The sequence below is a fragment of the Pinus tabuliformis genome, chromosome 8 (genome assembly GCF_031772625.1).
Source record: "Pinus tabuliformis cultivar Carrire ecotype Pingquan chromosome 8, CPIR1, whole genome shotgun sequence".
NCBI classification, from domain to species: Eukaryota; Viridiplantae; Streptophyta; class Pinopsida; order Pinales; family Pinaceae; genus Pinus; species Pinus tabuliformis.
The window spans coordinates 2,042,739,440-2,042,811,528 of NC_142294.1; positions in this window are offsets into that span (position 1 = coordinate 2,042,739,440).

A 72,089-nucleotide genomic window follows, 5' to 3' on the forward strand; every position below is an offset into this window, starting at 1 on the left:
ATGTGTGTTTCAGATCCAAAGGTTGAAACAGTGACTCGTGGCACGTCGTACAAGTTCGCTATACTGAACTAGTCTAAAAGCAAGTCACTGTGGGAGATTTCACATAACTCTTCCTTGGAGAATCCAATTTGGGTCAGACTTGTGGCATTGGAAAGAGGACACAGAAGGCTACAATAGGTTGCAATTTCAGAATTGGATGATCTGAAATTACATAGATACATCAGATTCAATATCAAGCTTCTATAAAGTGAAAAAAGGTGTGTAGTTTTTTTTTAAATTTTTGTGTATGCTTGGTTTAACGGAATTCAAAGGGCATAGTAAAGCATTATTATCGGTAACTGATGCCTCGAGGAAAGAAAATGCAAACACCTAGTAAGGAACCTGAAAGCTCTAGCATGACTCATGAAGAAGAGGAAGAAATGCTACATGATATATCAAAATTACAAGAACAAGTGCAACAAATGTCACGCTCACAAAAGCTAACAGAAGCTAAGATAAATGGTGTGGAATCTAAGATAAATAGTGTGGAAGCTAAGATGGATGATTTGAAGATAGATTTGAAGACAGATTTGAAGAGAGACATGGCAAATTTGAAGACAGATTTGAAGACAGACATGGCAGATTTGAAGACAGATTTGACAAATTTTCTACAAGAAATACTTACTAATGGTGAAAAGGTTGTAAAGGAAACTCATGATGTGAAAAAAAGTAATGTTAATCATGATTCCATAGACTCTAATGTTGGATCGAAGACCCACCATATTCCAAAAATCGATATGAGGAAGTTTGATGGCAAGGATCCCGCCACATGGATATTATAGATGGAGCAGTTCTTCGATCTCAATAATGTGAAAAACGCACAAAAGGTACGTATGGCAACTGTATATTTGGAACCAAATCAGTTTGTATGGTATCAATGGCTTTGCTCTCGTAAACAATTTATCACTTGGGCAATTTTTACGGAAGAATGATAGCACATTATGAAGATACAAAAAGCAACACTTTTTTAGCCAATTGATAAGTCTCAAACAAAAGGGTTCAGTAATGGAGCACATTGAGGAGTTCCAAAAATTGAACATAAGGGTAAAAGATATTCCAGAGGAGCATAGGATTGATGTGTTCATAGGGTCTTTAAAGGATAATATCCAACATGATGTTCGCCTTTGGGAACCTGATTCATTAGAGAAGGCATTCAGGTTAGCAAGAAAAATGGAAAGCAAAATTATGGCAACTAGGAAGCATACCACTCACAACTATAAAGACAGAAGTGTTGTTGCCCCTAGTTTTCCACAACCTATAAGGTTGACACCACAACAATTGGAAGAAAAAAGAGAAAAAGGGCTTTGTTACAGTTGTGATAGCAAATACACTAAAGGTCATAAGTGTGCTGAGAAGAAATTATTCTACATAGATTGTGAAGAGGAAGAAGAAAAGGAGCAAGAAAGGTCAAAAGAAGAAGATATACTCCAGGAACAAAGCCTAGATGAAGAAAAAATAAATCCAACCATATCTTGTAATGCATTGGCGGGAATTACCACTCCTCAAACCATCAAGATAGAAGGACAAATCAAGAAGAAAAAGGTAATAGTGTTGATTGATTCAGGAAGCACCCACAATTTTATTCATTGTAGGGTAGCAAAAGAATTGAATTGCTTCCTATATCCAGCACCAGAGTGTCAAGTGATGATTGCAAATGGAGGAACAATAAATTGCTCTGGAAAGGTGCCATAATATCAAGCTATCCATGGGAGAATATGTATTGACTAGCCCAATGCTTTCCATTCCAATGGGAGGTGCTGATGTTGTACTAGGAGTCCAATGGCTACAATCCTTGGGTACAATAGCTTTTAATTTTCAAGAACTTTTCATCAAATTTTCTACGGAAGGAAAGGAAGTTGAATTAAGGGGTATTGCAGGGAAAACAGGAAAGATAATCAGCTCTAATGGTATGACAAAGCTTCTAAAAAAGGAGAAAAGAGATGTAATTGCACAATTATGTTCGCTAGATGTTTCCACATCGGAATCATCTATTTCTCCAGATCTCCAAAAAGTCCTGGACAATCATTCCAAGGTATTTGAGACTCCCAAAGGTCTCCCACCTATGCGTGATCATGATCATGCTATTCATCTGATTCCAGGAAGTGTTCCTCCAAACATCAGGCCATACAGATATCCCTATGTCCAAAAAAGTGAAATTGAACGTATGGTTGCAGAAATGCTAGAGGCTGGTATAATTCAACCAAGTCAAAGTTCCTTCTCTGCTCCAGTAGTATTGGTGCACAAGAAGGATGGATCATGGTGCATGTGTCCGAATTATAGGGAGCTCAACAAGCTCACTATTAAAGATAAGTTCCCCATTCCTGTCATTGATGAATTACTGGATGAATTGCATGGATCAATTTACTTCACCAAGTTGGATCTTCGTTCGGGATATCATCAAATCAGAATGAAGATTGAAGACATTCCAAAAATGGCATTTAGAACTCATGAGGGTCATTATGAATTTTTGGTCATGCCTTTTGGCCTTACTAATGCACCTTCAACATTTCAAGGTTTGATGAATTCAATTTTCAAACCATTCCTTAGAAAATTTGTGTTAGTATTTTTTGATGATATACTAATCTACAGCAAGTCTTGGAAGGATCATGTTGAACATGTTGACAGGGTGCTACAACTATTGGAGGAGAAACAATTATATGCAAAAAGATCCAAATGTTTCTTTGGAGTCCAGGAGGTGGAATATTTGGGTCATATTGTATCTCATGAAGGAGTTAAGGTAGACCCTAGCAAAATTAAAGCCATTAAGGAATGGAAAATTCCCACATCCATAAAGCATCTGCGAGGATTTCTTGGGTTGACAAGGTATTATCGCAAGTTTGTTAAGAATTATGGGAGAATAGCAGCACCTCTAACAACATTATTGAAGAAAGATGCATTTTCATGGACTCCGGAAGCAACAAAGGCCTTTGAACATCTTAAAGAGGCAATGTGCCAAGCACCGGTCTTAGCTACACCGGACTTCACAAAAACCTTTATTGTGGAATGTGATGCTTCAGGAAATGGAATTGGTGCTGTTCTAATGCAAGATGAAAGACCCATTGCTTTTGAAAGTCGTCCAATCAAGGGAAAGTTTTTAAGCAAAGCTATTTATGAGAAGGAAATGTTGGCAATACTCCATGCACTTAAGAAATGGCGACCCTACCTAATGGGAAGACACTTCAAGGTAAAAACGGATCATGATAGCCTTAAATACTTTTTAGAACAAAGATTATCCTCTGAAGAGCAACAAAAGTGGGTCACAAAGATGTTGGGTTATGACTTTGAAATCATCTACAAAAAAGGGAAGCAAAATGTGGTGGCAGATGCACTCTCAAGAAAGGATGAGGATGTGGAAGCATTGTTGTGCGCCATTTCTATTATCCAACCAGATTGGATAAATAAAGCAAGGGAGGAATGGAAGAATGATGAAGAAGTGTGGGCACTTATTCGAAAGCTACAACAAGATTCCAGTACGTCTGATACATTTAGCTGGAAAAATGATTCATTATGGTACAAAGATCGCTTATACCTCTGTAAGAATTTCCAGCTAAAACAAAAGATTCTTATGGAATTGCACACTTCTCCCTTAGGAGGGCACTCAGGATTTTTAAAAACTTACCACAGGGTTAAGAAGGAATATTTTTGGGATGGCCTTAAATCAGATATTCAAAATTTTGTGGCGGAATGTTTGGTTTGCCAACAAAATAAAGTTGAAACAATTAAGGCACTGGGTCTATTACAACCTTTATCCATTCCAATCCAACGTTGGGAGGAGGTTTCAATGGATTTTATCACAGGTTTACCCAAGTCTGAGGGAAAGAGTGTCATCATGGTGGTAGTTGACAGACTTACCAAGTATGCACACTTTTGTGCATTATCACATCCATTTAAAGCCAATACAGTTTCTACTGCATTTATGGAAACAATTCAAAAGCTACATGGAAACCCAAAGATTATTGTAAGTGACAGAGATCCCATTTTCACTGGAAATTTTTGGACAAAATTATTTTCTTGTCTTGGTACTCAGTTAGCTCATAGCTCATCTTATCATCCTCAATCTGATGGGCAAACTGAGATAGTAAACAAATGTTTGGAAGGATATCTTCGTTGCTTTATATCTGATAAACAGACACAATGGGTCAAATGGTTGCCTCTGGCTGAATGGTGGTATAACACTTCCTTCCATATAGCAACAAAAATGACCCCATTTATGGCACTTTATGGGTATCAACCACCATCCATCACATCATATTTAAGAGAAAATTCTAAGGTTCAGGCAGTGGAACATCACATCGAACATCAACAACAAGTCCTCCAACTCTTAAAGGATAACCTCGTGTTGGCACAAAATAGAATGAAACAACAGGCAGATCAACATCGCAGTGAAAGAAGTTTTGATGTAGGTGATTGGGTATTCCTACGGCTACAACCATATAAGAAAATGTCCCTAAAGCAAGCTAAGAAGGATAATAAATTATCACCAAAGTATTATGGTTCGTACAAGGTGTTGCAAAAGATTGGTACTGTGGCATACAAATTGGAGCTTCCTGCAGCGTCTCGATTGCACCCAGTTTTCCATGTTTCATGTTTAAAGAAGGTTATAGGCGACAAGTTCCCAGTTCAAACAATATTGCCAGAACTTGATGAGGAAGGAAAAACTATATTGGAACCGGAAGCAGTCACAGAAACAAGAACTCGACAGCTACGAAATCGATCAATTTCAGAGTATCTTATCAAGTGGAAGAACTTATCCGCTGAAGATTCCACATGGGAGGATGAGAATTTTATGCAGAAGTATCCAGAACTACTCAAGAGTTGAGGACAACACTTTTTTGAAGGAGAGGGGCATGTTGGGTCCCTATAATACTAGTGATTACCCCATTACTATTGTAGTTATACCCCTTATTTATATTGTTGTGCCCCTATTACCCATATGTTGTTATTTCTGTGCCCCATAGAATCCCTCTATTGTTATTTTTGTGGCTTTATATTATTATTGTTAGGTCGGCTGGATTATATTGTGACTCCTTAGACTCCTATATATAGAAAGGAGGTTTTGTCATTTGTATCATCCAAGAATTGTTCATTTATGTAATGTAAAGGAGGTTTCCCCCTCGAAGAGGCTAAATTCTAAGGCGTTGATCTATCTTTTCTTGAGCTGGTTTCATAACATATCCAATTTTAGGATGTATTCTTCGCAAATATTTCAGAGTTTTCGCCTCCCATGGAAGTGGACTTTTCTATTGAGTTTTTTCCAGGGGGAGCAAAAACATCGAAGGCACTTTATAGGATGAGCACTCCATATTTAGTGGAATTGAAGTTACATTTGAAGGAAATGCCTGACAAGGGATACATTAGGCCAAGTGTTTTGCATTGGGGTGTACTAGTGCTATTTGTGAAGAAGAAGGATGGTACTCTCAGGTTATGTATTAATTATAGAAAGTTGAACAAGGTGACAATTAAAAAAAGGTACCAATTATCGAGGATTGATGACTTGTTTGATCAGTTGAAGGGAGCAACAAGTTCTCAAAGATTGATTTGAGATCAGGATATCACTAGGTACATCAAATAAGAGGACATTTAAAAGGCTTCTTTCCAGAACAAGTATGGGAATTATGAGTTTGTTGTGGTTCCTTTTGGTTTGACTAATGTTATAGCTACTTTTATGTGCTTGATGAATAATTTGTTGCATTATTCTCTGGACAAGTTTGTTATTATATTAATTGATGATATATTGATATATTCTAAGAATGAGGAAGATCATGTTGAACACTTAGAAAAAATATTGAGATTGCTAAGAGAGCATCAGTTGCATGCCATGCTTAGAAAATGTAGTTTCTTTTAGATAGAGGTGCATTACTTGGGGCATGTTGTTTCTAAGGAAGGCATAACAATAGATCCAGAAAAGATCAAAGCTATCATGGAATGGGAAACTCCTAGGAATGTGGATGAAGCCAGATCATTCATGGGGTTAGTAGGTTATTATAGGAGGTTCATCAAGAACGTCTCATCGATTTCCCATCCTATTACATCATTGCAACGAAAAGGAAAGAAATTTGAATGGGCAGAGGAATGTGTATCTAGTTTTGAGGAGTTGAAACAATTGCTTAAAAATATCAAGTTCTAAAGATTGATAATCTAGATAAAGATTTCTCCATCTGTAGTATCCATGTTATGAGATCCTTACCATCAAACTTCTTCATATCGATATTTGGAACATGGTGGTTCTTCGATCCAACATTAGAGTTTATGAAATCATGATTAACATTTATTTTGTTCTCATCATGAGTTTCCTTTACTACCCTTCGCCATTAGTAAGCATTTCTTATAGAAAATTTGTCAAATTTTTCTTCAAATCTTCCATCTTAGCTTCCACGCTTTTCTTTAAATGATCCATCTTAGCTTCCACGCCATCCATATTAGCTTCCACGTCATTCATCTTAGCTTCTACGCCTTTATTGAAACCATCCATCTTAGCTTCCACGCCTTTCTTTAAATCATCCATCTTAGCTTCCACACCATACATATTAGCTTCTACATCTTTCTTTAAACCATCCATCTATCTTCTGTTACTTTTTGTGCGAGTGAAAGTTGTTGCACTTGGTCTCATAATTTTGATATATCATGTTGCATTTCTTCATCTTCTTCATGATTCATGTTAGATCTTTTAGGTTGCTTACTAGGTGTTTCCATTTTCTTTTTTTGGGGCACCAATTACTGATAATAATGCTTCACTATGCCCTTTGCATTCCTTCAAACTAACTTTTCAAGCCAAAACTATGCAAAAATTTAAAAAAAACTACACACCTTTTTTCACTTTGTAGGAGCTCAATATTGAATCTATTGTATCTCTGTAATTTAGGAACTCCAAGGTCTGAAATTTCTTCCTGCGGTAACCCTCTAAGCACTCTTTGTAACCCTACAAGTCTGATCAAGATTGGATTCTCCACTGAAGAGTTATGCCAAATCTCCCACGATGACTTGATTATAGACTGGTTCAGTAGACGATCTTGTACAAAGTGCCACATGTCACGTTTTTGACATTAGGATCTGAAACTTATACAAATAAAACTACAATCTATCCTCTTTCTGTAACTCCTTATGAAATTTCAATCTGATGCTTAGAAACAAAGTTATGACGATTTTCCCCTGGTCACATGTTTGAGATATAATTTGAGATCCTGCAAAAACCCTAACTTCCTTGGATCATATCTCTGAAAATATAGCGAGACAAGATCTAAAATTCAAACCTGAGGTTCAGACAGATTTTAGATCAAATGAATTTTTTTTTTGGCTTCCGAAATGACGCAAAAAAATGTTATAGTGACAATTCCATGATGACCTGTTTGGAGCAGAGGAACCCTAGAATCCAAGCTCTGATACCAAATGTTATGAAACCAGCTCACAATAAGATAGAAAAGAGAGATAAACGCCTTAGAATTTAGCCTCTTCGAGGGGGTAACCTTCTTTACATTACACAAATGAACAATTCTTTAATGATACAAATGACAAAGCCTCCTTTTTATATATAGAAGACTAAGGGGTCACAATATAACCAAAGCCGACCTAACAATAATAATATAAGGGCACAAAAATAACAATAGTAGGCTTCTATGGGGCACAATAATAACAATATGGGGGCAATAGGAGCACAACAATAACAATAAGGGATACAATTACAATAGTAATGGGGGAATCACTAGTATTATAGGGACCTAACATGCCCCTCTCCTTCAAAAAAGTGTTGTCCTCAATGCTTGAGTAGTTATGGATGTTTCTGTATAAAAATCTCATCCTCCCATGTGGAATCTTCAATGGGTAAGTTATTCCACTTGATGAGATACTCTGAAATTGATCGATTTCATAGCTGTCGAGGTCTTGTTTCTTTAACGACTTAAGTTTCCAATATGATTTTTCCTTCCTCATCAAGTTCTGACAATATTGTTTGAATTGGGAGCTTGTCACCTATAACCTTCTTTAAGCATGAAACATGGAAAACAGGGTGCACTCGGGAAGCTGCAGGAACCTCCAATTTGTATGTCATAGTACCTATGTTTTGAAACACCTTGTACAGACCATAATAATTTGGTGATAAATTATTATCCTTCTTAGCTTGCTTGAGGGACATTTGTTTATATGGTTGTAGCCGGAGGAATACCAAATCACCTACATCAAAAATTCTTTCATTGTGATGTTGATCTGCCTGCTATTTCATTATATTTTGCACCAAGGTGAGGTTATCCTTTAAGAGTTGGAGAACTTGTTGTTGATGCTTGCTGTGATCTTCCACTGCTTGAACCTTATGATGTGATGGATGGTGGATGATATCCATAAAGTGCCATAAATGGGGTCATTTTTGTTGCAGTAAGGAAGGAAGTGTTATACCACCATTCAGCCAAAGGAAACCATTTGACCCATTATGTCTGTTTATCAGATACAAAACAATGAAGATATCCTTCCAAACATTTGTTTACTATCTCAGTTTGCCCATCATATTGAGTATGATAATATGAGCTATGAGCTAACTGAGTACCAAGACAAGAAAATAATCTTTTCCAAAAATTTCCAGTGAAAATGGGATCTCTTTCACTTACAATAATCTTTGGGTTTCCATGTAGCTTTTGAATTATTTCCATAAATGCAGTAGAAACTGTACTATCTTTAAATGGAGGAGACAATGAACAAAAGTGTGCATACTTCGTAAGTCTTTCAACTACCACCATGATAACACTCTTTCCTTCGGACTTGGGTAAACCTGTGATAAAATCCATTGAAACCTCCTCCCAACGTTGGCTTGGAATGGATAAAGGTTGTAATAGACCTGGGTTCTTAATTGTTTGAACTTTATTTTGTTGGAAAACCAAACATTCCGCCACAAACTTTTGAATATTTGATTTAAGGCCATCCCAAAAAAATTCCTTCTTAACCATGTGGTAAGTTTTTAGAAATCCTGAGTGCCCCCCTAAGGGAGAGGTGTGCAATTCCCTAAGAATCTTTTGTTTTAGTTGGGAATGCTTACATAGATATAAGCGATCTTTGTACCACAATGGCTCGTTTTTCTAGCTAAATGTATCAGATGTACTAGGATCTTGTTGTAACTTTTGAATGAGTGCCCACACTTCTTCGTCTTTCATCCATTCATACCTTGCTTTGTTTATCCAGTCTGGTTGGATAATAGGAATGGTGCAAAGAAATGTTTCCACATCCTCATCCTTTCTTGAGAGTGCATCTGCCACAACATTTTGCTTCCCTTTTTTGTAGATGATTTCAAAATCATAACCCAACATCTTTGTGACCCATTATTGCTGCTCTTCTGAAGATAATCTTTATTCTAAAAAGTATTTAAGACTATGATGATCTGTTTTTACCTTGAAGTGTCTTCCCATTATAGGGTCACCATTTCTTAAGTGCATGTAATATTTCCAACATTTCCTTCTCATAAATAGCTTTGTGTAAATACTTTCCTTTGATTGGATGACTTTTGAAAGCAATGGGTCTTTCTTCTTGCATTAAAACAACACCAATTCCATTTCCTGAGGCATCACATTCCACAATAAAGGTTTTTGTGAAGTCTGGTGTAGCTAAGACTGGTGCTTGGCACATTGCCTCTTTAAGATGTTCAAAGGTCTTCCTTGCTTCTGGAGTCCACGAAAATGAATCTTTCTTCAATAATGTTGTTAGAGGTGCTTCTATTCTCCCATAATTCTTAACATACTTGCGATAATACCCTATCAACTCGAGAAATCCTCGTAGATGCTTTATGGATGTGTGGATTTTCTATTCCTTAATGGTTTTAATTTTTCTAGGGTCTACCTTAACACCTTCATGAGATACAATATGACCCAAATATTCCACCTCTTGTACTCCAAAGAAACATTTGGAGCTTTTTGCATATAATTGTTTCTCCTCCAATAGTTTGAGCACCCTGTCAGCATGTTGAATGTGATCCTTCCAAGACTTCTTGTAGATTAGTATATCATCAAAAAATACTAACACAATTTTCTAAGGAAGGGTTTGAAAATGGAATTCATCAAACCTTGAAATGTAGAAGGTGCATTGGTAAGGCCAAAAAGCATGACCAAAAATTCATAATGACCCTCATGAGTTCTAAATGTTGTTTTTGGAATGTCTTCAGTCTTCATTCTGATTTGTTGATATCCTGAATGAAGATCCAACTTGGTTAAGTAAAGTGATCCATGTAATTTATCCAATAATTTATGAATGATAGGAATGGGAAATTTATCTTTAATGGTGAGCTTGTTGACCTCCCTTTAATCTGGACACATGTGCCATGGTCCATATTTTTTGTGAACCAATACCAGCCTCTAGCATTTCTGCAACCATACATTGAATTTCACTCTTTTGGGAATAGGGATATTTGTAAGGCCTAATGTTTGGAGGAACACTTCTTGGAATCAAATGAATAGCATGATCATGATCAAGAATAGGTGGTAGGCCTTTGGGAGTCTCAAATACCTTGGAATGATTGTCCAAGACTTTTTGGAGATCTGGAGAAATAGATTATTTCAATGTGGGAACCTCTAGTGAGCATAATTTTGCAATTATGCCTCGTTGTTCTTTCTTTAGAAGTTTTGTCATTCCGTTAGAGCTAATTATCTTTCCCTATATCCCTGCGATACCCCTTAATTCAACTTCCTTTCCTTCTGAATAAAATTTCATGAAAATTTCTTGAAAATTAAAAGCTATTGTACCCAAGGATTGTAGCCATTAGACTCCTAGTACAACATCACCACCCCCCATTGGAATGGAAAGCATTGGGTTATTCAATACATATTCTCCCATGGATATCTTGATATTATGGCACTTTCCTGAGAAATTTATGGTTCCTCCACTTGCAACCATCACTTGACACTCTAGTGCTAGATATAGGAAGCAATTCAATTCCTTGGCTATTTTACAATGAATAAAATTATGGGTACTGCCCGAATCAATCAACACTATTACCTTTTTCTTCTTGATATACCCTTCTATCTTGATAGTTTGAGGAGTGGTAATTCCAGCCGATGCATTACAAGATATGGTTGGATTCATTTCTTCTTTCTCTAGGGTTTGTTCCTTGTGTATATCCTCTTCTTTTAACGTTTCTTGTTCCTTTTCTTCCTCCTCTTCACAATCTATGTAAAATAATTTCTTCTTTGCACACTTATGACCTTTAGTTTATTTGATATCACAACTGTAACAAAGCCCTCTTACTCTTTTTTATTTCAATTGTTATGGTGTCAACCTTGTAGGTTGTGGATGGCTAAGGGCAACAACACTTCCATCTTTATGAATGTGAGTGGTAGGCTTCCTTGTTGCCATAATTTTGCTTTCCATTTTTCTTGCCAACTTGAATGCCCTCTCCAATGAATCAGGTTCCCAAAGGCGAACCTCATGTTGGATGTTATCCTTTAAAGTCCCTATGAAAACATCAATCCTATGCTCCTATGGAATATCTTTTACCTTTATATTGAATTTTTGGAAGTCCTCAATGTGCTCCATCATTGGACCTTTTTGTTTGAGATTTATCAATTGGCTAAAAAAAGTGTTGCTTTTTTATCCTCATAATGTGCTATCATTTCATCCATAAAAATAGCCCAACTGACAATTTTTTTACGAGAGAAAAGCCATTGATACCACACAAACTAATTTGGTTCCAAATATAAAGTTGCAATGCGTACCTTTTGTGTGTTTTGCACATTATGGAGATCGAAAAATTGCTCCATCTGTAGTATCCATGTTACGAGATCCTTGCCATCAAAATTATTCATATCGATCTTTGGAACATGGTGGTTCTTTAATCCAACATTAGAGTTTATGAAATCATGATTAACATTGATTTGTTCTCATCATGCGTTTCCTTTACTACCCTTTCACCATTAGTAAGCATTTCTTGTAGAAACTTTGTGAAATTTGTCTTCAAATCTTCCATCTTAGCTTCCACGCCTTTCTTTAAATCATCCATCTTAGCTTCCACGTCATTCATCTTAGCTTCTACGCCTTTCTTTAAACCATCCATCTTAGCTTCCACGCCATACATATTAGCTTCTATGTCTTTATTTAAACCATCCATATTAGTTTTTGTTACTTTTCGTGCGAGTGAAATTTGTTGCACTTGGTCTCGTAATTTTGATAGATCATGTTTCATTTCTTCCTCTCCTTCATGAGTCATGTTAGAGCTTTCAGGTTGCTTACTAGGTGTTTCCATTTTCTTTCTTCAAGGCATCAATTACTGATAATAATGCTTCACTATGACCTTTGAATTCCTTCAAACTAATTTTTCAAACCAAACTTATGCAAAAATTTAAAAAAAACTACACACCTTTTTTCACTTTGTAGGAGTGCGATATTGAATCTATTGTATCGTTGTAATTTAGGATCTCAAAGGTCTGAAATTGCTTCCTGTGGTAACCCTTTGAGTACTATTCTAACCCCGCAAGTGTGATCAAGATTGGATTCTCCACTGAAGAGTTATGCCAAATCTCCATTGATGACCTGATTATAGACTAGTTCAATAGAGCGAGGTTGTACGAAGTGCCACATGTCACTGTTTTGACCTTAGGATATGAACCTGATACACAGAAAACTATAGTCTGTCCTCTTTCTGTAACTTCTTATGTAATTTCAATTTGATGCTCAGAAAACAAGTTATGAGGATTTTCCCCAGGTCACCTGTTTGAGATATAATTCAAGATCCTGCTAAACCCCTAACGTCTTGGATCATATCGCCGAAAATATAGCGAGACAAGATCTGAAATTTGGACCCAAGTTTCAGACGGATTTTAGCTCAAATGGGTTTTTTTTGTCTTCTGAAACGTCACAATAAAAAGTTATAGTGAAAATACCACGATGACCTGTTTGGAGCAGCGAAACCCTAGAATCCAAGCTCTCATACCAAATGTTATGAAACCAACTCACAATAAGATAGAAGAGAGATTTAAACGCCTCAAAATTCAGCCTCTTCGAGGGGGCAACCTCATTTACATTACACAAATGAATAATTCTTTGATGATACAAATGAGAAAACCTCCTTTCTATATATAGGAGTCTAAGGGATCACAATATAAGCAAAGCCGACCTAACAATAATAATATAAGGGAACAAAAGTAACAATAGTGGGCTTCTATGGGGCATAATAATAACAATATGGGGACAATAGGGGAACAACAATAACAATAAAGGATACAATGAAAATAGTAATGGGGGGATCACTAGTATTATAGGGACCTAACATTGTGGTGTGTACATTTTCTTGCAAAAGAGGACTTGGTGGAGTCTTGATGCAAGAAGGACATGTCGTATGTTATGAGTCAAGGAAAATGAATGAGAACGATTGGAATTATGTTACAAATCATCTTGAGTTGGTATCAATCATTCATGCATTGAAGATATGGAGGCACTATCTTCTTGGAAGGCGATTCATCTTGATGAGTGACCACAGTGGATTGAGATACTTATTTATCCAACTAAATTTTAATTCTAGGCAAGCTAGATGGTTGGCTATGATCAATGACTTTGAATTCGAGATCTGGTACATTCAAGATAAAGAGAACAGGGTTGCAGATGCTCTTATAAGAAGAGTACAGATAAATCACATAGCAGTTATGAGTTCATATGGAATAGATTTATAGGATCGAGTCTTACATGCAGGACAACATGATGATAGGTACAAGGAGCTTAGGCACAAGTTACAACAATAGAGTATAGGTGAATATGATGTGGATGATCATCTCATGAGAGATGGTTTGGTGAGATTTAGGGAAATGATCAATGTGCTAGACAAAAATGAGCTCAATAAGCTTATCTGACGGGAATTTCATGTTAAGTTGTATTCAGGTCATCCAGGATATCAAAAGACATTGCAAATGGTGAGGAAGTTTTAATACTAGCTAAATCTAAAGAAAGAGGTAGCAGATTTTATGGCTAGATGTTTGGATTGTCAATAGTTAAAGGTAGAGTGTAAGAATCCAGGTGGTTTACTTCAACAGATTCTGATTCTATAGTGGAAATGGGAGGTCATTTCTATGGATTTCATTACAGGTTTTTCGAGGACATATAAACAACATGAATCTATTATGGTTGTGGTGGATACGTCGACTAAGGTAGTTCGCTTCATAATGGTTAATTCTGCTTACTCAACTAGTGAGGTAGCATAGGTCTTCATGGGAAGATTGTGGAAGACAAAGATGATAAGTTCACTTCTAGGTTTTGGAAAGAGTTATTTACAAGTTTGGGTTCATAGTTTGCCTTCAACATAACTTATCATTTGCAGATAGATGGAAAGACAGAGAGGGTCAAGAATATTTTAGAGTAAATGTGGAGAATGTATGTTATGCATCAACAATGAAAGTGGGAAGAGTATCTTCCACTGGTTGAGTTTACTTACAACAATGGGTATCAGTAGTTACTAAAGATGAGTCTGTTTGAGGCACTTTACGGGTAGAGTAGTAATACTCCCATCAATTGGAGTGATCCAGTGAATAGGGTGTTGATAGGAATGGACATGCTGGAAAATATGGAACAAGAAATGCAGGTTATCAAGAAGAATTTAAAGGTAGCACAAAACAGGTAGAAGATCTATGTAGATCAACATAGGGCATTATGGAGTTTCAGATTAGGGAACATGTGTACTTGCACATCAAGCCCAAGAAAAGATCCTTTAATATTGGGTCATGTGCGAAGTTGGCACCTCGATATTGTGGGCCTTTTGATATCCTTGAGAGGATTGGGCTAGTGGCCTACAGAGTTGCACTACCTTCGATAGTGAAAGTCCATGATGTTTTCCATGTTTCATTTCTTAAAATATGTTGATCATGTAATTGATTGGTCTATATTGCAGGTCAAGCTAGAAGGAGAATTCTAGCCAGAACCTCAGTGCATTTTATAGTGGAGTCAACTCATGCTCTAGAATTGAGCAATCGAGGAAGTTAAAGTGCAGTGCAAGCACTTTGGGCTTATAGTAGCGTTTTTGTAGAAATGAATGTACCAAAAGACACCTCCTTAGTAATTGGTTGTTCCCTACAAAGGAATACAGATAGATTTGGTGTTGTTAGTGAACATATTGAGATAAAAAAAACAATATAAATAGTGAAAACTATGCATATACAAGCATAAAATAAAAATAAAAAAGATAAATACACAAATAATGCTTAATCAAGCAAACAAGTCAACAAAATAATGGAAAAAGGCTCCCTTTATTGACTACTGGTGGTAGAAGATGAATATAGTAGATGAATACTAAATACTTGAAGAGAATTATTTGAGCTATGGTGCTAAAAAATACTTAGCAAGGAGGTTCCTTTCCTCAATCTCTTTTCAAGATTATCCTCTATCTCAAAGAAGTATGAAGACTCTCTTAATGGTGGACTCTTCCTTCACTAGGATGATGGATTTCTTAGAAGAAATATGGTCAATATACTAATTCTCTTACTTCTTCTTCTTCAGCAATGAAATGTAAGGTTGCTATGATAGCAATTTGGCTAGCATAACATTGTCTCATGTTTTGGTTCTCCCATGGCCTATTTATATAGAATTTTTTGAATCCATCTTCCCTCTCTTGGTTCTTGAATGATAATGACTCATGAGTAGGACAAGATGATTCCACTAAGGGTTGCATATCTTTAGGGCGACTCAAATTCGACTATCCTTGACTAAGATCCAATCAGGTTATCATCTTCCAAGTGTGGGAAGTGGTCCCAAATTTTTTGAGTCGGTCATCTTCTCGATCGCTGAACTTTCAAAGGAAATACCACACGTTGCATGACTATCGAAGAAAAATTCGCACAATTTTTTAATTCCATATACTTTAGACCTTAGGAGAAATTAAATTTTTTGAACTTCATAATGTCTTCAGCTGGAAAATACTCACTTGTGCATTCTACTGGATGAATTTAGGCATCTTATGGATTGTAAAAATATATGTATGATTTTTTGGTGTTAACAGGGCTTAATGAGGTTACATGGGAGATGGCTGATCAAGTGTGGGCTATGTATCCTTATTTATTGATTGTTTTAACAGATGTCTTTTGGTATATGTTTTGGTGTCATGTTTTGGTTATGTCTATATATGCATATGTATGACGTAAATACCACACCGAGTTGTGTTATAAAGCTCCAATAAGCAATATGGTTGTCATGTTTTCATGTTGGTTTTATTTTTAGTATGTGGTTCATTGTAAATATTGCATCGAGTTAAGTTATAAAGCTCCATGGGTAGTATATTTTGGTTTTCAACGGTCTTTCTAGTTATAGGTGTCATTGAAAATCGAGGAAAATGATCCCCCAATGGGGAGGGCTCTGTAACATCCCTGGTTAAAAATACATGTAATAAAGTTAATAAAGGCACAATAAGACCAAGGTCATGGGACATGTATTCCAATATGAATGTTGAGAAAAAAATCCTAGTGGGTGTTAATTTGGTTTATTATGGCTAAGTAAATTGGTAAAGGTAATGACAAAGGCTTTGAAAAGGGAAAGAGGCATTGATTGACATTTTATTTATGAAAATAAAGGAAATTGGGAGAAAAGGAAGGGGAAAGGTCACAGGTTGCATGTGAGGAGGAAATTGAAGGAAAATAATGGAAATTGAAGAAAATAGAGGCCTCATTAATAAAAAGGCTTAGTATTATCATTTCACATCTTTTGTTGGTTAACCTTTTCTCAGTTAAGTTTTGGAGCTCTCTCTTTATTTTCTCTCTCTCATACTCTTGCACACTAAGAGAATTCTTGGAGCACTCTAGCATTGGAGAAAGGAAGACAAAGGAGGGATAAGAAAGAAAATGGAAGCAAATATTAAGCAAGGAAGAGTTGGACCAAGTGACTACAACAAGATTACTTGCAGGAATTGAGTTGCATTTATGGTTTCCTTGCTAGTTTTGGCATGCACGATATTTGCATGTGTGTATTTGGTTCTCTTATTGTCATTAACATGGTTTTTTCTAGGTGTGATAGTGGTTTTCAACCTTTCCATGCCATTTTGGATAACCATGGTGTGATGGGGTTCTTTCATTTTGTTGAGCTCGATTGTTGGATAGTTTTGGAACTGGGTGAGGTAGTCTCAGAGAAATTCCCAAGGGCATAGGAATCCCTTGACCGGTAATGTAGGGATACATCGTAGATCCAGAGGGTGGAGATGGGAAAATTCCTCATGGTATTGGTGAAGAAATCTGGAGGCATCCATGCTTGTTTAGGGCCTAGTGATCCCTTGACTAGTTTGGGCGAGATTGTGGTAAAACCTGGTAGTGTATGTTTGTTATTTGGGCCTAGGTATCCGTTGACTGGTAATGGCAGGATACACAGTAAAGCCCAATTGTATAGATGAGGGTTTCAAGCTTATGAATCCCTTGATTGGTAATGGCGGGATACATGGTAAAGCTTGAGGAAGCTCTGGTTGTTTTGTTGTGAGTCCCACATTCATGTTTGGAATATGGCACAGGGGTAATTGGCTGAAATATAGATTTGGTTAAGCCTAATCTATGTTCAAGTGGTACGTGGAAGTACCTGACTTGGTTGGAATTTTCATATGTTAATAAGATCCCTTTTCCTCTTATATTTCCTGAGTATTTATATTTGTTATTATGTGGCTTCTATGGTTGTTCTATCACCATTATTACTTTGGTTATATGTTGGTTATAAGCATGGCTTTATGGAAGAAATTAGTTATGGCTCTCATCATGTTTGGATTAATAAATGAATGGTTAATGAGTATATGACCTAATATATGATAATGTAACTATTGTGAGAGGGTATGAGACCTTCATGCCAATTCTCCAATAAGTATGAGATCCCTATGTTCAGATATGTAATTATGACGTGTATATTACATGTTCATGATGTGTTTGATGAAATTTCTGTCATGGCTAGACCTGGTTAGCTCAAGTTGTTATCTAGATTTTGTATGGAAGGATTTGTCTTTATGTCTTTCATTGTTCTAGATAGTTTCATTAAGTTCTGGGCCGTGGTATGGAGACTAGCTTTGAAAAAGTGGATCAAATCCTGCAGTATTAGGCACAGGAATGGGTGAAAAGGATTGCAGTCACTCCCTTGTAGGCTTATGCATGTAACTAGAGGGTTACAGTCGAATTCAACCAGTGTTGTGCCACCATCTCAGAGTCTAGATCTATAAAAAAGAAGGTTAACTCAAGGTTTGGGCACCTGAAAGGGTGGTTTAGCTCTTTGGGGTCCTATAGCACCCGAGGGAAGTCAGTAAGGTTTTGGTTTGTCGATTCCATTTCATTAAGGTGATCAAGGAGGTTTAATCATATAATAATAACTCTTCATCACATATTTACCCTGTGAGACAACTGAACTTGGGTAAGTGTGGGAGGAGGGCATTACAAAGATGACCACCGGTGAGAGGAGGTTCTGACTGAGCGTTGTGTTCATATGCAATTGGTTCAATGGAATTCTCCTCCTCCAACTCAGCTTCCCTTTCATGGGAAATTTTTTCTTCCTCCATATTATGTGTGGCTTCTTCCTCTTGTTTGTTCTTCATTCCTTCTTCTTGTTACTACTTTTGTTGTTCCTCTTCTTCTACTCTTCTCCTTTCTTCCTTTGCTTTTCTCTTCTTCAACAAGTCATCTTGCTTCTTCTTTCTTATTCTTCTTTCTATAATCACTTCTCCTCTCTTTTGAATTCTTCTTGTAGCTATTTATTTTCTTCTAACCTTCCCTTCTCTTCCTCCCTTTGTTTCCTTTGTTGCTTTGCCTCAATTGCACCTTTTCACATTAAATTATCCTTAAACTTTCTACTACTTTTTTCCATTGGATCATGCTTTAGCCTCTTTTTGGGTGATATAATGTCAACTTGGGTAGTTAATTCATGTTGAATTTCCTCCATCTATACTTCAGATACCTATGGAACCTAGGAGGGTCCTAACACATCTCCTGGCCAATTCTTCCTTAATGCATTGTACCAACTCTGGATTTTTTCAACTTTTGGAAGAGTAATTGGTACATACATCCAGGTATATTGTATCATATTACAATGTTTTTTGTAAAAATTCCTAGAATCATATCTATGAAAGCCCATTCTTCTGAAATGATGCCACCTGAGTTCTTCAATTTCGCATCATTTGCCTTAAGGCTCTTAAGCTCATAAATTCCAATCCATAGAGGAAAAGAGGGCAAAGGGGCCTTCTTCCTCCTCTAGAGTTATGCAGACAATCTATTTTTCAACTGATAGGCTACCTCTTGCAAGACCACCTTATTGGTCACATATCTCTGTATAAGGTGAGGGGTTGTCAGACACCCGAAACATCTGATGGATGTGCCCTGTGGTGAAGCAAACCAATTTGTAATCGCATAATATGCTTCCTTCACCTAATCTATCATGTATTGAGGTGCTGTGCTGTGAAACAACCCCCCCATTTATATATAGCAATAGCTGATATTAGACATATAAATGTGGACCCTTTTAAATTTTTGGTCTTAGAATAATAAAACCTAACTCTAAGAAATTGCCTCAAAACACTCTTAAAACAACCCAAAGATAGGATCCTCATCACAAATTACAAATCACGTTTTTTCCATGTAATGAACATGAAACACCTTTAAGAAATTGCGATGTGTGATCAAACCTCCCGTTGTGATATCCCGATTAAACAACTTGCGAACTCGAAATCGCATTTCGCAAAAATCGCAAGTAATTAAGCCTTGCCACTATGAACTTCATTAAATATTTTCGAAATACGATATTGCGATATCGCAATCGCATTTTCACCTTACAAGAAGGCAACACTACATTACATCATTTTAAATATTGTGATGTGCGAATGGAGCGATAAGCATGTGAATTAAATGCGTTTGAATGTAATAATGAACGGTTTGACAGGTTAATAAATGTTTAGCGGCCCAAGGAGAGATAATTATTTTCCAAGTTATGGGTAGTTAACATTGGATATCTCATCTAAACCTTTCCCATGATCCAAAGTTGTTTCAGAAAATCTTTCAGTCTTAATTACCCGATATCGTCTACACTGATATATCTCGTTCATTTCAGGCAAGCTACAAAAGATAAGAAACAGAGAATTGCAGAGTTCGAGTTTATAGAAATGGCTCCTATATTCTATGATATGGTCTACAACGCTGATGGGGGAGCAACAGCCTAGGAGGTCATATACAATAGGCTCGAGGATGAGTGTCCCAAGGTTACCGTCACAAAAGCAACAACTGATTCAACAAGACCTTCAAGACTCCAATTCAAGGATGCCACCTGTTCTTTCCTTCATAGAGTAGGAGTGAGAGCTAAAATCCTGCCATACACGGATATGATCAGGTGGGTGGTAGAAAACCTCACAATTGAAGATAGGCAATTCGAGAATTTGCGAATGGAACTCATGGGGTCATTCAGAGCAGAGGACCTGAAATAAATGTACCATATACCTAAACCTCAGGATATATATGATACCACATACATGGCCAACTTCACAAAGAAGAACCAAGAGCCCTTCAAGGTGATTCAAAGCTAGAGAGTGTTGGAAAAAATATTCAAATTCGAGAAATTGGGTATGTATGCTATAGCCTCTTTGGAAAACCCCTACAACTATGCAGTTTCTATGTTATCTAGACTATATGGGTTACCAAATAATGCTAAGTTTTCCATGGAATGGATTCCTCTTATTGATTTTTGTGTTAATTCCCACATTATGAATTGGGCCACCATCCTATCTGATAACCTAGCCACCATCATCATCGAATATCGACAGAAGAGATCCTCCTCTCCAGAGAACCTTCCTCCTTTCTATTTCAGTGCCTACATTATGGATGCCATCTGTTGTTGTACTAAATTTCCAATCATGGGTTGGAAATGGACCTTACAGGACCCCTAACCTATCCATCTCAGTCATAAGCAAATGTGGGAATCCCATTACATACCCATTTCTATAAAATATGTCATGATTTTATTTTTTCGCTGCATCAATTAATTTTCAATAGGAAAGCCCCCAGGTTTTCCAAAGAAGCCGCTACAAACCTTCTGGCTGTCAGCAAATATTTTGTTGAAGAATGGTTCACCTATATTAGAGTTTTTGGTCGCATAGCAGACCCACATGTCCTCCCCTTATATATTTTGATAAATTGTTGGCAAGGGAAATCGCCTACCAGAATGTGGGAAAAGGCCTGACCAAAGTTCTCAAAGAAAGTAAGAAATTGTTATGGCCATCTTTTCTTATCAAGTGTGGATCTTTTCCTTTGAAAAACATGTAATCATGGGATAAAGGAATCAGTAAGCATGGAAGGCCTTAGGTTTCATACTTTGCCTAAAAGGGAATTTGATCCCAACAAGGTAGCATATAACATCACTACTGTGCTAAAGATCAAGCCATATAACCATGAGGCTAATGATTTTGAAGACTCGTTACAGTCGGCTGAATCCTTCGAACAATTGTTCGAATGGGCGGGGAAAATCAGAGTCCTGGAGATTTTAGAAACTTTTAGGAATTCAGAAACAGAAGGCTCGAAATAATCCCGATGCACTTGTTGAAAATCGAGGACAAGCCACACCTAGTGTGTCTATCAATAGCGAAGGACCTAGTTCTCGCATTGAATCTCAGGCAAATATTGAGAAAACATTGGATACAGGGAAGGTTCATGACACCGATAACACAACAGAATCCTAGAGGAAGTCAACCAAGAAACAAGTTATGAGCACCCTACCTAAAGAGATCAGTTCAGAGGTCAAAATCGACAGTTTGGAATAGGAGTGGGATCAGTTTAATAAGAAACTACAAGACACTCCCAACACCAAAGATACCCAGGAAACAATGGAGTTTCAAACTCCTTTGCAAAATCAAGACAATACAGAGTCCAAGCCAATATATGAGCAAGCAACAATGTCTCAGTAGACTGAGATTATCCATGCTCTGCCCACAACAGATATTGTCTTGAAAGTGACTGAAATCCCTCCCCTAGATGTGTTCTACAGTCTGCTGCACAAGGATGTAGTAAGAAGACAGAGGAAAAGGAGAAGGGTAGAAACACCTGAGCTTCCACTTGGAAATGAGCCAATGGACATAGTCTGGAGAGACATTCCTTCCAACCTAGCTGAGAACTTGACTAGATTGTCACAATTTGTGGGAGCATATGCAATGGTCGCCATGGACAAAGCCACCGAAGTCTCTATTTTGTTGAGAGGAAAGGAGGAGAAGATCGCACAACTCAAGTAGCAGTTCGAAACAGAGAGGGCAAGTGTCAACAGGCAAGTTGTTGACTATCTCACCCAATTGCAAGAGAGCATAGAGGTCTTGAAGATAAGCCATGAAGCCGATATATTGGCCAAAATATGCAACTCCAAGAATTACAGCAAGCCATGGAAAGATATAAGGATACTCATATTATCGAGGAGTTCATTAAAGAGGCACTAGAATTGAATTCCCTCCTGATGAAACAACAAAAACAATTCTGCTAAAAGATGTCAAACATCGCTCCTTATCTGATCACTAGTGACTAACTAACAGATAAAGTGATTGACCAGAGAATTGAGTTTACTGATCTAAACACCAGAATCTAAAGTTTCATCGAATGGCAAGAAATAGAAGATGGGAGGAAAGCCAATCTCCCTGAGATTGAGGAGACTCACAAGGACATCCTTTTCACAGATTGGGACGTAAGGATCAAGGAAGCGAAGCTAGTAGTGGCGAGAGCATCTGGGGTGGGGAAGAACATAATCAAGGTGGTAAACCACACTCTGGTAAACCACACTCTATTTGCCACCAACCTAGTAAAAGAAGGCAATCCAAAAGAAATGCCCGATTTAAGTGATTTGCATAAAAGCTGGCTCGAAAAAGTAGAAAATCAAAGGGAAGTAATCGCAAAAATGGAAAAGACTGATTGGGATTCATATTGGCAATACCTCGTCAAGCCACACAGCCAAATGATGACCCTTAACTGCTCACTTCATTCGACTCAGTGGATGCTACCACCTCTCATCGATGTGCTCTTCGAAGGACAGGTCATAACACATTTTGGGGCACTTCCTCAAGTCAAACCAATGGCCGACATATGCGATTTGAAGGGAAAGCTGGAAAAAAACAAATAATAATCTTAGCCTCTACTCATGAAGCCACTATTTATTTTTAGAGTTAGTTAACTAGTTAGGAGGAAGGTTGTTTGAAACCTCCTCAAATTTTTGTATACTCTATTTTTGCACATTAGTTAGAATAGTATTTATACCCTTCTCATGCAGTTAGAGAAGGGTCCAGAATTTTATCAAAAACATTTGCAAAGAATGAATTATTGTAAGTTTGTGAATACTTTGGTGAAATTATGGAACATGATCGTTTCTTTTAAATATCAGACTACTTTCCTTTGTTGATGCACTATTGTATACTTGGGAGATAATTTGATTTGAAGAAAGGAGTTGATCCATGTCATTAGTCAGATGAGAAGAACTTCACACATATGGTACTTTTATCTTGTATGATTGATTATGTTTCTGTTTAATTAGTGACAACACTTTATTTTCATGGGCTATGTATGGGAAACATTCTTTTTGTTAAGTGTTAATTGCACTATTGTATGATGCCTAGCTGAAATTGTATACTTTCATATATAAATCATCATATATGTGATATAGTTTATACAATTTCTTTGACTAACTATTTAGTCAAAGAAATTATCTTTATACGTTATCATCTCTGTTTTATGTGTGATTGATCTTTATTATCACATGTCAAGCAAACATCTTTGTAGATCGCATATCAAACAAGAATACCCGGGTTTATAATAGAATAAGTTAGAGATTTTCATAATAGAATAGGTCATTTAGATTATCATTATTCTATTGCAATCACTCATGAACCACCCACTCTCATCTTAAAACCCACACTGGGAAACTAGTCCCATTATCCCCAGTTGGAGCCACCACTTTAAACTAAAAAGGAGTTGTCTTAAGGTCTCAACCGAGTGGTTATCCCCCATGTTTTGATAGCAGAAATCTGAGGCTGCAACAGGAGGTTCAATCTCAAAGATCATCTTATAGACAAATGCAAATAAATGTTTAGCCAGTTATGTATATACTCCTCGAAAACTAACTTCTAATAACATTTTGTAGTGGATGTAGACAGGAAACTTCTCATGAGGGCTCCAATGCCACTTCATTCCTGTGAAGTCATAATAGACACAGATTCCATCCATGAGATAAGCATACATGTATAAATCTAGTGCTTGTTTGGATTGTAAATCTATTTTGGCCTATCATATGTGAAGTTGCAGTTCATGAGAGAGGATATCAACTCAGTTAAAGACTTTTCCTCCTGGAACAACTAGGTTGAGAAGCGAAACCCAACTCTCAAAGTATTCTACAATCTTCCACCCATGTAATCTGAAACACATCACCATGAGATACTAGTAGACCTTTCTCAAAGATTTGGTCGGGTAGACTGCACTTGGCCTTTGTCATAATTTTGCAGGCTCCTGCCACCATGACTTAAGTATTTCCTTGGTATTCAATTTGTTGCATAGAACTGAGTATTCAAATATTCCTTGGGGTTTACCATATTGTAATAAAAATGTATTCCATGTAGATGGTAGGCGGTGATATCATTTCTGCTTTCACTACTGAGAACCAGATTATTGTTATCCATATGTAACAAGATCCATTCAATAACTTCTACACAAGGCATCACTAGGAATTTGCATGCAACTCTATGTGTTCTGAACCTCTTGATATTTATATACACTTCTTTGTCTGTCAAGTTTTCTAGGAATTTCTTTTGCATGAAATCATCTTTTACTTCCTTCCATGAAACTTTCAAGGAGTTATCAATGAAGCGCTATGTGTCTAATAGGATAGGAATAGTTGGATTTGTATATTCCATTGCCTCCTTAGTACTAGGTTATGAATTTTCCTTTGAAGTAGATTGTCGAGTGGTAAGAGGCATTGTCTTGGTAGATGATGAGAGACAAATGTGTTTCATATCTGTAACACCTACCAGTGGAAAATCACTCATGGTGAACAATAATTAGTTTCAATAAATCCCATATCTATCACATGAAAAAGTTTCAAGAGACAATGATTAGAGACGGAACTCAAAAAGATGGAAGCACAAGCCTATCAAAAGTGAGACAAGGTGGCTTGACTAGATACTAGAAGTGCACTTTGTGCCAAGGCAAGAAGAGGGCACATGTTGAGATCATAGTGGATAGACAAGGCCTAATTGAGGCTTACCATGCATTCTTGTGGAAAGAGAGAGACTTCTTGGGCGTAGGGTGTAATCATAGTGAGTAAGGAGAAGATACACTATTTCTTGGAAGTCCATATTGCGTAAGAGAGGCCTTGTGAGGCTAGGGCACAATTTTAGTGGACATAGGTGCCCGACTGTTGCTTAGAAATGCACCATGTAATTAGGAAGGGAGGCTTTCTTTCTAGGCATAGTTTGAAATCACAAAGGGTCTATATTTTCCATAAGTGTTCCTTGTTTCAAAAAAATCTCAAAACTATTAAGTGAAGGTCAAGAACAAGTTAAGAACACGTAACAATGAAAGAGAAGGGTTGAACATGTTTATAGATTCGGTCACAATCACGACTACAATGTGGAAGGTCATGGAATGCAAAGAGTTAATAGAAATTCCACTTGTGACATCAAGATAACACTTGTAGGAGGAAGTGTGAATGAAAATGACACTTCATATGCAAAAACACTTTCAAAAGCTTTTTAAATGTTTGGTGTGTATTATATGCTTTCCAGGACTAGTCGCAGGGGGCGATAGTCTACCCTGTTCCTTGCGCTAGTTGCAACAGGGGGGTCACAGTGGGGGCACAACCCCCCTATTGGGGGGTTTTAGGGCAGTGGTAGCCCCCCTGTACAAGGTCTGGGGCAATGCCCTGGGAATGTTTTTTTGGACCCTATATTAGGTGGGTGAATCTACCTATGGTTTCGTGCATGGGTTTTGTACATGGTTTTTGGAATGATGGTTTTCTGCCCATGGTATTTTGTAGATCTGATCAAGGGAACTGTAGCTAGGGTTAATGGATTGGGGTTTATGAATTCTTCAACATGTATATATATGTATTGTAACATTGAAAGGAACATAATGAAAAATCAATCGCAAAGTCCTGGTTTTAAGATCTAGGGAAAAATATATGTGTATATAAGTTTTATGTTTTATGTTCTCGCCATTATTTATTTCTATTTTTAGAATTCATATGCACATAATTTATGTACAAGGTTAAGACCTACCTTTGGTATCAGAGTTGTTTTAGCTTCAAGGGGACACCTTTTCTGCTGAGGGGTTTTGCTAGGGACTATGGTAGACCCTATTTAGTGGGAGATCTGTGGGATTGATCCTTGCAGTGAAAGAAGATGGTGAGAAGTGGAAAGATAGAGATTGAGAAATTTCATGGTTAGAGTTTTGAGTTGTGGAAACTCAAGATGGAGGATTTTCTTGGGGATAAAGATTAGTGGATCGTGGTAGATCTGGGTACTAAACCAACAACAATGCCAGATGAAGACTGGGCAAAGTTGGATTAGAAAGAAAAGAGAACAATATAGTTGTGTATCTTAGATTCATTATTATTGAAGGTATAAGTGGAAGCTACGATGAAGGATTTGTGGGACAAGTTAGGGACTTTGTACCAATATAAGTCTCTAACTAACAAATTGTTCCTATGGAAAAATCTCTATAACCTGAGGATGAAGGATGGACACTCGATGAAAGAACATTTGAACACCTTTGATACTGTGGTATGCTAGTTGTTATCTATTGATATCAAAATTTCAGAAGAAGTTAGTGCATCAGTTTGTTGTGTTCTCTACTAGATTCATGGGATAGTCTGGTTGTTGCAATAGGTAGCAATACAACTACCTTGAATTTTAATGAAATAGTCTCATCCTTGTTGCCGAAGGAGATGAGATGAAAAAATATGAAGGGCTAGAATGGAGATGCCTTGTCTGTATGAGGATGGTCCCAAAACAGAAACAAAAATAAGTCATGAAGTGGGAGATCTAAATCTATAGGAAAACCTATAACGATGTGTTAGAAATGCAGTCTAAAGGAATGGCACTTCAAAAAGGAATGTAGATCTAAAGCTTCTAAGAAAGGAAAGGGATTTGATGATGCTCCTTTTGTAGAGGCGAAAGCCACCTCATATGAAAGTGGGGATGTGTACTTGGCTTCTTCTTCAAGTACACATGTAAATCATGAGGCATGGTTGATTGACTTAGGTGCATCCTTTCACTTCACTCCCCATAGGGAGTGGTTCTATGATTATGAGAAATATGATGGTGGTGATGAATTCTTAGGGGATGACAGGAAGGATAGAATCTTTCGACGTAGAAAAGTCAAGATGAAGTTGCAAGGTGGAAGGATTAGAACACTTCTAGGTGTTTTGCATATTCATGCATTAGCCATAAACATGATTTCTATAAACAAGATGGATAATATAGGTGTAATAACTTTGTTTGAGAAAGATACTTGCAAGATGGTATGAGGAGCATTGGAACTTTGTACAAGGTTTTAGGTAGTACTATTATTGATGGGTGCAACAATTCTATGGTTCCTGAAATGGAGTAGAAAATATAGTGGTCTTTGGAGAAAAGACCATGCTATGGCATCAAAGGCTTGGACATATTGGAGAGAAGGGACATTGAATACTTCATGGTAATGCTATGGTAGAAGTTATGTCTAATTTCTCTCTGGATTTCAATTTCTGTGAACATTGTGTATATGGGAAGCTGAATCAGGTGAGTTTCCCCTTTGGTGCTAAGAGGAGAAAAGGGATATTAGAGCATAGTGATGTGTTTAGACCTTTGTTGGTTCCATCACAGGGTAAGTCTATGTACTATGTATCATTTATAGATGACTTTTATAGAGTTCTGCAAGAAGGAATTTGAAGAATTCTATAAGAAGTGTGGTATAGAATGGTAGAAGACTACTCTATACACACCTCAACAAAACAGAGTTGCAGAAAGAATGAACAGGACATTGATGGAAAAAGAAAGAATCATACTCACTGGTGTCGGGTTAGGACAAGAATTCTGGGTAGAGGCAGTGGAGACTGCATGTTACCTGGTTAATAGATCACCTTCATCAGCGTTGGAGGGTAAGACTCCACATGGGGTATGGGCTGGTAAGAAACCCTCTCTTTCACATCTGAGGGTATTTGGCTATGATGCATATGTACATGTTAAAAATGACAAAAGAACCAAGTTTGATAGTAAATCTGAAAGGTGCATCTCTATTTGGTATAAGGATGGTTTAAAAGGTTATAAGTTTTGGAACCCGAAAAAAAGGAAGGTTGTGTACAATCGAGATGTGCTATTTATAGAGGTGAAAGATGTTATTAAACATGAATTCCTACAAAAGGAATCTGAGAAGATAGAATTTGAGCTAAAGGAGGAAGAATCAGACCCTACAGAAGAACAAGAATCAAAAGAAGAAGAGCCACAAACTCCAGCTGTGAGAAGATCAGTTAAAGAAAAAAGGCAGCCAGAAAGGTATAGTCCATCTACTTTTGTTCAAATTTTTCTTTATATATTACTGATGATGATCCCATAAATGTCAGGGAGGCAGTATATTCAGAGGATGGCAAACTCTGGAAAGAGGCCATGGTTGATGAAATGGCATCTTTGGACAAAATTGAGGCTTTGGATCTGGTGGTGTTGCCTGCTGGAAGGAAACCCATTGGAAGAAAATGGGTGTTTAAGAAGAAGATGAATGTAGAAGGAAAGGTGGAGAAAAAAAATATCGGTTGGTGGTAAAAGGTTATTCCCAGGTGTCAGGAATTGATTTTGGTGATATTTCTTCTCTTGTTGCCAAGGTAGATTCTATTAGATTACTTTTATCCGTTGCTTCTATTTTTTATTTTGAGATAGAATAGATGGATGTGAAGGCATCATTTCTTCATGGGGATTTAGAAGAACAGATTTACATGAAGCAACTTGAAGGCTTTACGGTGAAGGGTAAGAAAAAACTAGTATGCAGGTTGAAAAAGTCTCTGTATGGGTTAAAAAAATCACCAAGGATGTGGTAGTAGAAATTTGATACATATATACAGGGACTTAGCTTCACCAGAACAAAACCAGATCACTGTGTGTATTTTAAATTAATTGGTGACTGTGTTATTTATTTGCTCTTGTATGTGGATGATATGTTGTTGATTGTAAATAACAAAGAAATTATCCAGGATTTGAAGACCCAATTGTCCTCCAAATTCAACATGAAGGATCTTGGTGCCCCAAACTATATTTTGGGCATGGAAATTAATCGTGATTAGGAAAAGAGGAAGCTTTGGTTAAATCAAAGGAAGTATGTCGAAATAATATTGCAGAGGTTTAATATGCAGGATAGTAAATTGGTGAAGGTTCCTATTCCTATAGGTGTAAAGTTATCTGTTGCATAGTGTCCCAAGGCACAAGAATAGGAAGAGGACATGTCCCATGTTCCATATGCAAGTGCAATTGGTAGCCTAATGTATGAAATGGTTTGTACTAGACAAAACATTGCACATGCATGTTAGAAAATTACATATATTACAGAGCAATGGAACACATAAAATATTGCAGAAATATAAACATAGAAAACGCATAAAACAAGAGAGACACAAATATACATGGTTCACCGAGTTTGGGCTACGTCCACGGAGAAACAGCCAGTCCTTCTTTTTATATTATCCAGCAAGCTGAAGAGATACAACCTACATCAGATCTACTGTAACACCCTATTCGTTCTCAATCTCCTCTCTCTTCCTCACTCAGAATATAGATCTACATAGATGCAATACAATTGCCTCATATATAGTGAGGGGTTGTATTCTAGGGCAAAAAACCCTAAATTAAACATAACTGCTATCGTCAGATCATCCACCTAATGAATGGGCCAGATTGACTAGAAATTACTATACTCTTACAAGGCAATTTTACATCTATTTTTAGGTTCAGGGGCGTTGCCCTCGAACCCCCGCCAGGGGACCGTTGGCCCCCAGACCCCCCAGTGGAGGGGGATTAGCCCCCCCAGACCCCCACGGGGGGGAAAGTCCCCCCCCCCCCGCAACCCCCCGCATGGAGGGGTGTACAATCTTCCTGGGGTATACATCCGGCTGAAACCTTTGAATATAGAAGATAATCAGGCTTCACACCCAACAATCTCCCACTTGGAGACTGATTATAGCAACTCCACCGCTGCTTCATTTGCTAGACAATGACTCCACTTTGGACCTGGTTGCTTCTCATCTTCTTCATCATACTTGAAGACCAATTGAAACTGAGCAGATTCTCAGTTTCTCCCTCGTTACAACTTTTGTTAACATATCTGCAGGATTCTGGCTAGGGTGTATCTTTTCCAGCTTCAACTGTCCATCTTCCAATGCTGACTGTATGAAATTGTACTTGAGCTATATATGCTTAGTCTTGGAATGAAATGCAGAGTTCTTTTCAATATGTATGGCACTTTGGCTGTCACTGTATAACCTGCCCAACTCCTGCTTCTTACCCAATTCATCCAGAATCCTTTGTAACCAAATCATTTCTTTACTAGCCTCTGTAACAGCAACATACTCTGCTTCTATTGTTGAGAGTGCAACAAAACTTTGTAGTTTTGAGACCCAACTGACAACTTTTCCACCTACAGTAAACACATACCGTATTGTGCTCCTCTTGTAATCTCTGTCACCCGCCATATCTGCATCAACATATCCATGTAGAGAAATGTTTGAACCACCAAAGCATAATGCTTGATTTGTGGTACCTCTCAAATACTTGAGAATCCACTTCACCGCCATCCAATGTTCTTTTCCTGGATTGTTCATGTACCTACTTACAACTCCCACTGCATGTGCAATATCAGGCCTTGTGCAGACCATTGCATACATTAAGCTTCTAACTGCTTATGCATATGGAACTTTAGACATATAATCCATGTCTTCTTGGGTCTTTGGGCACATCTCCTTACTAAGTTTGAAATGGCTAGCAAAAGGTATACTAACTGGTTTTGCATTCTGCATATTAAACCTTTTCAACACCTTTTCTATGTACTCACTTTGAGACAATGTTAATTTGCGATTTTTCTTGTCTCTAGTTATTCTCATACCAAGGATTTGTTTTTCAGCACCCAAATCCTTCATTGCAAATGAGTTTGCAAATTTCCTTTTGAGAAAATTTATTTCCTGCATGTTAGAACCTGCAACAAGCATGTCATCTACATACAATAACAATATAATATAGCTGCCATCATTTTGCCTTTTGAGATAAACACAATGATCAGAGTGACACCTAGTATAACCTTGTTCAGACATAAAACTGTCAAATTTTAGATACCACTGCCTTGGAGCTTGTTTTAAGCCATACAAGCTCTCCTTCAACCTGCACACTAGTTTCTCCTTCCCTTTTACCTGATATCCTTGTGGCTGCTACATATATATCTCTTCCTCCAAATCCCCATGGAGAAAGGTTGTCTTTACTTCTAACTGCTCAAGATGAAAATCTTCAACTGCTACTAGACTTAAAATAGTTCTGATTGAATTCATTTTAACAACAGGAGAAATATTTCATCAAAATAAATACCTTTCTTCTGTGCAAACCCCTTCACCACAAGTCTAGCTTTGTACCTCTGTTTTCCTCCATCTTCTTCCTTCAACTTGTAAACCCATTTATTCTGCAATGCTGTTTTACCTACAAGCAACCTGACTAAGTCCTAAGTCTAGTTATGTGCTAAGGAGTCCATCTCTTCTTTCATGGCTTGCTCCTACTTCTCCCTGGTTTCTACCTGCACTACTTCTTCATAACATTCTAGTTCACCAGAATCAGTCAAAAATACATAATATAATGAAGCAGAGTATCGTTCAAGGGGTCTACTTATCTTGGTAGATCTTCTAACACCACTTTCAGGTGTTTGAAGTGCTTGTTGTTGTTGTGGTTGTTGATCATTATGATTTTCAGGCACCATCACTTTTTCTGTGATCTTGTCAAGCACTGTGTATTCTCTGTTTTCTTTTTCCTGTTTCTTTTCCTGTTGCTGATCCTTATACAAAACCTTTTCATTGAATATGACATCTCTACTCCTAATGATTTTATGTTTTTCGTAATCATAAAAGTGATAACCAAAATCATTAACACCATATCCAATAAAGGTACATTTCTTTGATTTTTCTTCAAGCTTTGTTCTATTTTCTTTATTAATGTGGACAAAGGCTTCACAACCAAAAGTCTTTAAAAAAGAGTAGTTTAGCTTTTTACCTGTCCATGCCTCCTCTAGAATACCAACATCCAAGGAACTTGAAGGCCCTTTGTTTATTAGATAAATAGCAGTATCTACAACATCTACCCAAAATTGTAAAGGCAATCATGTATGCAATCTCTTGCACCTTGCACGCTCCATGGCTATCTTGTTCATCCTTTCTGACACGCCATTTTCTTGTGGCGTTCCTGGAACTGTCTTCTCTCTACGAATTCCATTCTCTAAACAATACCTATCAAACTCTTTGCTGCAATATTCACCTTCATTATCTAATCTGAGACACTTCAACTTTTTTCCTGTCTCATTTTCAACCAAAGCTTTCCATTTCTTGAAAATATCAAATACATTAGATTTATTTCGAATACAATAAATACAGGTTTTTCTAGTTGCATCATCAATAAAAGTAACATAATAACGAGATCCACCAAGAGATGATACCTGAGCAGGTCCCCATACATCTGTATGCACAAGCTCTAATTTTTTGCTCTTCTTTTCTTTCCCAACTCTAAGGAATCTGACTCTCTTCTGTTTTCCATAAACACAATTCTCACAGAATTTTAAATCAACATGCTTCAAACCTGGCAACACATTTCTTGAGTGAAGAATCTGCATACCCTTCTCACTCATGTGCCCGAGCCTATGATGCCACAATGTCGTATCTTCTCCTGTAGAGGTTAAAGCATTAACAGAATTAGAAATACCATTTCATAAATACAATGTACCAACCTTTCCTCCTTTCGCTATTACCAAGGATCCTTTAGTGACCTTCCAGGTTTTATCTGTGAAAGTAGTTACACAGCCTTCACCTCCAAACTTCCCTGTTGAAATCAGATTTTTCTTCAGATCTAGAACATGCCTTACCTCCTTCAATAGCCATTGATTTCCATTTTGGTGTTTTATGAAAACTGTACCCATTCCAATGATTTTATAGGGTTTATCATCACGCAATTGAACATGTCCAAAATCTCCTTGAACATAATCATGAAAATGTTTCTTATCAGGTGTGGCATGGAAAGAGGCCCCCAAATCTACCACCCAGGTATCAATAATATTTTCTAAAGAAAGAATCAAAGCATCTTGCAAAACATCACCTGTTACATTCGCTTCATGATTAGTTTCTTGTTGCACATCTCCTTCTTTTCCCTTCCGAGACTTGCAATCTTTCTTCAGGTGTCCTTTCTTCCCACATTTCTAGCACACTATCCCCGAACTGGACTTGGATCTGCCTTTTCTTGAATTACTGTGATATCTTGAGCTCTTTCCTCTTTCCATTTTTCTTCCCCTAGTCTCTGCAGTCAAAGCATTACCTGATGTCTCACCAGAGCTTTTCTATCGCATTTCCTCGCTAAGGATTGCACCGACAACATCATCAAACTTTAAAGTACTAGATCCAGAGACAGAGTTACTAATGGCCATAACTAAACCATTCCAACTTTTTCGCAATGAGCACAGAAATAACAAAGCCCTAACTTCATCATCAAAATTTACCCCTACAGAACTTAACTGACTTGTAACTATATAATTATCATTTAAATGATCTGCAACAGATCCACCTTCTGACATCTTCATTTTAAATAAACACTTCATAAGAAATACCTTATTTGAGGCCGAGGGTTCTTCATATAGTTTGGCCAATGTCGACATTAAACCCTCTGTTGTCACTTCCTTTGAAATATTAAATGCTACCGATGCCGCTAGGCACAACCGTATTGTTCCAAGTGCCTTTTTGTCGAGAATATTCCATTCTATTTCTGTCATAGTCATCGGCTTCTTTTTCTTTCTACTCAATGGTAGGTACAGATCTCTTTGATACAGATAAGCTTCCATTTGCATCTTCCACAACTGGTAGTTTTGGCCATTAAATTTTTCGACCCTAAACCTACCATCTTCCGCCATTGCTCCCACTCGAACCAGGAATCCTTCTCTCCTGCGAGTTTATCAACCAAACAGACCTTCGGCTCTGATACCAGTTGTTAGAAAATTATATATATTATAGATCAATGGAACACATAAAATATTGCAGAAATATAAACACAGAAAATGTATAAAACAAGAGAGACACAAATATACGTGGTTCACCCAGTTTGGGCTACGTCCACGGAGAAACAGCCAATCCTTCTTTTTATATTATCCAGCAAGCTGAATAGATACAACCTACAACATATCTGTTGTAACACCCTCTTCGTTCTCAATCTCCTCTCTCTTCCTCACTCAGAATACATATCTACATAGACGCAATACAATTCCCTCATATATAGTGAGGGGTTGCCTTCTAGGGCAAAAAACTCTAAATTAAGCATAACTTCTACCATCAGATCATCCGCCTAATGGATGGCCCAGATTGACTAGAAATTACTATACTTTTACAAGACAATTTTACATCTGTTTTTAGCTTCGGGGGTGCTGCCCTCGAACCCCCGTCGGGGGACTGCTGGCCCTCGAACCCCCTAGCCGAGGGGGATTAGCCCCCCTAGACCCCCGTAAGGGGGGACAATTCCCCCCCGCACCCCCCCACATGGAGGGGTGTACAATATTCCTGGGGTATACATCCAGCTGAAACCTTTGAATACAGAAGATAATCGGGCTTCACACCCAACAATGCAGTGGGATTATTGAGTAGGTTTATCAAAACTGGGGAAGCAACATTGGACAATAGTGAAGCGGGTTTTAGGAATTGACATGGCACTAGTGATTATGGTGTGTGCTACCAAGGAAGACTAGGATTGGACATATTTTTGAACATCGATGGCTTTGTTGATGCATATTGGGATGGAGATCTAAATTATAGAAGATCTACATGTGGGTATGTGTTTAACCTATTTGGAGGTGAAGTCACTTGGATGAGAAAGAGATAGTTTGTAGTGGCACTTTCAACTACAGAGGCAGAATACATGGCAGCGATTCATTCAAGAAAGGAAGGAGTTTGGTTGCAGAGATTGTGTTTGAGTATGGGGTTAGTACAACAAGATATAAGGATAGATTGTGATAGCCAAAGTGCAATTTTCTTGGCAAGGAACCATTCTTATCATTAAAAGACAAGGCACATTTATGTTTAATGTCACTTTGTGAGGGATATGGTTGAGGACAAAAAGGTGTTGCTGGTAAAGGTCGACACTTTGCAGAATGTTGCAGATGCATTGACGAAGTCTATGAGCACTGAGAAATTTTCTTGGTCTCGAGAAACAATGGGAATTCGGGGCTGAACCAATGACTAAGCTCTCATGTGACCCCCCATGTGGAAAAGAAAACAACAAGTGGGAGAATTAAGAAAAGTATTTTGTTAGAAATCACATTAGAGAAATTTTTGTCCAACATGTTTCAAATCAACAAGTGTGGTTCATCATGTGACCATGATGATGAACCACACTTGTTGGTTCAAAACACGTTGGCCAAAAATTTCCCTTATGTGATTTCTACTGAAAGACTTTTCTTAATTCATTATGGATCATAGAAGCTTGAATTCAGAAAGTGGGAGAATGTTGGGTGTGTGTTATATTCTTTCCACGACTAGTTGCATGCATGGGGGGGTCACATGGGGGGTAGTAGCTACCCTGGTTAGTTGCACCAGGCGCAACCCCTCCTGTACAGGGTCCAGGGCAAAGTGTCAGGAATTTTTTTTTGGACCCTATATTAGGTGGGTAGACCTACCTATGGTTTTGTTCATGGGTTTTACACATGGTTTTGGGCATGATGGTTTTCTTTCCATGTTATTTTGTAGATCTAGTCAAGGGAACTAAAGGTTATGTTCTATTCCAAGGTTAATGGATTGGGGTTTATGAATGCTTCAAAATGTATATATATGTATTGTAACATTGAAAGGAACATAATGAAAAATAAATCTAGTAGCCTTGGTTTTGGAATCCAAGAGAAAATCTTTGTGTATATATGTTTTATGTTTTATGTTCTCGCCAATGTTTATTTTTGTTTTTAGAATTTTCATGCAGGTAATTTTTGTATAGGGTTAAAACCTACAGTAAAAATTACTAAGAATTGGTGCACTTGTGACCAATATTGAAGAAAAAATTCTTGTGGTGAGAAAATGCACTTAGTCTAGAGTGAATAGTGATTATGAGAATGAGCAATGAATTTGGAAACTTATAAAATAATCAACGTGCAAAGAAAGTTAATACGTGATCGCCACTTGTAGATTGATGAGTAAGTTAATTGCCTTAACTGGAGAGGGCCCCTATTTTATAGGAATGAGCTCAGCATGGAAATAAGGAAGGGTGCATGTGTGAGAAACAAGAGGGCACACTTTATGTTGACAAGCGTTACACATCATTTTTTCACCATTAGGAAAATGATGAAAAATATAGATCTCTCCCTATTCGATGAATTCTTGATATCAATCCCCTACAATGTTAGAAATAAAACAATTATGAAAACAACAAGAATCCTCGATTATATTACTAAAAAACCTATTTTCAAGTAGTGTCACACTTTTCCTAGTCATGACCTGCGCAAATGCAGTTATGATCATTATGAATGAATGATAAACATTTAGTTGCACATATTATTGAAAAGATATACATTTATAGTACATTGGAGTGACCGTTGGATTCTATATTCCAATGTCTCTTGGATTTCGATGGTTGTTCACATTCCGCACCAACTCATAGAGGATTAGGTGTCCAACATTCCCCCCCTTAATCTGAAGGGGTCTGTATGAGTCCAAGAAGAGAGCTGTAATACAAAATGTGCAAAAATGCATGGCAGCACTAGAATGAATGTGCTCTTTGAAATGTTGGTATAAGGGGGGTGGTTTAAGGATGACCACCAACACTAGAACACTTAGTACAGTTCCCGGAACTCTTCCAAATCTGGCATGAAGCTGAGGTCTTCTACTAGAGGAAGTGTTCCTCATGTTTTGAAGAGGGAAACCTTCAACCTTGAAAGGGAGGTCTCACCCCGCATAAAAAGGGAGAACGTCAACCTGAAAAGGGAGGTCTCAACATGTGATGGTTTAGGATGACCAACAACTCTTGAATTCTTAACTCAATTCCTGGAACTCTTCCAAAACTGGCAAGAAGCTGAATTCTTATTTTAGAGGAAGTGTTCCCAATTCTTCTAAAGAAATGTCTCAACCCCACATAGATGGTTTAAGGTTGATCATCAACCGAAAGCATTCTTAGGGGCATCTTTGTCTCTAGGTACAACTCTTAATTTGGTATGGCAGGTTGTGCCTCAATCTTGCTTGATGTAGCTTTGAATCTTGTAGATGACCATTAATCCCCCCCCTCTCATATACAAGGTGAGATGATGGAGAAAACTCAACTGCAATATTGTTCAATACTCTAGAACAATTTCTAACATATGACTGAACTATCTTCTTGGTTGTTGAAGCCCATTGCCAAGAAGCGATCCATCCAATATGAATATTTGTTCTTGCAAGAGGCTTGTTATCAAAAAATATGTTTGAAGAATGAGTGGTTTTATGATAGTTCTCACATGGATGAATATCAAAACAATGATATTTCATATGGCCAACTTGGTCACAGCGTTGGCATTTAACAACTTTTGGCTGCGAAGGTGGAGGAGCATAATCTGGAACAGTTGAAGGTGAACTGTCATAAAGGAATCCAACACTCTAAAACTGGATGGCCTCTGAGTAATATAGAATGTGAAAGGAAACCTCCTTACCATATCCAAGACCTATTATGTACATGTTATGGACAAGCTCTTCCCAAGGTCTGATGATGGGCTTAGGAAGTGTATGTTTAATTTCTACTTCTGTATTCAACTCTTCTCTTGAGATGGGTATTGCATCTGAATCAATCTTAATCCCATTGATATGATTACTTTTTAGCAACTGATGGGAGTCTGTCTCAATTTTCTAAATAGAAATAGATTCAGAATGATGACTCCATTCTTATAATTTTGCTTGTTGTAGTTGAGATTCAAGCTGCAAAAATTCAATGTTTTCTTTTTCATTTTGTAAACAAGTTCAAATATTGGAGAGAGTGTCCCTAGTGATTTGGACCATCTCATTAACAGTGGAATAAATTAGAGTATTTAGCAACTCTAATGCATTATCATGTCGAGACATTTTCTCCAACCTTATAAATAATATCTTAAGCTATAAATTGCACAAAACCCTCTTTTTTTATAGTAGCTGCAACTTACAACCTTTTCTTTGAAAGGATTCTCTACACACTCTTCAATGAATCTTGATATGCTATGAAATTCAACTCATTAGCTAGTGCAATCGAATAATATATATACTGATACAATCTTCAAAGCATATGAAAACACGAGAATAGACAATGAATGATTGTTCAACTATATGAATGAAACACCAATGCATAGGAATATGTGTCAACACACAGGTCACAGACATTCAAACCTACTTGCCATACTTTGGATGGATGTTTGAAGGTTTTTTTTTTTAATTGTCGTAGACAATACCCTACAAGATTTGTCAACTATTCTCTTCCTATAGATATTACCAAAAGATCTCCCATAGTTTCTCCTTCCGCAAGATTTATACAATATTTAATATAAAATTTGGAACAATCTAAAAGTGTTCCGTAAACTGCTAAGGATCTAAAAGCTCTTCGTAAACCATCGAGGCTCTAAAAGCGCTTCGTAAACCACCAAGGCTATAAAAACGCATCGCAAACCACTGAGGTAGTTCATTCACAATCAACACAAAGCTTAAGCTTTGTTAAATGTACATCCCTTCAAATAACTTGAAAATATAACGATGATGGTGATGGGAGCCTTTACACGTGGGTCGAGGCGAAAGTATCATGTGCATGAATATGTTTCTGTTGTACTTATCATAGTCGTTTTAATCATTTTCACGCTCGCAGATGCTCAAATGTCCCTGAATTTCAATGTTTTGGGAGTGATAATGGTCTATGGAGCTCTGCTAATGGATTCTTTCATTGGGATTTTACAGGAGGCAATATTTAAAAATGAATCTAGCCACTTCACATATGGAAATTTTTTTATGTTCAACGGTAGTTGGGCTACCCCTTTTGATCATACCCATGGGGCTAACGGGTGAGTTGTTCAGAGCATGGACCTCCTTCTCCCAACATCTATGCATTTATTTGGTGCTCATCTTTGAAGCGATGGTGACTTTCATTGGTCAATTATTAGTGCTCTATCTAATTAAAATTTTCGGTGCCACAATGACTGCCATGGTGACCAGCAGCCAGACAAGTTCTTAATTAATGAATCGATAAGAAGGACTTGGCTCAATACACAGGCATCCAACAGAGTTCAACAAACACACTAGCAGACAACGATGTGGGTATGGAGGCTAGAATGTTATGTGTATAAGTGATGCACAGATGTCAAGGCCTTCGAGTGGACAGAGCATCAGAAAGCATATCATTAGAATAGACAGAGCGTCAAAAAGGAGTTATTAAGGCAGAGAATGCAGCTAAAATATAGCTGATAGGATATTCATCAAATGCGAGTTACTAAGGCAGAGAATGCAACTAAAATATAGCTGATAGGATATTCATCAAATGCAGGACTCATAGCCGAACTTTCATGCACATAGAAATCACAAAATCAGTGGCTCAAAATGAAGCAGGGCAAGAGAACGCCCACTTTGATACCATGTTAAACACATACATGGCGGAGGCAGAATATGAATGATAAACATTGAGTTGCATATATTATTGACATGATATACATTTATAGTACATTGGAGTGACCATTGGTTTCCATATTCCAAGGTCTCTTGGACTCCGGTGGCTATTCACATTTCACACCAACCCATAGAGGATTAGGTATCCAATAAGTAAAAAATAATAATTAAAAAAATAAATATACCTATTTCTTAAACTTTCATATTTCTCGTATAGAAATTATTATGTGTTATGATTTATTTTTCCCCTTATAAAAATAAGTTTCCACTTTATATGCATCATCTGTTATTTTTTTAAAATGGTAGTGGTTTTATATTTGCAAGTTGAATTTCTTTTTAAACCAAGGCAATTTATGTGGTGTTTATTGAACAACAAAGTATTAATTTGGGATAAACTATGGAAAAGGAATTGGGAGGGTCTCGTAGCAATGCTCTTTGCAAAATGAGGAGACAAAAGGTCTTTTGATCATAGATGGTTTTGTACTCCATTACTCTTGCTTATGATTCAATAAGAATGAACCTAGGGAAATATTTACAAGTTTGTTTGTTTGTTACTAGATTTAGCCATTGAATATAGGGAGATCTTGTCTTGTCTGCAAGACAAGATTTTTTCCACTTAACAACGAGGAGGGCAAAATTTTTGAGAAAAATAAGGGCATAGTATTTGTTAACAAGGAATGCACTCCCTTTGTGGACAAGAAGTGTGCTTAACTAAGAGAAGGAATTGCCCTCCATTGAGAGATATAAGTGCACTCAGGCTCAAGAGGGCACAATTTCCTCCAACACTGCTTGTATGATCACTAAGTTTAGAAATTGTTCTTTCTCTCGGAGAAAATGTTATTCTTTCTTTGTTTTCTATGGAATGCATGTCAAGTGAAGAAAACTAACACTAAGGCAAAGAAAAGTTGGTTCTTTTCCTATCTTTAGAAAGATGACTCAAGAACTTCCAAAGATAAGAAGATGACACTTAGAAAAATTTGACCTAGGAGGAAAATAAACACATAAGAATGATGAAAGGATGTTCGAAACTTAGGAAAACATGAACAAATAACAAGACGACATGAGATAACTTGAAATAATAATTCACCTAAGCTCCAAAATTGAATAAGGAAAACATTTTGGAGGGTAAATTAACATATGTAAAAACATCTAAATTTTATGCCAATAATAGAATAACCAAACTTCCTATATATATATATATATAATTTTTCAATTCATTAAAATTCACGAATATTCTCTTTTATTTCTTAGAACAAAATATTAGTAAATCAAAATCAATTAAATTGTTAAAAGTCATCATTGTCATAATCAATACAAATTAGAAAATACCAACTCTCCCAATTTTATCATAAATAATAATTAAAAAAAATAAATATACCTATTTCTTAAACATTCATATTTCTTGTATAAAACTTATTATTTGTAATAAGTTTCCATTTTATACAGCATCTATTATTATTTTTAAATGGTAGTGGTTTTATATTTGCAAGTTGAATGTCTTTTTAAACCAAGGCGATTTATGTGGTGTTTATTGAACAACAAAGTATTATTTTGGGATAAATTATGGAAAAGGAATTGGGAGGGTCTCATACACGTTCTCTTTGCAAAATGAGGAGACAAAAGGTATTTTTATCATGGATGGTTTCGTACTCCATTATTCTTTCTTATGATTTAATAAGAATGAACCAAGGGAAATATTTTACTAATTTGTTTGTTTGTTACTAGATTTAGCCATTGAAAATAGGAAGATTTCGTCTTGTCTGCAAGATGATATTTTGTCCACTTAACAACAAGGAGGGCACAAATTTTTAGAAAAATAAGGGCATAGTTTCTATTAACAAGGAGTTCACTCTCTTTGTGGACAAGAAGTGCTCTTAACTAAGAGAAGGAACTTCCCTCCATTGAGAGATAGAAGTGCACTCAGGCTCAAGAGGGCACAATTTCCTCCAAAAGTGCTTGTATGATCACTAAGTTTAGAAAGTGTGCTTTTTCTCAGAGAAAATGTTGTTCTTTCTTGCTTTTGTGTGGAATGCATGTCAAGTGAAGAAAACTAACACTAAGGCAAAGAAAATTTGGTTATTTTCCTATCTTTAGAAAGACGACTCAAGAACTTCCAAAGATAAGAAGACGACACTTAGAAAACTTTGACCTAGGAGCAAAATAAACACATAGGAATGATGAGAGGATGTTCTAAACATAGGAAAACATGAAAAAATAACAAGACGGCATGAGAGAAATTGAAGCAATAGTTCACATAAGCTTCAAAATTGAATAAGGAAAACATTTTGGAGGGTAAATTAACATATGTAAAAACATCTAAATTTTATGCCAATAATAGAATAACCAAACTTCTTTTATATATATAGATCTACAATTTTCCAACTCGTTAAAATTCACAAATATTCTCTTTTATTTAAAAAATAAATGAAAATAAATCTTAGAACAAAAGATTAGTACATCAAAATCAATTAAAATGTTAACAATCATCATTTTCATAATCAATACAAATTAGAAAATACCAACTCTCCCAATTTTATCATTCATGCACAATGTCAAAATCTCAACATAAATAATAATTTAAAAAAAAAATAATTTAAAAAAATTAAATATACCTATTTCTTAAACTTTCATATTTCTCGTATAAAACTTATTATTTGTTATGATTTATTTCTCCCCTTATAAAAATAAGTTTCCAGTTTATATACATCATGTGTTATTTTTTTTAAATGGTAGTGGTTTTATATTTTCAAGTTGAATGTCTTTTGAAACCAATGCCATGTATGTGGTGTTTATTGAACAACACAACATTAATTTGGGATAAACTATGGAAAAGGAATTGGGAGGGTCTCATGGACGTCCTCTTTGCAAAATAAGGAGAGAAAAGGTCTTTTGATCATGGATTGTGAATACTCAAAATAGATGTGGTAGGAAGTGGAGGTACTAGTAAGATTGACAAATGTCTAGTGCATGTATTTTATTGAAGCAAATTTTATGAACTATGTAGGGAATTCAAAAACGAAGGTTTTTATGGCTATTTCATTATTAGCTTGAGGGATAGGGCTGGCTAGGAACCTTTCCATTTTTGAAGAAACAAACTTTCCTCTGATAAAGTGTGTAGCCAATGGGCTCAACATATTGAGACATTTTGTAATACAAGGAAGAAAAAGAAGTAATAATAGTGGTTTGAGAACAAATTTTAAGAGCTTTGAAGAAGCATTAAAGGGGGATCCTGGAGGTTCATGCTCCATTATGTTTAAGTTAAGATTGGAGGAGGGGTGATTATGTAAAATTTATGGAACTAAAACTAGTATTCATGTCGGGTAATAAAAAAGGAATTGATAGTTTATATGTGTTTGGTGATTCTAAATTTGTCATCAAATGGATAAAATATGAACGCATATCTCACAATGTGTTTTAAATGTGGTAAAAGGTTTAAAAACATGTTTCAACCATCTTGTACTTTAGAATGTATACAAGGAAAGAAACATGTAAGCGGATAGTTTATCAAAAGCTTAAATTTTGATGCAATGTGGCATCTAGACAAAAAAAAGAATATGGGCATGTTGGCCTGCCAACAACTCCCTTACATTTTTGACCAAAAATGTAGGGGCCTCTATTATAAACTTTTAAAAATTTTCACTTCTAATTTCACTTGATTGATCAAAGGTTTCCTCCTATATTCATTCTTTGGCTTTTACAGTTTTCGGTCCTTCAGGGAATGATCTATTGAAGAAAGTGTAACTAGGTTCAGTCTTCATAAATGTAATTTTGATATTTTTATTTATAAAATAAAATAAATATTATTTTTGTTATTTATATCAGTAAGTTTCTTGCTCATTGAATAGGTCTAGCATATGTTAAAGTGCTATAGGGAAGTCAAAGAGTCAAAAGAAATGATGAAGACCCTTAAGGGCATGTTACACCATGTATATATTTGTATTAGAGTAAAAAAGAAATCATCCAAGTCACAAGTCCTCCACTGCAACTACATCACCAAAGAAGCAAAACCAAAGTGGAAAAGTCAAGTTGGCCTCAATTTAGCCTAAAGGAGGGACAAACCTCTATATATAGAGGTTGTCCACTCCTCCATAAATAAATACCTCTGAAATCAACGAAGTAAGGAGGAAAATAAAGGGTAACAAAAGGATGAGAAAAGGGTATCCAAGGACAGTGAACAAGGAGGAAGAAACATTGAGCCTTAGAGGTCTGTTTTATCGATTCTTATAGTCACACGCGAAAAGAAAAGAGCCTGTTCCTATGGTCATTACAACACTACTATAAAAGTCACATAATTTCGTTGGTTGGGAAATCAAAGTAGGCATGTAAGGCCTCTCACTCAAGTGAATAAGGAGCTATCATAAGAAAAGAAGGAAGAGGTCAATATCATAAGGAATCCAATCACACGTGAGAAGAAATAGGGTTGCACTACTATCATAACAAGTCTACAACTACATCTCAAGAAAGAGCTTAATTGGGAAAGAGAGAAAGCTCTCCTCTTATGTGAAAGAGTTCACTCAGAATCAAGGAGAAATATATATTCTAGAGCTAGCATAACAAGGACTATCACCATTTTTCAGAAGAAGAACGAAGTGTCAAAAGAAGGAGGATGAAGTGTCGGAGGAAGGAAGGACTTGACTTGTGCTTGGAGGATATTCTTGTCAAGGGTCTATGGTTTGGAATTGATCAATAGAAGCTTCAATAAGAGAAATTTACGAAAGGGTTTTACTCTCTAAGAGAGAGAGGTTTTTCCCTGGCATAGAGCCAATATCTTGTGTTCTTGTTTCTATTGTTTTGGTAACATTTTGATGAAGTAAACACACATACACTAATAATAAGAAGAAGATCAAGCTAACAAAAAAAATGGAAAAAGTACTTCACAAATTGTTATCAAGTCTACAAGAATCCTACCTTATCTAATTTCCCTAGATTCTTCAACATGGTATCAGAGGTAAGGTGACACATCAAGGAAAGGGCATCTCAAGAACACTCATAAGGTGACAAATCAAGGAAGGACATCTCAATAACATCTACAATATTAAAGCTTCAAGCCAAGAAGTATCAAATACATCAAGGACAATAAGTTCTACCATCTACTATCCATCAAGGAGGACTACAAAGCAAGAAGAAAATCCTTTCATATAAAGGCACCTACAAGTAGTCCAATCAAAGAAGGACCTACATCAATTGACATCATCTTCAAAGGGAAAAGAAATACAAGTCAAGCCTCACTCTCCAAGAAAATCTTATCATCACGAAAGTCCATTTGAAGAAATCAATTTGAAGAGCATCAAGATCCAAGAAGGCAAGCCATCAAGTATTCAAGAAGAAAGCAAGACTAATACATCACAAAATTTATCAAGTAAGTATATATATGTCCCCTCCTAAACATACCTAAATGTCCTTTTGCAAGGAAAGCAAAAAATTAGTTGGGACTACTAACTTCCATGCAGGGAAGAAGATGACTGATTTACTCCTCAAGGAGAATGAAATTCTAGACCTTATCAAAGGGAATATCACTATCCCAGCTAAGGAACAAACTCAAGCCTTAGAAAATTATAGTAAGGATGAGACAAGAGCTCAAAGGATTCTCATAGAATCTATCAAGAACTGTCTCATTCCTTATGTCTCCAAACTTGAAACATCAAAAGAAATCTATGATAAACTAATAGAGCTATTCTCGGTAAGCACAAGTAGAGAAGTGATATCTCTATGTGATGATTTGTACAAGATTAAGATATAAAAGGAAGGAATTGCTCCCTACTTCATGAAGATCTCTCAGATGTGAGATCAAATTCAAGAACTAGGAGAACTAATGTCTCACAAAGAAATGAAAACTGTAGTACTCAATGCTCTACCTGAGAATTGGGGAAACTTCACATCAAGCATATATGCCAAGAAGGAAGCTACCCCACTAATTGAACTATGATCTCTATGCAAGAATGAGGAAACTAGACTCAAATAAAAGGATGATGTGGGATCAAAGGATCAAGCATTTGCTACCATGGCCAAGAGAAAGGGGAAATTTGGGAATTTTGGTCCATGAAAAACAAGAAATAGAGATATGTCCAAAGTCCAATGCTTTGGCTATCAAGAGTATGGACACTACAAAAGGGATTGTCCCAAGCTTAAGAAGGACAACAATAAGAGAAAAAGAGAATAATCTCACATAACTCAAGAAGTAAAACAAGAATATAAGAAGCAGAAAAAGGAAGATCCTATGGATCTCTACTATGAATAAGTCAACTTCCTTACATATGTATTCTTTCAAATTTTTGAGTATCATAGGAGCATATAGAAATAAGATAGAATGCGTGGTTTAAAGGTATCCTCTAGAATATAAGAGCACGATGTAGATATAGCTCAAGATATTCATGTAGAAAGAATATACCTATTAAAGGACCTTATCCATGATGAAATAAAATTGATCATAATTAAATATTAGAAATCCTCCATCATCAAAAAGGAAGAAACATTTGCAAGATGAAGGTCTTCAAGATACTCTGATAGAATCTTCAAAAGAATGTTCATAAATAAGAGCAGATGTCTCAATAGGAGTTCCATTCATGGGATTCAATGAAAATATGATATGCACGTGAGAAAATATGAAGCAAGAAAATTGAGGCAATCTCAATTGAGAAGGACCAACAAAAGAAGATGAGATGATCAAAAGAAGAATCAAGATGAGGTATGTATGCATCAATATTTAGACATGTAATCAAATGTATTATTGAATCATGGGAATAGTTCTAAACATGATCAAGTATTAAAGGATCCCTTTCACCAATGCCATGCTCGAAAGCATGCATTACAAACCAATGAAGTTCAACATGAAGAAGTACCCTCATAAAGAGTATGAAATGTCTGACTAAACAATCTATGAAGAAACAAATGAAGAAAGAGATCGAAGATGTAAGAACACCATGGTCGCAAAGAATCATTATCTGACAAGGTCCATCAAATACATCTCCTGAAAGAAGGCATGACAACTTTGACAAAGAAAAAGATCAAAGGACCCTTGACACCCATGAAAGCCTTGGATATATTAAGATACAGATTAATCGTTCAAGTCTACAAATATGTCATGATGGAAGGTCATCTAGTAGAGAAATATTAGATGAAGTAACATCAGGATGAAGTCAAGAAGGGCTACTAAATTGGAGTATTGGAAAAGATAGGCATAACTAAGCATCCTTATGATAAATATTCAAAAGTATAATCAAACGAAAAAGAAGTAGCAAGATGGTGAAAGATACTGACATATACCAAGAAGGCCACTTCTACGAAGGAATAAATGACATGAAAATATAGGAACGAAAGTGATCGATGGTCGTTGCCCTACAAAGAAGAAGTTCAAACAAAAACTTCATGACATCAAAGGAAGAAGGAGATCTAGCAATTGAAGGACCCACGAAGAAGAAGTTGTTGATGAATGGACAAGTCCCTAGCTAAGAGGGAGTTCTAACAAGCTCCTAATTACAAAGGAGCTTGGTCAAGTTCTTGGTCAGAGGAAACTTGGGCATATCTTCCTCAATTAAGAGTAAGAGATAGACACAACATTCTTGTCTTCACTTTGGAAGAAAGAATGGAGGATTGGGTAATCATATGGCATCCGATGCTCTTTAAGGATGTGCAGGGCATCCAATATAAGAGTAGGAAAGATGATCGATATTATTTGAGGGTTGGGAACCCAAGATAAGAATATTCCTAGAAGGTCATAGTCAGTGAACACTCGGGTGGGTATGTATCTTGAGAGACAATGATAAAGGTGTCTATAAATCATTGGTCTCACCAACATTGTGCTATGATATTATGAGAGATATAGATATTAATCAAGGCCTTGCTATAAACAATGTTGGTTACTAAGATGCTATAACATATGGATTGCCAATCTAGTTTCTCTTATGTGAATTCTTCAAGATTGAAAAATAGCCAAACACCTTGTAATGTTTCATGAATACCTCCCTAGTTAAGAGGGAGAGTTGAAGAAAGTGTAACTAGGTTCGGTCTTCATAAATCTAATTTTGATATTTTTATTTATAAAAGAAAAGATTTTTATTTTTATTTTTTATATCAATAAGTTTCTTGCTCATTGAATAGGTCTAGCACATGTTAAAGTGTTATAGGGAATTCAAAGAGTCAAAAGAATTGATGAAGACCCTTTAGGGCATGTTACACCATGTATATATTTGTATTAGAGTAAAAAATAATACCTCCAAGAAAAGTCACAAATCCTCCCATGCAACGGCATCACTAAAGAAGCAATATCGAAGTGGAAAAGTCAATCAGACTCAAGTCTACTAGTCGGCCTCAAGTGGGCCTAAAGGAGGGACAAGCCCCTATATATAGAGGTTTTCCACTCCTCCAATGAAAAGAAATCAATACCTCTAAAATCATCGAAGTAAGGAGGCAAGTAAAGGGTAACAAAAGGATGAGAAAAGGGTCTCCAAGGACAATGAAAAAGGAGGAAGAAACACTGAGCCTTAGAGCTCTGTTTTAGGGCTTATTACAGTCACACATGCGAAGGAAAGAGCCTCTTTCCACGATCATTACAACACTACTATCACAGTCACATAATTTCATTGGTTGGGCAATCATAGTAGTCCTATAATTCCTCTCACTCAAGTGAAGACAAAAGAGGTCAATATCACAAGGAATCCCCTCACATGTGCAAAGAAATAGGGCTGCACTATTGTCATAACAAGTTTGCAACTACATCTCAAGAAAGAGCTCGGTTGGGAAAGAGGGAAAGGTCTCGTCTTATGTGAAAGAGTTCACTAAGGATTAAGGATAAATATCTCTTCTAAAGCTAGCATAACAAGAAATATCACTAGTTGTTGGACGAAGGACGAAGTGCCAAAAGAAGGAGGACGAAGTGCCGGAGGAAGGAAGGAATTAACATGTTCTTGGAGGATATTCTTGTCAAGGGTCTAGGGTTTGGCATTGATCAATAGAAGCTTCAATCAGAGAAATTTACGAAAGGGTTTTCCTCTCTAAGAGAGAGAGGTTTTTCCCTAGAAGAGAGTCATTATCTTGTGTTCTTGTTTCTTGTGTTTTGGTAGCCGTTGATGAAGTAAACACACATACACTAATAATAAGAAGAAGATCAAGCTAACAATAAAAATGGAAGAAGTACTTCACAAATTGTTATCAAGTCTAGAAGAATTCTATCTTATCTAATTTCCCTAGATTCTTCAACATGACCATGATTTAACATATTTTTCATCTCAATCCTTCGAGTTTTTGACTTGATTGTTTAGTCTTGTGTCATTTTCTTCTTTGATTTCCATACTTCTACTTCCCCGAGAGCTTTCTAATCATTTCTAATCCACTGATATTGATGCCTAGTTTCAAAGTCACGATTGCATTGAATTTTGTCTTGTCTCTTCATCATGGGAATGTGATTTGCCTCCCTATGAGTTTATACGTATATTTGTAAATAGGCTCATTATAATCACTTTATTTTCCAATTACATAACATATTACCTTGTATATATATGTATGTATTAATATTTTATAATATGAAGCATTATATTATATTATATTATATTATATTGTAATGTATATGGGTGGATGCATGAAGATTGGTTACACTTTTGGGCCAAATGTGGCGATGAAATTTCAAAATTTTACTCTTTTATCAAATTGAAACCCTCAAAATTCATATAAGTGTTGTGAATTTTGATTCAAAGTAAAAAGATAATTTGTGAAGAATTATGTTGTTGTCCTAATGATATTTTTTGAAAAAAAAAATCGTGTCATATAATTTTTCAATTTTCCATTAAATAAAATGTTTTTCCTTGCAAACTTTCACACATCTTACGAGGGATGCATGTGTTCACGTATAATAACTTAGTATAATATATATATATATATATATATATATATATATATATATATATATATATATATATATATATATATATATAAAGAGAACTAAGCTATGCATATTAAAAATTTAATTTTGTATGCAAAATTATGTTTTTTGAAGTTGATAAATTAATTTTTGAATTACATTTTTCAGACAAATGTGTTCACAGAAGAATTTTTTTCCACTATTTAAATAAATTAAAAAAACCAAGAGTACCCTTTTGAAGAGGAATTTTAAATGAATGTTGTGGTATTTTTTTAATTTTTTTCGTTTTGTATATTTTATGTTATTGATTTTTTACTCAGTCGCTTTGAAACTATCCAAAAAAATTTCAAGCATAATGCTTGAAAGAAATTAGATGAAAGATATCATATGAATTGAAAATGCCAAACTCATATGCTATTGGATAGAGGATTCCTCCTTGAATCCAACATGATCAACTTTGTCACTTAAGGACAAATACTGCCTTAATTCTACTAGGGTACAAAATGGTGTTGTAGGAAAACTTGCAGAAGGGGAGCTAAAACTCTATTTTTTAGGCCCTCAGCAGGTTGATCGAGCACTTAAATCACTTGATCAAGCAATTAAGATAAAATTTCAAATAACTCAATTGAGGGTTTAAGAAACCCTCGATTGATCCCTTAGCATGGTTAAATAGAGGCTTGATGGAGCTATGAATATTAAGAAATAACTTAATAAATAGAAAGGAAGGAAATTATTATTTTTCATAAAAGTTCAATTTTTTTTTTATAAAATTTGAACTTGGAGAAAAAAAAAACCCATATAACTAATTTATTAAATTCTTGCAAAATTTCTTTCAGCAAAGGATAACATCAAGCAATTATTAAAGAATTTGTAAGTATTTGTGAAACCACTAAATTAATGTAAATTATATAATTTCTAGTTGTTGTTTAAGGTTTTCCACATTGCATAAATTTATTACACAAACCATATTATAGATCGTTTGATTATTGGTAAATAAATAACTTTATGATATTGAAGTTTCTGGAAACAAACTGTGTGAGAGACTTTTATTCCAACATTTGAGTAGAGTAGATTCCAAGTGTAAAATAAAAATTTCTTACTCAATTTAGTTTGAGAAGATATAACATCAAAATAGTTTAGAGTAAAAAGTTCCATGCTAGAATATAAAATATTTGATCAAAATCATTGTTTTTGTTTTTAATTCCATATTCATATATCAAAAAAAATTTAATATTTTAAAATTTTTGATTTCATTAATTGTTTTAATTTAAATTAAATAATGTATATTTATGTATTTCATTATGTATTTTAATTGAAGGACTAGTCATATCGATAGACTACAAGAATAATTATTTTTCTTAAAACAACGTGGCACACCATTTACAACCTCACAACCTTCACAGACCATTTACATTATAGAATTTCCTATGCATACAACATTCACTCATCAAGGACATATTTCTTATTAACTAACTATAATACAATACTTCTAGCTATTCATTCAAACACACTTAAAAAATATTTGCAACATCTACCAGTTCATCATTGCAAGCATGTCGTTAGTATAAGAATATTCATAAATCTTTCAACAATAATCTCATTGCACTAATAATAGGTAGATACACTTACTAAATCACATAAACTTGATGGAAGCTAACGAGAGGAGAGTCAACCTCTACTAAAACTTAGGCTCATCTACATTACAATTTGCTTTATAACTATCTGCTACCAGGGAAATTCCTAATACTAGCAGGGAAATTGACTTCAGGTTTTCAATGGGGATTTTTCAACTGTGAAAGTCATTCTCCTTCAAAGACAAAAATGGTAGTCACCCTCTACCCATTAGATTAGGGATTTCAAAAATTACTTGGATTCTTTCTTAGTTTGTTTCAGCTGCACAAGGGACTCCCTTCTTGATACAAGTGGATATTGGTGTCCATCCGACTATTCCACTTGGACCCCCACCATTGTTTCTTTTAGTGTTTCAGTTTCCTTAATTGTAGCACAATTTACTATTTTTGGCAGTTTTTGAGGCCCTGAACTTCTGGAGCCGTTTTGAGGCCCTAAACGAAGTTTTTTTGGGAAAAATGGGAAAAATGAGCCTTTGTTTGATGTTTGCAGTTGAAATTTGTATTCCTCGGATATATATTTTGAATGAGGTATTGTGCACATCAAACAACGATCATATGCCAAAGTTATGACCCTGGGAAGTTGATGTACTAATTTACCCAAACAGGGCCCACAGTTTTGGTGCTTCATCCCCTAGGGTTAGGTTTTTGGATGTTTAGGGTTTTACATTGTTTCTCAATAATAAATAGGCCTTCGAGCCTCATTGTAACATAGTTCAAAGGTATGTAGCCACTACATCTCTTCTCAGAGATAAGCTACCATCGCTCGAGCTAGTTTATTTCCATTCTGTATGTAAGCATATTTTAGTTCTTTGATATTAATGAAATGAAGTTTTATTCCTGTTGCATCTCTTTTTTTATGTTTATATCTATATTTTGTTGCTTTCTTGCAAGTCTAGATCAATGGTATCAGAGCAGTCTTCTCTTTCTCTGTTTTTCTTTGCATGTCCCCAATGAGGTCAGGGTATAAGGAGTTAGGGCTTGAACTGGTTGAACCTTTGTAAGACTAGCCTCGCAAACCCTTACGAACTCCCATGGTAGAAGAAAAGAAAGATGAGGGAGCAGGAGATCCCTTCAAAAAATTTCTCGAAGAAGCCCTCGAGCAATAGAGGAACACAATGCTAGACAAATTTGCCTAGATCCTTCAGCAGATGCCCACAGACGACACATCTTCATCTAACAACCACTCTCGAGGCACCATTCCCTTCAAGGTACAAGTCAACTTTTATATTCCCATATTTGAAGGTGAAATAGATGCAGACATCGTAGATAGATGGTTAAATCTATTGGAAGGGTATTTTTGGTTCATGATTTTTCCAATAGGGATAAGATTACATTTGCACTCCTCAAAGATGCCCCCCATGTTAAGGACTAGTGGGAAACCTATTGTGAGCATAAGGAAGAGAGGAAACCCTCACTATTTTCAGTTGCACCCACTTGGAACTCTTTCTGAGACGCCCTCAAGGAACAATATTACCCTATCGAAATGTATGAAGATAAGTAAATAATGTGGATCACACTATGGAAAGGAAGGGACTAAGATGTGCCAGAGTTCACAAATATTTTTCATACCCTTTGCACGAAGTTGGGTATCAAGGATTCTGAGCGGCATCTAGTACTCAAGTACCGTGGTTATCTGTACAAATACATCTAAGATGAGATGGAGTTCCTAGACATCTCCTCATTTGGCACCACTTACCAATACACTATCAAGATCGAGGAGAAGTTAAAACAGAAGAAGCAAGACTTTGGATCTGCGAATATAAAGCAAGGGAAAGGCACCCCCAAATAACAGAAAAGAAGGACAAATCCAAGGCAAGGTGACCAAGTACAACCCGTCAAAGGCACAAGAAAAGAACAATGCCACGAAGATGAAGGACACAGGGAAGTGGTGTGAGTTCCATAAGAGTCCCACTCAAGAGACAAGTGAGTGTCGGGCCAGATAGTCACTAGTGTTCGAGCTGAAGGCTTCAAAATCAGATGCATGTTCCGATTCTGAGTCAGAACTTGACAAAGGGAACGACAAAGGGAATTAGATTATTAATCTTGAGCCTAGCGCCATTGTTGCCACCACCAAGATCCAGAAGATTGAACCTGAAGATCCAAAGGAGGGAGAGCGTATCTTCCACTCACAGATGTGGGTGAAGGGTTCGCCATTGTAATTCATTGTCGATAGCGGGAGCCAAAATAACCTAATTTTAACAGAGACCATGAAGCGGTTGGGCCTACCGACCACGCCACACCCGTAGTCGTACACTATCGGGTGGATTCACCAAGGATGAGATCTTCGCATCAGCTAACAATGGCACCTTCCATACAACATCAAGCCCTTCACGGATGAGGTACTGTGTGATGTTTCTCCTCTTGAAGTTTGTGATGTATTATTAGGCCAACCATACTTGTGGAAGTGTCATGTTGTATATGAGTCGAGGCCTTGCAATGTTATTATTTCTTTAGTTAAAAACATATATAGGGTACTGGAGGTAGCCCCACCTACTACCATATCTTTGATCTCTGCTAAGAAATGTAGTAAGATCATCTCCTAGACTAGGAAATTTGTTTTCTTTCTGATTCACTCTCAAAGTAAGGGGAATATCGTAGCCACATCCATGGCCCCCGGGAAGGGTTCCTCCACATAGAAGAAGCAGGTGGATACGGTCGTGGAAGAATACAAGGACATCTTCTCCTCACCCACATGGGTACCCTTGCACTGTCAGGTCAAACATTCAATTGATCTGACTCCCGGAGCACCTCTACCCAACGGGCCAATATATCGCCACTCCATTCTGGAAAATGAAGAGATCAAGTGGCAAATCTAGGAGTTGTTACAAAAAGGGCACATCCGACCAAGTTCCTCACCTTGTGGGAGCCCGATTGTACTTGTACAGAAGAAGGATGGGACCTGGAGGCTCTGCATTGATTATTGGGCACTAAACAAAATCATTGTTAGGAACAAGTATCCAATCCCACAGATTAATGACCTTCTGGACCAACTCAAGGGGGCCAAGTATTTCAGCAAGATCGATCTAAAGTTTGGTTATCACCAAGTTCCAATAGAGCCCACAGATGTATGGAAGACCGCCTTTAAATCTAAGGAAGGCCTTTTTGAATGGTTGGTTATGCCCTTCGAGTTGAAAAATGCCCCTACTACTTTTATGAGGCTAATGGATGACATCTTGCGGCCCTTCACCAACTCTTTCGTGGTTTTTTATTTGGACGACATCCTCATCTTCAGCAAGAGTAGGGATGACCAATTGCAACCATTCACAAGTCCTTCAAACCTTTCGACAACACAAACTGTGTTCCAACTTGGAGAAATGCATCTTTGGCATGAGCCATGTCCATTATCTGTGTTACATCATAGATGAGTATGGCATGCATGTGGATCCGACTAATATTGAAGTCATTTGGGATTGCCTAGCTATGACCACTCTAACAGAGCTTCACATCTTTTTGGGCCTTGCAAATTTTTATCAGAGGTTTGTGCTGGGATTCTCACATATCACTTGGCCTTTGAGTCAGGTTACCAAGGTAGAGCGAAAGCAAAATTTTCTTGGTTTGAGTCCCAACAAAAGGCATTCATTGAGTTGAAACATTGCCTTTTCTCTGCATCGGTATTCACATTTCCAAACCCACAACAACCATTTGAAATTGAGACACATGCCTCTAACTATGTATTAATGTAGTCCTCAACCAGAACGGGTATCCAGTGACATATCAGAGTGAGACACTTTCCGATACAATTCAGAAGTACCACATCTATGATAAAAAGATGTATTCCATCATGCACGCTTGTTGGCAATGGAAGCATTACATTCTGGGGAAGGAGACGGTCATCCACACCGATAACCGGGCTCTTCAGTTTATACAGACACAAGGGAAGTTTCAAAATGATCACCATCAGAAGTGGTCTAAATATTTGGAATAATTACACTAGAACATTAAATACGAAAAAGGCAACACCAATCATGTTACAAAGTGTCTAAGCCAACCCCAATTACAATACTGACTAGTGTTCTCAACTCTTGTGACCATGAAACCTCCAAAAATGATCGAGAATTCACCTCCGCTACATAAACTAAAAAATTATTTTGCTAACTTTTTTAAAATATAAATTTATTCCTTTTTCAAAAGTAAAAAATTTAACACAACCAAATATTTTATTGTCAACCTTCATTATTAGAATTTAATTTCAGAAATAAATAATATAGACATGAAATACCTTAACTTAAATATTTATATATAGAGAATAATTTATATTTTTCCACAACAAACTAGAAAGTTCTCGATTAAAAATGAAGCCTTCACATTTGAAAATTTAACACAACCAAATATTTTATTGTCAACCTTCATTATTAGAATTTAATTTCAGAAATAAATAATATAGACATGAAATACCTTAACTTAAATATTTATATATAGAGAATAATTTATATTTTTCCACAACAAACTAGAAAGTTCTCGATTAAAAATGAAGCCTTCACATTTGATCCCCACTTCCGAGTTCTCTGGAATTTTCATGCTGTCACTGACCAAAGTTATCATTTGAAGGTATAAAGCGCCTTGTCATTCAAGCTTCCGGGTGCAATTTAGATCATTCAAGAAATTGATATGACACAGGAAGTCAATTCTTTCTAGAACCTATATCTCCCGATCGAGCGAACGAGCTTAAATACAACGCAATTCTAGTCTGATTTCTGTGAAAGGTTTCGTAATCATATTAAGGAAGCCACTACAACAAAGTCGACATTCTGCTTTCAGAGCCAGACTGACGCTGCAAATAGGTGATCTTGCCACTGCTTTTTGTGTTAGGTTTTTGGGTTTCTTGTTTGTGTGCCAGAATCACTGTGTATATCTTGGCATATATTCATATGTCGTGTGTATATCACAGAGGTAACATGTCAGTGTGTTGTGGAAGGACATCACTGAACGGCGAGCCCGAGAAAATCTCTCCATGGCCGAAACATGAGCAGAGACCGAATCCTTTTTCCACCAGCGGCCTTGACAAGTTCCATAGCCTCTGCGCCGAGCTCTCTGCCAAAAGAAAATATATTGCGAACAAGATTGGCGTGCCGGAGGACATGGTGAGGTTCGTAGCTTCGAATAAGGGATGGGTTCCGGTTTTGATTGGAGTCAGAGATCAGGGAACCAGGAAGAAAAACAGTGACGAGGAAGCTTCCGAAGATTGGATCCTGGGACCTGAAAAGAATAATACTGGCGGAATTGGCGGAGAACTGAAGAGGAAAGTTGAGGGGAATGATATTTCTGGTGAATCTGAGAGGAAGGGTCTTTCTGTGAGTACACCCACTCATGCTAGCCCAACTGACTCCTGGGCTACACCTTTTCTGAGAGCAGTAAATCTCAGAAAAATTCATCCTGAGCAAAACTTTTACCACCATCTCCAGGACTCTGCAGCTAAAATGTTTAGGTGGTTTGTGTCCATAGATAATTGGGCCAGTACCAGACCTGCGAGTCCAGTACATGGGTTAGCTAGCTTCTGTAGAGAGGCCAGGCCAGCCATGGCTTTGCACACCAGCGTGGGTGCATTCATGGTGTTCTGTTTTGCAATCCTCTTCACAATTGCTTGGTTATATCTAGTCCGTGTGTTCGATAAGGAAAGGAAGGTAGTCAATATGTTTGGACTGGAAGGGAAAGTATAACAGGATGAAGAGGAATCACAATAATTGCAAGAAAGTGCGTATTTTAACTCTTTTATATTGAGAGCGTATTGTAACTCTTTCATATTGTAACTTTTATATGATTATATTGATGGCAAATTTCAAATGCTCAATTTTGTTTTTTGATTTCTTAAAGATTTATTCCCAACCGTGAAAAATATCCATAATCAGATTTTATTTTTTAAATTATGATGGGTATAAATTTTATTAAAACTTTGAATAATTTATAAAATTAATATTAAATATTTTACAATTTTCATCCTTTTCTTACATGATAAAATGAATTTTCATTTAAATATTTCTATAAAAATATTATAAATAATTTATAATTTCATTATATTTTTCAACAATAAATATTATAAATAATTTATAATTTCATTATATTTTTCAACAATAAAAAAATTTCGATGTAAAAATGCCATTTGGGATGGGGCCATCACGCTCGTAATCAACCTCATCCAACTCCATCAGGGAGAACACATGAGGAGTGCAAGCTAGGAAAACTAAATGTCAGTTCGTCCAGAAATAGTAACTGGAGAAATGAGGGGCAAGGAATCTAGAAGAGGAGTGCAAGCTAGGCAAACTAAATGTCAGTTTGTCCAGAAATAGTAACTGGAGAAATGAGGGGCAAGGAATCTAGAATCAAATTCAGGTGATATTGAGCATTCACAGTTGTAAACTTAAACCTATCTTGGTTGTTTACCACTAACAACAATGCACAATGGTCGAGTATAATTACTTATTGATTCTAATTCACTATAGTTGGGCATATTTAATCTTCATTGATCTATGTTCCATTACTACATTCCTAAAGAAATATGCCACATTCCAATATTCATCATTGACTGCGCCACATTGCAATGTCACTTAATGGTTATGTCATATTTCAACATTTATGTTGGTTTATTTAGGTCAAACTATTATATTCCATAATGGTTTTTGCATCATTCAATAAGGGTTGTGTGATTCCTAAAGAGATTGGTTGGATTGTAACATTCCTTAAAGGCTATATATGATTTCTATAATTGATGTGTAGTGAAAGAATGCAATGGCATATTATAACACTTGATAATGCTCACTTATATTTAAATTGGAAATAATTCATTTTTTTAATTATCAGTAAAAAAAATTGATATGTTATGACTTGTTGAATATATGTTGATTAGGAATGACTTTAGTTAAATTGGTTTACCGCAATTCACTATGGTTGAATGTAGCTGTCTATTGTTGATTACAATGGGACATGGTTGAATTTAGTTGATGGTTGACTGTGGTTCACTGTGGTTGTGCATATTTGTTCTTGATTACAATGGGACATGGTTGAATTTAGTTGATGTTGACTGTGGTTCACTGTGGTTGTGCATATTTGTTCTTGGTCAACTTATGTTGTATTAATGTTTTTCAAAATGGTTATGTTGTTGAGCCCCTTAGTTTGTAGACATCCATAATGTGGCAATAAGAAAAGACATAATGGTGTAGAATTAAAAAAAAATATAAGAAATTTATGCCATGCAAAGCACATATATTTAGTGTTAGTAAAGAACTTTGGTGCTTAAGGGAGAGTAGAGCGAAAAATAGCAGGTGGGATGCCAAGTTATCGAAGAACAATGTTAAGTTGGGAGTAGAAGAAGATTAATGAAATTGCATGTTGTAGTATCTTCTTAGCCTTGGGTATGACACTATATAATGTCAAGCCTTAGGTTATATGGAGAGTTGGATGGTTATCAATTGGCTATGGGAAATTTGTTAGCATGGTTAATGTTTCTTACTATGGTTCATCATAGTGTATGGCTAGCATCATGGAGTCATGCCTATTGTAAGGGATTATAGGTTAATATTGTTTCTACCATATGTAATGTATTTTTATGGTTGTAGACTTGACCAACTTTTGAAGGATATATTCGTTCATATTGAATATTAATAAAATGATGCCCTTATTTAAAAATGTTATTATCTTCATTTTATAGACCAATGATGTATTTTATTTTTCATCCTTATCTCATTTGTAAACGTCTATAGATATTCCACTAGATAGTTCATCACAATAGATCTGATAAAAATAGGCTATAATATATATTATGAGGGTTCATTTCCTTAGATTCCAATTATTAATTAATCTTTATAGTTATGCATGTAATACATAAAATAAGAAAAATAGAAAACAATACAATACAATCACAAATCAACCACAGTGAACATAATATATGCTCTAAGAAACCCTTATGGGAGGAGACCCAACAAGAAGACTAGGTTGTTGTGCTCTCTCTTTATCAAGAACGGGAATAATACAAGTACAAAAGGAGAAGGAACTCCCTATGGGGTTAAACAATACCTATGGCTTGATATGTTGCTATAGACACTAAACCCCCTCTATTATGCGCTCTCACTCCTACTCCCAAGTTTTTATAATCTCTCATGGAAAATGATATAATTTAAAATGAATGGAACCATTTTTCATTCTAGTGGCTTGGTTATAACATAGCTCAATATCCAACTAAGGATCAGGTTTGACTCCTTCAACCTTCAACTAGAGATAAAAATTTAACCCTTATAGAGTATTATTCGAAGGCCACATGCAAATATCCCATTTTCTGTGAGTAATAGGGAATAATAGGGCCTCTTGTCAAATCATGGTGGTCAAACACGGTAGGTAAACTTTTGAGAGGCATAAATTTTGCATACAAATTTTGAATGCAACAATCTTGCATTGTTGGAAAGATATCTGAGTGTAGAACAATGTCACAAAGTTATATATTTAAGAAAGAAAGTATTAGCCCCCAAAAATTTCCATTTAAGGTATAAAATGAGCTTGGAAGGTTTTAGATGTTAATTCTTTGAACTCGGTCTTGATGATAAAATTACCCTACAAGCTAATACCTTTAAATTTCCACTTTGAAGGCATTAAGATAGATGAGAAACAATATAATGTTGTAATTTGGATCACACCTCCCCGTTTTGGGAAGATTTTTGTCCCAAAAATAGTTTACTAAATAAGGTGAGGAAATTTCTCCTCAACCCTCCCCATGGAGTACCATTTATCCTTGCATGGAAGTTGTTCTATCAAACCAATATACTAAAGATTATGCTATTGGCTTGGTTGGGTTTTGTTAGCACTCCAGGAAACTCTCCTAGGTTGTAGCTCGAAGATGCCTGGAAACATATAAATCTTCAATATCGTTCTCTGAACTATTGGAATGGATTGGGGTTTGGATCAAGTCAGATGACTGTTTCAACTCCGTTTTCACTCAAGACATGCATGAACACCCTCATCTTGACAAGGCTTTAAACCACTAATTCTCAATAGTTTATAGATTCAATGAATAGATGGAGAATCCTGACTGTACCAATAGATACATACATAAACACATATGAATGGCTAGCTACAGAAAGTAAATGAAGCTTGCAAATCTAATTTATCAACGCAGAGATAAGATGACAGTTATCTGGCATTAGACATAGAAGAAAACATGAATAACCTATTCAAGTGCAAGCTTAGAACAGAGGAGAAGATGGTGATTGAACATGTAACAGCAAAAGAAGCTTGTATTACTGGAATGAAGATGAGACGCTGAGAGGAAAAGAGTATCCACAGTCTCCAAAAGTTGAACCTCTATTACTTCGAACTTTCAGCCATTTATAGGCTTTTTACAATGCTCTCGAACCCTCTAAGGCTCAAGATGTCTTAATCTATCCCCTTTGTCTTTTTAACTACTTGATGCCATAACTCGACATACATGAGCTTAGAGGTCTCTTTTTCTAACAACATAGTAATCAAATTCTGGTAAATTCGCTGCTCTATCAGGTGACTCGCTCGTGCTAGCGATGCTCCATAATCACTTCTGTTGGTTCAACTACATCGTGTTGTGGTTTTTTCCCCTTCCGGCCATCTGTCTCATGGCCTCTGTCTCCCGACCTCTGTCCGCTTGAATCCCTCTTCTAGCATTAAATAATCATTGCATAATGCCTTAAGGGGAGGTGGCCACCTATTCTTCCACGGATGAGTGCATTGGGCCTTTGAAATCCCTGAAACGGCCGCTTTCTGTTAACAGAGAGAAATGCATTCAAACTGTGAAAATCCGCCACAAACATTGTTCATCCGGACTTCAAAAGTCCTTAAATCTGGTCTATTCTCCTATCGGGTCCATCCTCAATCACTGTCGCAAGTCTCTTCAGCCTTGTTCCAAGGCTTCCCTTTGTATTTTGGAAATACGTTTAAAACATTGAAAATAACATAAAAATGGCTTCCTCCGGACTTGAAACAATATACATTTTCATTCCAAAACCTCTTCGGGTCTGGGTTTTATCGCATCGGCATTTTCCCTTTTTATTTCGTTTAATAACGAAATATATGAAAATATATAAAAAATGCTATTTGACGGATCTCAAATCCTTTACAATAATATTTATATTCCCATCAGGTCCGGTTAATTGCATCGCATATGTCTATGTATATGTATATGTATGTGTGTGTGTGTGTGTGTGTGTGTATATATATATATATATATCCCGCTCCTCTGTGAAGCTCTGATGTGATATCGCAATGCGATTAGTCACAATCGCATATCGCGATAACCCCAAGCCATTTGGTGAGCGCTCTGTTGTGTTGGCCGATTGCGATTTTGCGATGCAACATGGGTTGTCAATTTGCATGCTTGATCAACGGTCCTCGTTGTCTCCGCTGATCGACATTGCAATTCATATATGATATGCGCCGATATCCTCAGTCTGCCTGTGCCGATTGCGATTTTGTCGATCAGATCTGGACCATTGATCGACCAAATCTGAGGGCTGTTGTGCATTCATTGTTCAAGCCTCTGCTGCTCTGTTTTTCACTTTTTTCTCTATGTTTTCATTTCCCAATAGTGTTTTTCCACCTTTTGGAGGGTTTTTCTTAGGTGATAGTTTTAAATGTTTAGAAGATTTTGAAGACTTAGAGGGTTTTCTAGGATCCGTTTGGATCAACACCTCAAGGCTAACAGGACCATTGGAGCTAAAACAGGGGAAATTTCGATTAAAATAGTAGCACTGCACCTCATGGCTAACATTGGCTCCTTCTGGGGATAAAAGCCTCCCTTTGAGGTTTTAAGAACTACAGACCACTGCCTTTCTAGTAACAACCAAAACAAACTTATCTCCTAGTGTTCCATTGGGCATGGAGTTTATTTGCATATAAAACAAAAACTGAAAAAACCCTTTTACAATATTAAGGCCTTAAAGCCTCATATGAAGTAAAGTTTCAAAAACCACCCATTGATTGGGCCATCAAAAACACCTTCCCCCTCCAAATTGTCCAAAATGAAAGTATTGTTCATCTAAACTTGAGGAATGACAAATGGTCCCGTCCATAAGGCATTAAATTTACCATGCTTGCCCTTCTTTTCCTTCAATGCATCCCATTTGAGAACTGAGTCACCAACCTGAAAACTGTCCATTTTTACCTTTCTATCAAAGGTTTCTTTGATCTTCTTCTGGTGAATTCTTTACTTCTCGACCAGTTTTTCTTTGATCTGCTGTAATTCAACCAAGTTACTCATTCTCCTCACTATGTCATTCTCTTCATCCTATTCTTCTTGCAAGAATTTGGCCACAGGGAGAATCAGCTGGATAGGAAAAACAACATCAGCGCCATAAACCAGCTTAAATGGAGAATTTCCTATGGACTTCTTGTTGGTAACTCTGTCAGCCCATAGTGCAAACTTCAACTTGGAATCCCAGTTCTTTTTGTTGTCCTCCAATAGTTTTTTGATTATCCTTACAAGACTCTTGTTAGATGATTTTGCCATGCCATTTCCTTGTGGATAATATGAGGTATAATGCACCAACTGAATGCCCATGGATTCACACATGTCCACGAATTCCTCTACCCTGAAAGCTACTACATTATTAGTGACTAGTTTGGTTAGGCAACTGAACCTAGTGAAAATATTCTCATTCAAGAACTTTATGATAACCTGATGATTAGCATTTTTAGTGGGTATGACCTCAATCCATTTGGTGAAATAATTAGTGGCTACCAAGATCCATTTGTGATGGCCACTGGAATGTGGATTGATCTCACCTATGAAGTCCAGGCCCCACTGTTGGAAGGGACCATTGACGTGTATTGGCTTCAAGGGTAGAGATTTTAGTTGTTGTCTTCCTGCAAATATCCAAAATTTGTCACAAGATTTCACAAAAGAAAACACATCAGAGAATAGAGTAGACCAATAATACCTTGCTCTCATGATCTTGTGGGCTGTGGTTTTCCAATAATGATGCCCTCCACAGATGCTAGAATGGAACTAGTGCATGACTTCCACATACTGTCCTTTCTCTAGACATCTCAAGAGGATCCTTGATGGGTCTTTCCAATAAGGCAGGTTTTTATTAATGCAGAATTTGGCCGATCTAAGATTAATGGCCTGGGTTTGACTTGAGCTAAGCCCTGGAGGGACTTCTAGATTCTACAAAAAAAGAACTACTCTAGAATACCATTCATAGGTGGTTAGATTTTCAGCCAAAGACTAATTCTGCTCTTGCTCTTCTATTGCTTCCTCTGTCCACTCACCACCTGAATTTGAACCTATGCAATTTATGTCTAACAAACTAAAATTTTCCTCAGCCATAAGCTTAGCCAAGCCCTAGCCTTTAACAAGCTTGGTGGGCTTCACCTCTATGTTGAACTCTATAATTTTGAAATCCATTTATCTCTCTTCCATCAATATCTAGCTGAGTTAGGACATCTTTTATTGATGCTAAAGATACATACGCAACCACTTTGGAATGTAGAATATAAATTCTGAATGCCTTTAAAGATTTTATGAGAGCATAAGCTTGTTTTTCAATAAGGTCATACCTTAGTTCAACATCCCTCATAGTTTTGCTGAAAAAGGTCATTGGGTGTTCTACGCTTTCATCATTTTTCTGCAATAGAACTGTTGCAAGTGTATCATAAGAGGCAAAAGAGAAGATATAAAACTCCCTGTTATAATCTGGGCTTATTAGAGTGGGAGTTTCCATGATAGCTTGTTTGATGGCTTCAAAAGAGCTTCTTGCACCACCTGTCCATTTTATTTCTGATCCTTTCTTCAACATGAAAGTGATGTGCTTCACTAGCTCGACAAAGTCTGGAATAAACCTCCTGACAAAGTTAATCTTACCCAAGAAATATTGAATGTCCTTTTTTGACCTTGGGATGGACAATGTCTGAATTGCTTGAACTCTTGCTGGATCGATCTTCACACCTTTAGCAGAAACAATATGTCCCAAAAGTTTTCCTTCTTCTAGAGAAAACTGTGACTTCTTTGGGTTCATAGAAATTCCAAATCGTCTGCACTTTAGAAACACCTTCTTCAAATGCTGCAAATGGTCCTTGTGACTACTGGAAAAGACTGTTATGTCATCAAGGTAAATAAGGACAAACTTGTCCTTCTCTCCCACAAAGGCTATGTCCATGACCCTCTGAAAAGTAGCCCCAGCATTCATCAGTCCAAAAGGCATCTTGGAGTACATGAAAGTGCCCCAAGGAGTAGTGAAGGTGGTCTTTTCCTAATCTTCTGGATGTACAACAATCTGATTGTAACCTAAAAATCCATCTAAGAAAGACATGACTCTAGCCCCTGAAACTTTTTGCAGCAAGTGTTCCATCTTAGGCAGGGGGTAGTTGTCTTTTTTAGAGCATTTGTTCAGATTCTTGAAGTCAACACAAAGCTTGATTTCTCCATTCTTCTTTCTTACTACCACAAGGTTAGCTATCCACTTTGAATACCTTAGGGGAACTATGATCTTGGCATCCAATAGCTTCTTGATTTCCTTTTCAATCAAAGGCAATAAGAGAGGGCTGATAGGTCTTAATTTTTTCTTAAAAGGGATGGTGTTCTTCTCCAGTGGAATCTTATGTTGAATGATGTTGGTGTCATAGGTCCTAAGATCACTGTACTCCCAAGCAAAAATATCAGCAAATTTCTTCATCAGGGTGCAATACTCGAAACTTTGGGTAGAAGACAAGTGAGTGGATAGATTTATGTACTTTGGATGGGCTGGACTCCCTACATTATGTTTATGAACAACAGACTCATTTTATTTTTTGGCAGGCTTATAAGGTACATCATTATGATCAAACAACTTCTCTAGGGGCACCAATCCTTTGGGTATATGGTTAGTAGGCAGCTGAATAATGTTGTCCTGACCGATCTCGTCCTTTAGCTTGGACTGCTTGCATTCTTCAATGGTTTCATTTTCTTGGTTGATGTGCATTTCAGAAAATTCATCAACCACTTGTAAAAACCTATTAATTTCATCATCATCTTCAAAAACTTTCCAATATTTGACATTGTCAAGCATAGATGGTCTATATTTCACCTGAACTTCATAAGTTAATTTAGGAGGCAAAGAAGGAATAAACGTGCTAGCAGACACAACAAGGGAATTAGCAAGCTAGTTCTTCATTCTGTGGATGTAAGAAATGTTGAAAATATTAAGAGTCCTTGACCTTCCATACCTCATCTCTGTATGCTTTCAGCCTTGGATGCTTTGCTTGGAAAGTTTTTTTGACCTGCTGAACGATAAGGTCTGCATTGCCAAACACCTTCAGACCTTTGATGCCCATTTCTTTAGCAGTGTTAAAGCCCAATATCAAGGCTTCATATTCTGCTATTTTATTTGCGACCTGAAAAGTTAACTTGAAAGATAAACAAATGCATTCTTGTGTGGGGGACACAAGGACTACACCTTCCCCTGCAGCTTCCTTAGAGCAAGCTCCATCAAAGAATATGTCCCAAATTTGTGGGCCTTCTTCCTCTGTGATCTGGCAAACCGGTTTCTTAAGCTGCATGGAGGCCAACTGGGATTCTTCAATCTGAAGAATACAAGCTCCAAAATCAGTGTCAAAAGCATAGATGGGATGATTAGTGGGATTCCTTTCATCACTGATGATATAGGCCAACTGAGCTTCTCTGTATAATCTCCTATTCTCACCTCCAAAAACTGGGATAGTAGCATAGGACAGATCATTTTGCAATGTTCCACCTAATCTCTTGATCCAATCTTTGGAGAGAAACATGCCAAACTTGGGGGGTACATTTGCTACCAAAATATCCATTATCATGCTCTTCATGGGCAACTGAGATAAGGTGATGGCTAGTTCCTTGATTAATCCCAAACATTTCACTTTTCTAGAGTCAAAAGAAAACATGTCATGATAAGACTTGGTAATGTCAAGACCCAACTCATCCATGACAGCCTTGGGCATTAGATTATGGTTGGCTCCTGTGTCCAAAAGGTAGTTGTGAAGGATTTTGTCATGAATAGTCAAAGAGACATAGAATTATGGGGAGCTGTCATCACAATTTTCAATCATTGGGCTGAGAAAAACAACTGGTTTGTCGTCTTGCATATTTACATAGCCAGTGGAGGCTTGGATGGCTTTACACTCACGGGTCTCAAGGATAGATCTATTGAAGGATTCATTTTTCACTAGTTTAATTAGAGGTATAGGTATGCTTGTCTTCTGAATTTCTGATTCAAAACAAAAAGGAGAAAGAGAATTGTCAAGGCCTCTTACCTCGTGAGCTGGAGCTTTAAGGATGATGGGATCAACTGTTGGTCATTTCTGCTTATTAGCTTGTTGTATTGCAGGGATAACAACTCTTTGAATAGGATTTTCCTTGGCATTATTCATCTTCGACCTTAGATTATATATGTGTTGATCAAAAGTTTGTAGAACAGCTCCACCATCCCACTCGTGGCTGATGTGGTCATTGAAGAATGACTTTTCATAGGTAGCTCAGGTCAAAAAGGAGGCACTACCTTTGTCTTCTAGACAATGGATCTCATAATCTTCTTCAAACTGCTCTTCTTCCATGACTACATTATGGAAAGGGGCCTTTACCCTTTGGTCTTCATTGGCATCTTTGCTTCTTTGCAGAATCTGCAACTGCTCATTAGCTCTTCTATATGGCTTTGGATTTCTAGGATCAAAGGTATTAGGAACTCTTCCTTTCCCAGGGTGCTCCTCAACCTTTAATTTGGATATTTCAGAGGCTAATGACTCTATCATCTTGGTCATTTTATCTATCTTGGCATCTGAATATGATGAAGACTCACCCCTCTGTCTCCTTCTATCAACATTTCCCTTGAGCTTCTCTACAACCATGATGTTTGATTCTACTTCCAAGGCTGCATCCTACATATCAGCCAAGGTAGCACATCATATCTCCCTCAACAGTAGACAGAAGTCAGAATCAAAGGCGTTGGCATGGGTGAGTTTAGCAGAGGTAGTGGTGGGTTTTACCTTAGCTGGTATCTTGTTGTACATACAATTAAACCTCTTATTAAAATTAGACAACAACTCACCATTTTCCCTCTTTAAGTTCCAAAACTCAGTGTGGTAGTAGAGTAGATCCTTCTTATCCCCCAAATGCTTTAGGAATGCATCATCTAAAGCCTCAATATTTGCTATAGAACTTGGGGTTAGTTCTCTGAACCATTTTCTAGCCTCTCCATCTAGACTTTGGACAAAGACTCTCATCCATACATCATCTTCACTAATGTCCAGATTATTAGCATAGCTATAGAATGATTCAAGATGTTCCTCAGCTAAAACACCTTCAGTCCCAATGAACTTAGGCCTATACTTCTGATATTCTCTAGTAGGCATGGCATTCAAAGGAGTGGGCAGTACTAGAGGTCCATACCTACCAGCTATGATTCTTTCCATTTTGGTAGGTGCTTGTGGACCTGCCATAGTTGTGGTGGCTATGAAGGGACTAGAAGTCTAAATGACAGAGGGTTTAGAAGTGATTGATAGGACTAAAGGATTATGATAGATAGGAGGAGAGGCTTCCTTCGGGCTTAGAATGGAAGGAAAAACTAAAGAATAAGGAGCTCTATGAATCTCTGAGATTTTTTCTTCACTGCTAGTATTAGATGCTATACTTTCAACATGTATTTGTTCTATTACAAGATTTTCTTGAAGAGATATAGAATATTGTTTAGAGCTACCTGAACTTGATGCTTCTTTCTGCAATGCCTTTCTTTCTTTGATGATTTTTTCAGGGTCGGGTACTAGGTCAGCTTGTGGCTTTTGATAATTTCTCCGAGTATGCCTCACAAACTGAGCCAGAACTATGAAGTGGAGTTGCCAAGAGGTTCGTCCTCCTGTAGAGTCTCCAAATAGAGGATTACAACCGAAAAATTGTCCAGACTTTGTCTATCATCAAAGCTAGATCAGTGTCATCTCCCAGGGAAGTTGAGCTTTAGTCTCCTCTCCCCAGCAACAACGCCAACTATGTTAGCACTCCAGGAAACTCTCCTAGGTTGTAGCTCGAAGATGCCTAGAAACATATAAATCTTCAATATCATTCTCTGAACTATTGGAAATGATTGGGGTTTGGATCAAGTCAGATTACTATTTCAACTTTGTTTTCACTCAAGACATGCATGAACACCCTCAGCTTGACAAGGCTTTAGAGCACTAATGCTCAATAGTTTATAGATTCAATGAATAGATGGATAATCCTGACTATACCAGCAGATACATACATAAACACATATGAATGGCTAGCTACAGAAAGTAAATGAAGCTTGCAAATCTAATTTATCGAGGCAGAGATAAGATGACAGTTATATGGCATTAGATAGAGAAGAAAATGTGAATAACCTATTCAAGTGCAAGCTTAGAATAGAGGAGAAGATGGGAATTGAACATGTAACAACAAAAGAAGCTTGTATTACTGGAATGAAGATGAGATGCTGGGAGGAAAAGAGTATCCACAGTCTCCAAAAGTTGAACCTCTATTACTTTGAACTTTCAGCCATTTATAGGCTTTTTACAATGCTCTCGAACTCTTTGAGGCTCGAGATGTCTTAATCTATCCCCTCTATCTTTTTAACTACTTGATGCCATAACTCGACATACATGAGCTCAAAGGTCTCTTTTTCTAACAACATAGTAACCAAATTATGATAAATTCGCTGTGCTATCAGGTGGCTCGCTCATGCCAGCGATGCTCCACGATCACTTCTGTTGGTTCAGCGGCATCGTGCTGTGGATTTTTCCCCTTCCGGCCATCTGTCTCCCAACCTCTATCCACTTGAATCCCTCTTCTAGTGTTAAATAATCATTGCATAACGCCTTAAGGGGAGGTGGCCACCTATTCTACCATGGATGAGTGCATCGGGCCTTTGAAATCCCTGAAATAGCCGCTTTCTATTAACACAGAGAAATGCATTCAAAATGTGAAAATCTGCCACAAACATTGTTCATCTGGACTTCAAAATTCCTTAAATCTGGTCTATTCTCCTATCGGTTCCATCCTTAATCACTGTCGCAAGTCTCTTCTACCTTGTTCCAAGGCTTCCCTTTGTATTTTGGAAATACGTTTAAAACATTGAAAATAACGTAAAAATGGCTTCCTCCAGACTTGAAACAAAATAATTTTTCATTCCCAAACCTCTTCGAGTCCGGGTTTTATTGCATCGGTGTTTTCCCTTTGTATTTCATTTAATAACAAAATATATGAAAATATATAAAAAATGCTATTTGGGGGATCTCAAATCCTTTACAACAATGTTTATATTCCCATTGGGTCTGGTTAATCGCATCACATATCTCTCTCTCTCTCTTTTTCTCTCTCTCTCTCTCTCTCTCTATATATATATATATCTAGATATATATATATATATATATATATATATATATCTCTCTCTCTCTCTCTCTCTCTTCTCTCTCTCTCTCTCTCTCTCTATATATATATATATATATATATATATATATCTATAGATTTTCCACAGAAAAAATCGAACATTTTATAACCAAAATAAAAAGTTACATAGTATATGCCTAAGCATTCATTTTGTTGTATGATTTGCAAATCATAGAGCTCCACAGGATATGACTATCAGTCTTGTCCATAAAACATGAAGTAAAAGATAACCACTGATCTGAAGCATGGGCCTCCTCATATCGAGGAAAATAGCCCTTCTCCCCAGCTCAAAAAATAGTGAATAATAGTTTACTATAGTATTGGAAAGTATCCAAGTAAAGGAAACCATTGCTTACACTTCCCAAGACTCCTCATAGAGGAAAACAACCCAAACAAGAAGGAAACAAACCATAATCAGTAGTTTGAAAAACAAGATCATAAAAAAGTGTCATGTGGGATAATAACCATATAGTCAGTTGAAACAAAAAAACAAACGACTATTTTATAGGCCCGAAGAGTCCATAGTAAAATACTGGCTATGTATATGGTGGCTGATCCGACACACAGATCTCTCCCTGGTCCTCATCCTCTATTCTCCAAATGCCCAAATCTTGCTGCAGACCCTCTTTAGAAATCCTCTCTGCTGCATCATTGCGATCCCTGTAGATGTGGCAAAGAGAAAAAACATTAAAGAGGTACTTTAATTGTTTTGTCTCTTCTAATAAAGGAAACAAAATGTAATTTTGACATCTTCTCTCTCCATTGAACCATTTTATAACATTCATAGAGTCCCCGAAGATCTGAACCATGAAAATGTTTCAATGAATAAGCCAACATAGAAGCAGTTTAAGGGCATACAACTCCACAAAGTTGTTTGTACCGGTTCCTAGGCCCACTGAGGCTTTAAGGCACCTGTTTTGGTTTATGTGTATTACCATCCATGCTCCCGCTCTGTTGTTTTGGGAAGCCCCATCAAAATATGCCCTTGGTAATCCTTCCTTGATGTGTTCCACTTTAGATTGTCTGGGAGTGTTTTCTATAACAAGCTCGGGTATATTGGTGTATATTGAAGTACATTTTATTGCAAGATCCTCAAAAGGGGTGTGCTTATCCAAAAATATGCACCTGTTCCTAGCTATCCAAATGCCCCATGCTATGATGAGGGGTAGATTTCGCAAGTTCCCTTCCGGGTAGAGTTGCCACCATTTTTGCCAAACGTCTAGGAAAGATTCCCCTTGCCAGATTACATTCTTTTGGATTAGCTTCCCTACCTCCAACCACACCCTTTTAACAAATGGGAAATCTATAAATAGATGCCTTATTGTTTCAGAATCATTTTTGCATAGCGATCATCTCCTAGGTCCTGACTTGTATCTGGCTTGTAGAATGTCCCATATTGGAATCTTCCACTTGAGTATGCACCAAAAGAAAAGTCTAGCTTTTGCATGACATTTTAGCTTCCATAAGTGTTTGGCCCACCATTCTGGGTTCCCCCATCCTTTCTTTGACTTAAGGAATTTGTATCCATATTTTGGAGAATAGGATCTAGAGTCTGCATGAGCCCACACCAACTGATCTAGTCTCTCTCTCAGTCTCACATTTGACCTAGATAGCTCTTGAATAAAAACATTCCATTCTTCCCACCATTGAGGAATCAGATCTAATTCCCTCCCTGATAGCCACGCTTGCCCCCAAATAGTGGAGTGACCTTGTTTCTTGATCTTGTTTAGGAAGTGAACACCTTTAGAGTTGAGTTGCATAATGAGGTCCGGGGATAGTGCAAAGTTTTCATTACAGCCTACCCAAGGGTCCTTCCCTATCCGGATGTTCTCCCTATTTCCTACCTGCCAAGAAAGACCTTGCTCAATGATCTTGAAAGCGTCTATGGTAGCCTTCCAAACAACAGATACATTCACTTTTTTCTTAATTGGATTTCTTATCCAATCTTCTAATGGGACAAGGTCTATATATTTCCTCTTCACCACCATCATCCACAGGTAATTATCCTCCATCCTAATTTTGCTGCTAATGAAGGCCTGAAAGCTGTGAGGTCTTTTATTCTCTAGCCTCCCAATTCCTTAGGCCTTGCCACCTTCTCCCATGCTACCCAAGGTAGTACCGATTCCTCCTTAGACCCTGCCCAAAGAAATCTGCTACATATCCTTCTTATTTTCTCCAGAATGCCTTTTGGAACCCATGTCAAAGCTGCCCAATAAACCAGGATTGCTAGAATGACAGCTTTGATAAGGGTCAACCTACTCGCCCTTGAGAGCCACTTGAAACTCCAATGTGTAATCCTGGCTTCTATTTTTTCTATTAGCTAGTTCCAGTCCTGTTTCCGATAGGCATTCGGTTTCAGCCAGAAACCCAAATATTTAAATGGATCATCAAGTTTATGAATTTCAAAAGGTAAAACTGTTGAAATTTGGGTTATCTC